This window comes from Panicum virgatum, chromosome 2N (genome assembly GCF_016808335.1).
Source record: "Panicum virgatum strain AP13 chromosome 2N, P.virgatum_v5, whole genome shotgun sequence".
NCBI lineage: Eukaryota > Viridiplantae > Streptophyta > Magnoliopsida > Poales > Poaceae > Panicum > Panicum virgatum.
Window position 1 is genome coordinate 62,147,010 of NC_053146.1, and position 69,727 is coordinate 62,216,736.

General features: G+C 46.4%; 7 protein-coding genes across 11 annotated transcripts in view; 5 read left to right on the forward strand and 2 right to left on the reverse strand.

The window, feature by feature from the left end:
- Positions 1–649, reverse strand: part of LOC120661677 (F-box protein SKIP27-like) — a 2,210-nt gene extending 1,561 nt beyond the window's left edge. Inside the window, exon 1 of one of the 2 annotated variants that reach the window (XM_039940586.1) lies at positions 491–649. The gene's annotated coding sequence lies outside the window, so the exon portion shown is untranslated. The other variant, XM_039940587.1, reaches the window with a different exon arrangement.
- A 9,460-nt stretch (positions 650–10,109) lies between these two features.
- On the forward strand, positions 10,110–11,873 carry LOC120661678 (organic cation/carnitine transporter 2-like). Its single transcript, XM_039940588.1, has one exon. The coding sequence runs from the start codon at positions 10,171–10,173 to the stop codon at positions 11,782–11,784; it is 1,614 nt and encodes a 537-aa protein (XP_039796522.1). The 5' UTR covers positions 10,110–10,170; the 3' UTR covers positions 11,785–11,873.
- Positions 11,874–19,782: 7,909 nt separating this feature from the next.
- LOC120661680 (chlorophyll a-b binding protein of LHCII type III, chloroplastic-like) lies at positions 19,783–21,158 on the forward strand. The gene is made up of 2 exons (XM_039940592.1): positions 19,783–20,182; positions 20,269–21,158. The coding sequence occupies exons 1-2, from the start codon at positions 20,048–20,050 to the stop codon at positions 20,938–20,940; spliced, it is 807 nt and encodes a 268-aa protein (XP_039796526.1). The 5' UTR covers positions 19,783–20,047; the 3' UTR covers positions 20,941–21,158.
- Positions 21,159–21,302: 144 nt separating this feature from the next.
- LOC120661679 (myosin-3-like) lies at positions 21,303–31,688 on the reverse strand. 2 transcript variants are annotated; one of them, XM_039940591.1, is made up of 24 exons: positions 30,431–31,688; positions 29,646–29,747; positions 29,421–29,564; positions 29,194–29,344; positions 29,091–29,118; positions 28,842–29,007; positions 28,685–28,748; positions 28,558–28,571; positions 28,391–28,475; positions 28,097–28,200; positions 27,865–28,003; positions 27,558–27,676; positions 27,319–27,471; positions 27,152–27,241; positions 26,311–26,388; positions 25,304–25,462; positions 24,949–25,149; positions 24,545–24,750; positions 24,304–24,439; positions 23,660–23,789; positions 23,349–23,495; positions 23,195–23,256; positions 22,608–22,814; positions 21,303–22,324 (listed from the first exon to the last, which is right to left on the reverse strand). In XM_039940591.1, exons 1-24 carry the CDS (start codon positions 30,923–30,925, stop codon positions 21,851–21,853), a joined length of 3,654 nt encoding a protein of 1,217 aa, XP_039796525.1. In that variant the 5' UTR covers positions 30,926–31,688; the 3' UTR covers positions 21,303–21,850. The 2 variants fall into 2 exon arrangements, with proteins under 2 accessions (XP_039796525.1, XP_039796524.1); XM_039940590.1 differs by having other exon boundaries at positions 21,330–22,324; positions 23,132–23,256; positions 30,431–31,687.
- Positions 31,689–45,205: 13,517 nt separating this feature from the next.
- On the forward strand, positions 45,206–47,444 carry LOC120661681. 2 transcript variants are annotated; one of them, XM_039940593.1, is made up of 3 exons: positions 45,206–45,434; positions 45,539–45,602; positions 47,022–47,444. In XM_039940593.1, the coding sequence occupies exons 1-3, from the start codon at positions 45,320–45,322 to the stop codon at positions 47,179–47,181; spliced, it is 339 nt and encodes a 112-aa protein (XP_039796527.1). In that variant the 5' UTR covers positions 45,206–45,319; the 3' UTR covers positions 47,182–47,444. The 2 variants fall into 2 exon arrangements, with proteins under 2 accessions (XP_039796527.1, XP_039796528.1); XM_039940594.1 differs by having other exon boundaries at positions 45,208–45,434; positions 47,046–47,444.
- Positions 47,445–54,495: 7,051 nt separating this feature from the next.
- Positions 54,496–58,543, forward strand: LOC120661682 (sphingosine kinase 1-like). The gene is made up of 9 exons (XM_039940595.1): positions 54,496–54,988; positions 56,002–56,121; positions 56,217–56,317; positions 56,479–56,551; positions 56,775–56,861; positions 56,969–57,046; positions 57,163–57,233; positions 57,559–57,861; positions 57,994–58,543. The coding sequence occupies exons 1-9, from the start codon at positions 54,613–54,615 to the stop codon at positions 58,315–58,317; spliced, it is 1,533 nt and encodes a 510-aa protein (XP_039796529.1). The 5' UTR covers positions 54,496–54,612; the 3' UTR covers positions 58,318–58,543.
- Positions 58,544–69,041: 10,498 nt separating this feature from the next.
- Positions 69,042–69,727, forward strand: part of LOC120661683 (B3 domain-containing protein Os07g0563300-like) — an 8,370-nt gene continuing 7,684 nt past the window's right edge. Inside the window, exon 1 of one of the 2 annotated variants that reach the window (XM_039940596.1) lies at positions 69,042–69,493. In XM_039940596.1, coding sequence (XP_039796530.1) covers positions 69,126–69,493 — 368 coding nt within the window. In that variant the 5' untranslated portion in view covers positions 69,042–69,125. The remainder of the gene's footprint in view (positions 69,494–69,727) is intronic. The other variant, XM_039940597.1, reaches the window with a different exon arrangement.

The following is a 69,727-nucleotide window of genomic DNA, read 5'->3' on the forward strand; positions in this document are numbered from 1 at the left end:
TCTTGGGGTCGTACTCGGGCCGCGCGGGCCGGGGGCGGGCCACGACAGTGACGTGCGAGCCCACCGCGAGGCCGCAGGGGAGCTCCACCACGCGGACGCCGTCGTAGGGGAGCTGCTCCCGGTGCACGGAAACGGAGGCCGGGCAGGCCAGCGGCGGCGCCGGCGACGCGGACGCGGGCGCGGAGGAGGCGGAGGCGGGGGCCGGGGCGGCCTGCAGGTGCGCGATGTGCGGCCTGGCGGCGGCGAAGGCGTCAGCGGCGGCAGCGTCGAAGGGGGTGGCCGTGCCGTTGGGCCGCGGAAGGAGGAGGGAGGAGAAGACCGGGAGCGGGCGCGCGCCGCCCGCGGCCGGGGCTGGCGCGCCGGCGGGGAACGCCGGCTTGGCGGGGCCACGAAGAACAGAACCAGAAACAGAGGGCAAGACCAAGCGCCAGAGCAAAGTCCGACGAGGGAGAAGAAACAAACTAACGCTAAGATCGGAGGAGGAAATTACCTCAGGATCGCTCGCAATCGCAAACTCCTTTCGATAATCGCACAAGAAACTGGGATGTCTCCCTTCCCCCACTGCTAAGCAACCTGACCTGCGACGAATGCTGGAGGTAAATTTGGAAACAGGTGACCTCCCCCTTCAGCGTTTTTATAGGAGCCCACTATTTGGTTGTCCGCGTGGGAACCTACCTAGAAAAATCCTCTGCGCAGGGGCCTTTCTAGAAAATTACCGAACCGCCACCCAGAATTCAAGGCTGGTTCGTGCGCAAGATCTTTTTCACCTCCCTCTGCGGCGCCTGTCTGACAAGTGGGACAGTGAGAGCGATGACCCACCAGTCAGCTTCTATGGGTCGCAACGCGGCGTTTACGCGGCGTTCTATGGGTCCAACCCGCGTCGGGTGCGCAGGCGTGGGACGCGCGGCGGGCTGGGTACGTGGCGCGATCGCGTTGGTCTGGGAACTAGCCGTTGGGGGCGGCGGGGCGGGTGGGGCGTAGGACGTGACCCGGCGGCGGAGGGATGGGGTTGGTGACGTGGTGGCTGACCGACCCACGCGTTCGCCAGGCTGGAGCTGGATGTTGTAGCTGGAATGGTGTGGGAAAAAAATACTGTTATTTGATTGGTGGCTGGAGGTTGGAGTTGGAATGGTGCGAGAGAGAATTACGGTTGGAGCCCACGCACACGCACGAGAGAAACGACGGCCACGCGCGGGGAAGTCGGTCCGCCGCCGCCCACCGTCGGGTTTCTCGCCGCGTGGGTCTTCCGTCTTCCTCTCCGGCTGTATAAAAATTCGGTTGTTGTGGGACAAGCTAGCAACTAGCGAGCGCGGTAGCCGAAGGGGGCGGGCGTTGGATTGGGACGCAAGTATCCTGTGTCCCGCTGCACAGCGGAGGAATTTTACTGCGCACGTTCATTTGTTTGATGGGGAAGTTTGCCGCGTGCGTCGTTTGTTCAGTTTTGCTGGATTAACGAGGGGTTGAAGCATTTAGTGTAGGATAAGCAAAACCTACAGACTCACTTGAGCTGTGTTTAGTTCCAAAAAAAATTTGCACAGTATCTGTCACATTCAATTTTCGGATAAATGCATGGAGCATTAAATGCAGTTGAAAAAATAATTAATTATATAGTCTAACTGATTCCTACGAGATGAATCTAATGATGCTAATTAATTCATGATTGGACATTAATGGTCAAATAACAACGAAATGTGATACAGTAGCCAAATCCAAATTTTTTCGCCAACTAAAGAAACAGTGTAGTATTTGTGCGTTCGCGTTTGGTTTTGACAGATAGATACAGTGTTAGTGTTAGGCCCTGTTTAGTTCCAAAATTTTTTGCACAGTACCCTGTCACATTGAATTTTCAGACACATGCATGGAGCATTAATGCAGTTGAAAAAAAAACTAATTATACAGTTTAACTGATTAGCACGAACTGAATCTTTTAAGTCTAATTAGTCCATAATTAAACATTATTTGTCTTTTAAGTCTAATTAGTCCATAATTAGACATTATTTGTCTAGTAACAATAAAATGTGCTATAATACTAAAATTCAAACTTTTTCACCAACTAAACACCCTTAGCACCGTTGGTGCGTTTGAGTCAAAACGATTTGACCACGTGCGCGGTTAGCAACACGAGTCAAAGACACTGCGAGGACGGCGTCAAAGTGAAACTAACCGGCCGGATGGGTGGGGCTGGGGCGCGCGCTCGCGCCTCCCACCTCCCACCTTCGCAGGGCGGTTCTGTTGAGCTCGGCCTCAACCGACAACACGTTGCTCGTTGCGGTCCCGCAGTCTGCGAGCAGGGGCAGCCCAAGAAGCGAGAAAGCATCGGCTTCGGCTGGGCGCCTGCGCCCCACCACCGTCCACCGAACTCGGGTCTCGGGACGGGTCGTGTGTGTGGGAGGGCGATGCGCGAAAATTCGCGAAGGCCACACGAAGCACAGCCCGCAATCCGCAGGGTGCATTGGCATCGGGGGGCGCGCGTCGCAGTCGCAGCTGCGAGGAAGGGATGTCGGGGAGCACGCGCCCGTCGTCCGGTGCCGCCGCCGCTCCGTCTCGATGGACGGAGCCCCTGGATCACCGGAACGGCGGAAGGAGAACTGGATGCGCAGCCAACGGCGCGGCGCAAAACGCGTCACGTGTTCGAACACGAGACCAGCCCAGCCGCGCTCACAACCCCACGTGGGCCGCCGCCTTCCAACGCATAACACGGCGTCCGAGTAGGCCCATTTTGGCGGAGATGTTCATGGGCCGTAGACACGTTCATGAAATCAAATTTCTTAGCTTTTTTTTTGAAGAAAAAATTCTTAACTTTAATCATCACCTGAACAACAGAACAAGCATTGTGTGTTCTGTTTCTGCGAGCATGTCGACCAGACCAAGGAAGTTTTCGCTTTCGACTGACCAGTGGGGGGTGGGGGGTAGAGAGAGACATCGTGCCATCCGCCAGTGGGCTAGTGTGTACGTCACTGTACTGCTCAAGTCCGCATCCAGATGCCACGGGATGTGCCTGTGGTACAGGCTTACAGCGCCGGTTTCCAGCCCGGCATTTGTATTACACCGCCGCAGTTTGTAGTTTCCATTTTTCATGTTCGGAGCCGCCAAGCTTGCTGAGTCAGGCGGGACGCCGCCGCGCGAGTGGAGCAACCGGACAAACGAGCTCGCGGAAAGCGGCCCGCCGCCGGTCAGAAGCCGACGATTCCCGCAATTCACCCCGTCTCCAGTCCAGAGTACCTGGATAGGATAGGCTAGCCCGGATGGGCGGGACACGACGCGGTCGGCAGGGGTTATGTGTCCGCCCCTCGCCGGAGACCCGTGCATCTGGATCGCCGCCGGCGCCTGCTGCTGCTGCCAGCACGAGCCGCCGGCCGGCGATGGCTTCGAGTCGTGGCCATTGCCCAATCATACGGATTCGGGATAGACGTGGCGACAGGATAAAGTGTGCAGGAAGTTGAGTCACGAATTCCGTAACGCGCGGTTGCTTCGACGGATCCCGTCGGAACTAGTACCGTACAGTCGGGTAGAGGTAACGGCACCGTGGCCTGCTGTTACTCTGTTAGCAACACGTACGGGATCCCCTTCACCTCTCCTGACCTGTATAGTAGGCTAGCTCGGAGCTCGCGCGCGCGGCGTGCGCATCGCCATGCAATGCATGGTGCCATGATCATCCGGCCACCAGCAGATCCTCCTGCAGACTTTTTAATGCCAATTATAGAGGTCCTCCAACTTGGCAGCGGCGAGGGCCCCGCGGAGCCGCCGCGCGTCCGCGTCAGCGTCATCCGTCCACGCGCTGCTGCGCTCGCGTGGATATTCCTCGAGAGCTGGCTCCCCCGCCCGGCGCGCCGAGAAACAAGAGCTGGGCAGCAGCCAATCGGCGGGCGGGCCGGTGGGTTACTGGCTTCAAGGAAGGGAGGGAGGGGCCCGTGCATGTTGGCCGAGCTGGAGCTGACGGGCGCCGGTTGGCCTCGTGATCGCGCCGGGGCGCAGACCGCGGCGCGGGCACACGGGTAGTGGACGTACGGGATACGGGAGGCGGCGAAAACCGGTGACGGAGTAGGCTGCATCTGCCGGATCGGAGGACCCCAGGACGTGGACCATGTGCGTGCACGCAGCACGCGCGGCGCGCGTCGTTTCCGAGCTCGCCAGTCAACTCGATCATCAGCCTGGAGACACAATATTTTTTTAGTGAAAGTCCGAGACACAATATTACTAATACTAATTTACTAATTGAAGGCTTTTTTGGAGTCTTCACATAAAACCATCTAGGATCTTAGATGGACACTCTAAAAAAAATAGAGAAATCCTATAAATTCTCACAAAAAAACAGAAACATCGAATCATCAATCTAACAAATCTAATTATAATAACTATCCGATCTGTTAACTTTTCTAATAAATTACTCACATTTGCCATTATGAAAATAGACTAAAATAACCCCCTAAACATGTATCTAAATTACCCACCTCTGCTATTATAAAAACATCTAAAGTAACCCCCTAATCTTTGTGTAAAATACCCACCCATGCATTACAAAGAGCCATAAATCCAACTCTAATTATAATAACCGTCGAATCTGTTAACTTTTCTAATAAATTACCCACATTTGCCATTATGAAAATAGACTAAAGTAACCCCGTAAACATATATCTAAATTATCCACCTCTACCATTATAAAAACATCTAAAGTAAACCCCCTAATCTTTGTGCAAATTACCCACCCATGCATTATAAAAATACAAATACCCCTCTAAATTTGCATATAAATTATCCAATTATGTTATAATTATTATAATTTAAATTACTCCTATATCTAAATCTAAAATATTAAAGTTCACCAATATAAATTCTAAATTATTATTTCTATCATTATTAATATATTATTTGTATTATTATGTATATAAAAATACTACCCACGATATATGTCACTATATATTCATGTATGATAGAAGAAATAAGAATCTCAATTCACAAACAAATAGTTCAACTAAATATATATCGAATACCTATGGAAAATAAAATCTATTGTAACTAGATATTAATAAATATATATTTTAGAGTATGTTTTTAAAATATTTAATAGATAAAAAAGGGTTTCAGATAGATAATTATAATTATTAATCTTATTTTTATATTAATTCTAACGGGTTGATAGACTAGTATTATAAATTGTAGTACTAGTACCACAACCACCAGTTACCTTCCCTTCTGTTCCCTCTAGTTGTGAAAGTATGCGCAACATGCCATGTACGTATTCCTCGAGTAGAGGCGGCGCAATTCTGCACAGCCACCAAACTAGTTTTTTTTTTAACATACCACCAAGCAAGTTTACAATGACCGCTCACCGCCGCCACTGGATGGATGGTGGTGCGTGCGGAGTATAGCTTTCACGGCCGTCCCGGACTAGATGAAAGCCGGGAGGGCGACACAGGTCCAAAATCCGGCCAGCTATTCGATCCTTGCCACTTGAGATCTCCGTACCAATTATGCAACACCCTTTAATTTTGGTCCTACCCCTACACACCCGGTTTAGCTTGCATGGAGACGCGTCCCATTCAATCCCCCGTGGTGCACTGTTGGCGTTCGTGGCGTGCGGGGGCATCAGAAACTAGCGCGTCAAGAGTTAACGGGACCAGCAGATCACCCATTCACACGCGGTTAGATTGCTGCTAGCTGCTGGATAATTTCGTAAAAGTTTACCTCATCCATAGAGTTGGCCGACACGTAAAACAGACTGGTGGTGGGTGCTGTGTAACAGCACGCAACCAGTTGTGCGCGCGTGTGGGACCGGCTGTTCTTCAGCCGATTGAAAGCAGGTACCTCAGCTAAAAAACATCCCCAAAAAACCCACTCCCTTCTAAAAAAACAGTCACCTCTCTTTTCTAAAAAAAAACAGTCACATCTCGAACAACAGTGGAAAGATCATTAGCTAATAGCTAGAGGAGTCCGGGCCAAAACAGTCGGCTAGGGGATTTGCAAGACGAAGCGAACGCAGTTGAGATCGATGACCTGGAAAATCGGCACGTGCGCGATGCAATAAAAACGCGTATGATTAGGCGGATGAGATAACATCACAATACTAATGCCGAACCGCAAGTGCCAAGCGGTCGTCGATCCTGATTGCTACTGATCGAGCAAGTGGGGAATAATACAAAATCGGCATAAATGAATTGCAGTAATGGTATACTAGGCGCAGGCCTAATAATAATATAATGCGCACACCCTCTGTGTTAGTAAAGGAAGTATGTGTTGGTAAAAAAGTCATTTTGAGTTTGTCTTAAATCAAATATTTTAAACTTTGACTATATATGTATTTTTTGGGGTTGAGTTTGAAAATATAAAATCGATGTAAGTACATTCGTTTTGAAATGTAGTTTCGTAAAAAATATATATATTGACTATATTCTATAATTTTTTATACTAAAAAGATATTGGTTAAAGTTGTTTTAGAGATTGTCGATATCCGAAACGACTTCCTTTACCAATCTAGAGGGAGTATAGAGTAACGTAATGGGAACATGCTTTGAGAATTCGAAGAGAGATCAGAATAGGGAAAATAATTAGTTATTGAAGTTCAAGCAAAATCCTAAATAAGAGGCTATCATCAGCATATTAAAAGATACTACTGGACACCGACGGTCGTCAAACATTTTGTATACACGGGCATGCATGTCGTCTATATACCGCTGCTTCAAATTCAAACTCCATTCTAATTAGTTAAGTTGGAGACTCCATCCCTGGATCGTGGATTGGTTCCGATATGATAAACCTAATTAATTTAGCAATGTATCGATATAGTTCTCAAACTTTATATACGTACTTTGATAGCTTTTATATAGGCAAAATAGCCATTTTGGTCCCTCAACTTTTATTTTTAGGTCAACTTTGTCACTATACTGTTGTGATGCTCCATAATATCATGAGATCAAGGTTTTTAAAGCGGTAAGGCGAGGCGAGGCGATGGGGAGCCGCTCAGTTTGACAGACCCGCCAAGTTAAAGCGCTTAATTAAGCGTAACCGCCATCATTTGGCGCATTAGCTTAATTAAGTGTAATTTGACAGGCTGTTTTCATCCCATAGGCCGATCGAAACACACCAGAAGTCTCGTACGAAGGCGAGCACAGAAGGTACCAGCATGAAGCATGATAAAATATTACAAAAATAGTAAATAATATTAATGCTTTTACAAAACAGCTTCAAATTTAAAATGTACATAATAGACAATAGCAGCGGAAGAGAATCTAACTTACAGAACATTTTTACTAGAGAATAAATAAAACGAACTAAATAAGTCGAGAACTACCGAGACGTAAAGACAAGACGCCACATCGAGCCCACCGATGTGAAGCCTAGTTAGCTCCTAAACATGAAATAGGGTAACAACAAATCCTGAGCAACTAATACTCAGCAAGACTTATCCGACCAGTGGGTATAACTTAGCCCACATACCTAGACATGCAAGGCATTTGGCTGGTGGTTATTTTGCAGAAAAGCGACTAAAGTAATTCCTTACTTTTAGTATTTTAGCCCCAGATTCTATACGAATTAACTCTAATCTAATATTTGCATGAATCAACTATAGCAAGCATGGTGGTGCAATCAAATAATAATTCAATGTATTCATTGTCATATTCGTACACATCCTCCTCATTCTATCATGAGACTACGATGCAGCAAAGAGATCAAGGCTCTCATAACCGCGAGATACGGCGAATCGATCCGATTTAACCTTGCAAGGTGAACCTAACCAACACGGCACGTGTATGCCCCGTCGGACCACACGCACCAACCATTCCCCTCCCCGCCTCGAACTACAGGAACCAGCCCAATGACATATGGTCAGCCGAGCTCAACGTGAGACCACCAAAAGTAAACATGTGCATTCCCATTTCTTCGCGACTACTCGACTACCCCAGGAGTTGGGTGCGGTTCCTGTACTTTCGAAGCAAGGCAGTACTCGGCTTACCAGTTTCGACTACCTCATACTCCCGGTATACGGTTAGTACAGTTCAATCTCCGATCAGCACCGCCACAACGACCAGTCCTTAATCGACATAGACGGGGCTAAGACAACCAGGAACCATGTCCTGCTGCCATACCTATACACCATCATCATTCCCCATCCGGTCTCAAGTTTTCATCAATTCCACATTGCATTCCACAACTCAATACTGAAGTACATAAATAATTAAACATCTCGCGAGTAACCGGAAATTACTCCACTTCTAATCATCCTATTTCTCGCGAGTGACCAGAGATCACTCATCTTCTACCGGGAACCATTAAGCATAGCACTTCTATCGTCTTATACATACTAGTATAATTCAAGGGAACCTAGGGATCATGCAACTACGGTTCCAAACAATTCCTAAACCTAATGCACAAGTAATAGAGACATATATATGTGTCATAATTTAAAATAATAGAATGTGCACCGGGGCTTGCCTTTGGGGTAACACTAAGTTAGTGTTAAAGCTATCAAGGCCTTGGGCCCTTCTGACCTTGGGCCGGGTCTTCGGTTGCCCCTTAGGGTCCCTCCATCTTCTGGAGATGTCCACCGAACACCGTCTTGGGGTTCGGTTCCAACATCGCGTGCTTCACGTTCACGCATTGTACATCTAGCGCATCTACACGAGATGCACATGACATGAGAATGCAAATATGATATACAACAACAACTTAACAAGTACCGAGTATAAACACTACTAGTTTGCACAATTTACACTTAGCAATCCTAAAGTAACCCGGAATATCTGGATTCCTATCCAGAATCTCCGGATTACCCGGAGTATCCGGGTTAATACCCGGAGTTTCCAGGTTTCACAACATTTTCGCCCCCAAAACTAAAATTCTGATTTTGGCAAAACTACCCCACAAAAATTGAAACCCTTCTAGACCTTGGTTGAACGACTCGTATGGAGATAATTGACCCAAGAGAAATCACTCAAAACCTCCTAAAACACCCAAATCGGCTAGCTCTAGCTTTTAGCACCTCTAGCTCACCTTTCTTGCCCGAAGAACTTGAATCAAAACCAACCCAAGGTGGAACACGTAGAAAAGATGATTTCCCCATGCCGGTAGAAACTTCTTTGGCCTTGGAATGGATTTGGAAGGAAGGATTTGGAGTTGAGGGCCAAGGGGAGAGGGAGAGCTCGTGAGGGAGTGAGGAATATAGAAGAGCTGATGTTTTAACGTTTGGAAACAGTGCAAGAGCTAAGACACGTGATATAGAAACTCCAGGTCCGGACTATCCGGAAGCAAATCCGGAGTATCCGGGTAATTCCGGAATATCCGGGTGCAAACCCGGAATCTTAATTATAGGTGATTAACACCTGGGGTGTTACAATCAGCCGCCTAGGCGACGCCTAGGTGGGCTAAGGCGGGCCTTAAGCAAGGCAATGGGAAACCGCCTTGTCGCCTAGGCGACGCCTTAAAAACCCTGCATGAGATAGATGCGAAAAGTCATTTTTACCCTTAACTCCTTCTCATACTCAATTTCCATTATTGTATAGTTGTAATTAATCAATAATAGGTCACAACATATCTATTATTCTGTTCGCTGGTTTGATGTCTCTCGTATTTGTTGAAATACCTTTCGCATTTAATTTAGTATACATCATATAAGAATATCATGCACATGTTTGATTAACTTGTTGCACCACTGCTAAATATGCAAATTGTGAAGGAGAGAATATAGCCAAGGGTAAAAATGGGTTTTTAGCATTAGTCTCATGGAATTATGGAGCATTAAATTAGCATAAGGACAAATTTGACCTAAAAACAAAAGTTGAGGGACCAAATTGGTCTTTTTGACAATTGAGGGACCAACTTGACACTTGAAACAAAGTTGAAGGATCAAAGTGCCTATTTTGCCTTTTATATACACACAAGATATTACAGTTCGTAACATGGAAAATGTATTATTGGTAGATTTTTTTCACATCTAAAACTTAAGAACAACTATATTTTACATGTACTCATGAGAACTTCGGAACATCCCCGTCAGATAGAAAAACCACAGCGGCACAGGCGCACAGCCCCGCACCCGTGACCATGAAGCAGGCAAGCTGCGCCGGCGCTGCCCATATATAAATACTGCCCCTCGGCAGCGTCTCCGACCCGCAACTCACGAGCAAGCCACGAGCAAAGGCAAACGCACTCTCACACACACGCACCACCGTGGCAATGGCCGACACGGCCACCACCGCCCCGCTCCTGACGAGCCACAAGCCACCCAATAAGGCGCCGACCATCGATGAAACCATCGAGAATTACATCGGCACGACCGGCGTCATGCAGCTGTTCAAGGCCGTCCTGCTGGCCTTCGCCTGGGCCTTCGACGCGCAGCAGGTGTTCATCTCCGTGTTCACGGACGCCGAGCCGCAGTGGCACTGCACCGGTGCCTCGGCGTCCTGCTCGCCGGCCGCGCCGCCGGCCTCGCCGTGCGGGCTCCCGCCGGGCGCGTGGGCGTGGGACCGGCCCGCCGAGACGACCATGGTCTCGGAGTGGGTGCTCAAGTGCGCCGGCCCCGCGCTCGTGTCGCTCCCGGCGTCGGCCTTCTTCGCCGGCTGCCTGGCGGGCGGGTTCCTGCTCACCACGCTCGCGGACTCGCTCCTCGGGCGCAGGAAGATGCTCCTCACGTCCCTCGTGTCCATGTCCGTCGCCGGCGTGCTCACCGCGTTCGCGCCGAACGTTTGGGCGTACGCCGCGCTGCGGTTCGTGTCCGGGTTCGGCCGCTCCATGGTGGGAACGTGCACGCTGGTCCTGTCCACGGAGCTCGTCGGGAAGCGGTGGCGCGACACGGTGAGCGTGGCCGGCTTCTTCTTCTTCACCGTCGGGTTCCTGTCCCTCCCGGCGCTCGGCTACACGTTCCGCGAGGCGTCGTGGCGGAACATGTACCTGTGGACGTCCGTGCCGTCGCTCTGCTACTCCGTCCTGCTCTACTTCCTCGCCCAGGAGTCGCCGCGGTGGCTGCTGGTGCGCGGCCGGAAGCAGGACGCCATGGACACGCTGCAGCAGATCGCGTCGCTCAACGGCAACAGCATCACGTCCAGCTTCTCCATGCTGCACGCGTGCACAATGCACGCGGACGACGGCGCCGGCGCCGGCGGCGCGTTCGCCACGATGCGGTCGATGTGGGAGCGGCCGTGGGCGCTCCGGAGGCTGGCTGCGATCATGACGACCAGCTTCGGCGTCGGCATGGTCTACTACGGCATGCCGCTCAACGTCGGCAGCCTGGGCACCAACCTGTACCTGAGCGTCACGTACAACGCACTGGCCGAGCTGCCGTCGGCCATCCTGTCGCTGGCCTTCATCGGCAGGGTGAACCGGCGGAGCACGGTCGTCGCGCTCACCGCGACGGCGGGCGCCTTCAGCCTCATGTGCGTCGCCATCCCGGAGGGCTCGACGGCGCGGATGGTGTCCGAGCTGCTCTCCTTCTTCGCGACCATCACGGCGTTCAACCTCATCCTGATCTACTCCATCGAGCTGTTCCCGACGTCGGTGCGCAACTCGGCGGTGGGGCTGGTGCGGCAGGCGCTGGTGCTGGGCGGCGTGGCGGCGCCCGTGCTCGTCGCGCTCGGCCGGGAGCGGAGCTTCTGGTCCTTCGGCGTGTTCGGGCTCTGCATCGGGTGCTTGGGGCTCTTCGCCGCCTGCCTCCCGGAGACGAGGGGCCGGAGCATGTCGGACACCATGGAGGAGGAGGAGCACAGGGAGGCCGCCGCCGCCGCCGCCGCCACGGCCTGCACTGGCGGCGGCGCAACCGACATTGCCACGAAGGATAACAGTGACGCCGTCTAGTGACGACGTCGGTGTACGTTTCACAACGCGGCAATAATTGTTGCTCTGAGAGCAAATATTATGATGGGAGACTAGCTGGCTCATATCTATGTGGAGGAGAAAGATGAAGAGAGAGGAGAGAACAGGCGATTCACGAAACGCCGGCCGCAGCAGGAGACTACGCTCTCCGCGCGCTCTTATTGGCTGAGAGGCAAAGTTTGCATCGAATAGCTGCGGGCCCGCCACTACTCCGCGCGCCTCATCGCCAGCAGCAGGCGAGCGGCTGCCGAAACCATTAGAATTGCTCTGATGATGATGATATTTCGGCGGTGGCGGCGGAGGCAGAGGCTAGCCCCTTGTTTAGATGCAAAAATTCAAAATTTCAAAACTATCACATCGAATGAGAATCTTACATGCATGGAGTAGTAAATCTAGATAAAATAAAAAATTAATTACATAGTTTGCTTGTAAATTGTGAGACAAATCTAATGAGTCTAATTAGGCTATAATTAGATACTAAATTGCTATAGTAATTGCTACAGTACGCATGCTCTAATGATAGATTAGTTATACTCATTAGATTCATCTCGAAGTTTACAGACAAGTTTTGCAATTAGTTTTATAATTAGTCTATATTTAGTACTTCAAATATTAAAAGATTCTCTTTCAAACATGCATCTAAAGGAGGCCTGCATGCTCTGCAGGTCAAGCACCAAGCTGTCAGCTTCCTGCCGCCTCTGTCCAACCCTGTAAAGCATGCTGCCAAGTTGCTGCATATAATTCTGTTTCAAAATTTCGTCAAGTCCGCAAGTTGTCTCAGAGTAGAAAGAAGAACGTATGGCGAAGGCCCGCATCATATCCTCTCAAGCAGATCTCGATGCCTATCGGTGGAGCTGGAGCACATTCAAATATTATCCACAAATATAGACTATTCACTATACTAGGAGACCCAAACTAATTCTTTGACAAATATAATTAAGATGGTACTCTCTAATCACTTAACAAATCTCATCAATCGTCCAGGTAATTTAATTTGCACCAACCAGACCTATATATCTACCGCGCTTTAATGAGGCAAACGCGCATCTTTTATCCGGCTTAAATTAACTATTCTACAAATCTTAGAACCTTTTATATTTGTGAATGGAAAATAAGACTAGATCGACAAATTAAAGTCAACACACAGAACATTCACATGACTTTGCTACTTCTAGAGGAAATGTGAAATTACCACGATTCTATGTATCTTGATGGGATCCAATCTAGACATGTTGTATCTTAACAGTAAGGTTAATAATGCAGCAGGAAGCAAAGTTAATAATAAAGGTGGAATATAACGTGGCTAGTTGTAACGATCTTTGCAGCCTATTTTTCAGCCCACTCGTATAATAATTAGCTTTTCACCATTAACACATAGTCCACTTGTCTCTCTACTAAAATTTTTTGGTTTGTGTGCCGAAACCGGCTGGATGTAAGCTGCCGTTTCTCCGCTCTCTCTCCTCCACCTTAGCATTGTCTAATCCGCTTACAACCAGTTATTTTGCATTGCATATGTGGCTTGAAAGTATGCTAAATAAAATACCCAGATGGGTGGCAGTAGTTAATTAGGTACTCATGAACTTGGTGACAGTTTGTTATGCTTTTAATAACGAACGGCGACTTTAGTCGCCGCTGGATCAATTCGGACTTCATTTTGTAAATGATTTACACCTCCTCCTTTTCTATTTACGCCTCCCCCTATTTTTTCCCCTCTTCTGAATGAGCTAAAACAAAATTTTGGACTATCTTACATGGATACACCACTGAGAATGTGAGAGTAAGCACAAGAAATGTTGAAAAGGAGTGTCACTAGTCTAATGCTCTCAACTGCCATCTACTCTTTCCGTCCACAAAAGAATGTAATTCTCATTTTTCGAGAAGTCAAACAATTTGAACTTTAACTAAATTTATAGAAAAAATAATAACATTCATGATACAAAATAACTACCATAATGAATTTATTTGGAGATATAAGCACTAATACTATTTAATACTGTAAATTTGATCAAATTTGAACTAGCTTGACCGGTACGAATCCTATAATTGTATTTTTTTGATGGACCGAGGAAGTATCTGTGGAGCTGTGCCGGGCCCTGCCCGGCCATGTTATTTTATGCCGGCTGACTCAGTGGTGACCGCGGATGCCAAAGTATAGTCGGTCGAGATCCTAACGCGAAGCACATTTGAATCTGTTCTGGGTCAGCACACAGCTAGCTTGCGTGGCGATGCTGGCTCGAGAGTACAATAGGAATTCGTGATTGGCATTATAGTGCCAAACTAGGCTATCATGCTTAATGCTTTGGCAGATGCCAAGAACATGGAGCCTTCTCCTGTACTACAGTAAGTTGCCGTGGAACCATGTGGGTGTACACAGATGCTTGAGTTCTTGAGCTAGCCATGGTGATGGAGCATATATCCCTTCAATTTCTTGCATTGCATTCATCATATTTGAACCCTACTTGCAAAGAAAAATATGTCGATCGATCTTCAGGGTACTTTATTTGCAGTGATGGTGAGTCGGTTATCCAAGTTGTGTCTTGCAGACTGGAAAAATCAGAACCAGATACAAAGGCCACCCCTTACAAGAAGTGTCTGGGCAAGATGTGTCCATGAAGAAGCCGCTCCACAAGCCTTCGCTGCTAATGGCTTAATCTAAAAAAGAGAAGAATTTAGATCATTGGATTTTATGAAGATCTAATGGCTTAGATTAATCAAAGAGTCCATGCCAAATACAATCAAAGATATTTAGTTATTGTAAAAAAGAGTATGCATATATTAAATATAGAAAAGAAAAGAATGTAAGATTAATACAAAGAGTCCATGCCAAATATGATCAAAGATATTTAGTTATTATAAAAAAGAGTATGCATATATTAAATATAGAAAAAGAAAAGAATTTAAGATTAATTCAAAGAATCCATGCTGAATACAATCAAAGATATTAAATTATTGTAAAAAAATAGTATGCATATATTAAATAGAGAAAATTAAAAGAATATAAGAGTAATAAGATCATTATACCTCTTTACTAATTTCTCATCTGTTCTTTAAAAAAACAACAACAACCAGTCGTACTAATAAAAATAGAAAATTAGAGCTTCAATTTTTTTCTTTTTATAAGGAAAAAGTAGAGAGGCAAACGTCCCACCTTTAACTAATTCCATTGGCCAAATTGACCAGATCAAAACTACAACAAATTTATAGAGGGTGCAAATCATAAAAAGTAGAAGGGAAGGGAGAGAGGTTAAGGCTATCTAATTTCATGCAATAGGTTTAATTTGGACACCAATCCAAAATCATGTTCCTTGGAGTGTGCAATCGATCTCACAAATATGACATAAATGACAACAAACTCTACCCATCATCATCTCCCTTTGCCTCGCATGTCGATCTTCAGTCTGTTTGCTTGATTCTTAATTATAAAGCGTCCTTGGTGAGAATGGCTCAAGGAACCAAAGTCGAACTAGACATGTGGATATCGATTATCACATATTTGAGGATTTTTAGTGAATCATCATCCCTATTCGCCTCGCGGTCTTCAATATATTTGCTTGATTCTTTATTGTGAAAGCGTCCTTGGTGAGATTGGCTCGAGTAGCCAAAGTTGAACTAGATAGATGGAGATCGATACATCATAAATCCAAGGCAATGAGATGCATGCCACTAATAGCATAACCATCAAGAGGGACGAAAAGGGTGTGGCACTCATCCTGTTACCGCTGAAAGAACAGGCAAGGGAGCGTTAAAAGAAGCCACCACGTTCACCAAGAGCATCTAAAAATTCCCACATTAATTTCAAAAAGAGACACCATATGTCATGAAAATTGAACAGTCGAAACTAGCCTAAAGATGCCATGTTTAAAACTAACCCAAAGAGTCCATATTAAATACATTCATCGAGAGGGTCTATAAATTCACACATTAATCTAAAAAGAAGAATATACACTGTTGGATTTAATGAACATCTAACAGTCAAAATTAATCCAAAAAGTCTATATCAAATATAATTAATAAATATCTAATTTCAGAATAAAAAATAGGATATGACCTATCGATATCGGGTGGATGTTACTCAGGTGCTCTAACAACTAGGCTAGACTTTCTGTCACTTAATATTATTCAAAATATTGCACAAATGAAAGTTCAACATCTAAGTTACAAGTTGTTGGCTTCAACATCACTAACACATACATATAAATATATTTAGTACCTACATATAAAAACTTTGTAAAAAGATAAACATGTATCCAAGTTGATTCCATCTTGCGAATCATCGAACTTAAATATTATGTGCTACAATATGCGTCCATATTCAAGGTTACCTAATATTATTGAATCATCATATTTAGATTTTGCAAGTTAAAATATTATAAATATAGAAATGTGATATATAATAAAGCAATTTAAAATCCGATAATTTAATACAAACACATAGGAAGCTGCAAGTAGTATTCAACGAGAGCGAACGAGAGGTACAGTAAATAAAATACCAAATAGACTATTCTGTTAAGATAAAAAATTTAAGAAAATAAATAAAAAAAACTAGCTACCCACGCTATAAGCATGGGCCACCATGAAAAAAAATATGGTTTCACCATTAATGTCAAACTAAAGAAGTTTTAGGAGGAGATGAGGTCCAACCAAATAAATTGTTAGTGTGAGATCTAGGAAGCATGTTAGCAACTAAAAAACCATTGGCATGGCCATGGAGAAGTATAATTTAATAGCATTGTTTAAAAAATTATGAGTAGAAAAAGTGAATACGAGTGAGACTTTGAGAGAGTGATGACGACCATAGAGGATGGTGAACATAAAGAAGGAGATTGTACCTTGCTGGCTATAATAATAAATTTGTAGAGCCCGTAAACGGCACGTAATAGAGAAAATACACCGCGACCATAAAACAAAATAAATGCATAAATTTTAAGAAATTGCAAATGGAAGAATAAAAATAAAAACTAGCCACCCGCGCTATTTGCGCGGGCCACCTTGCTAGTTGTTTAGAGGGTAAAGTACGGGGTTCGCAATATGGGCAAGATGTGTCCATGAAGAAGCCGCTCTACAAGCCTTCGCTGCTAATTGTTTAGAGGGTAAAGTACGGGGTTTGCAATATGAGAGAGAGAGAGAGAGAGAGAGAGAGAGAGAGAGAGAGAGAGAGAGAGAGAGAGATTTGTTGTCATCATCATGAAGGTTTTCATGACCTCGTAGCAACAAGTTTCCAAAATGAAGAATATCAATTAAAATTTGTAACACATCAAATAAGTAAGTTACGGATGAAATATACTACCTCTATATAAGTACCATAAGTATTGTCTTTCTTCTATACAAAATTCAACCAGGGTAGGGTGGGTTGTGAATGGACCCCCACCGTTCGTTTTTCATTAAGATGAAGCGAACCGGCAACCCCGGTTGAGAACCCCCCCCCCACCCAACCCAACCCTAGGTCGTAGCACAGCGAGAGTTTTTCTTTACCGAAGAGACAAAAATCCGCACATGGGTTTCAAACCCCGAATCTATTGGGGAGCGACGCCACTAAGCCGGGCTAACTACTTGAGCGCCCGTCCGTTCTGTCTTTCTTCTATATAAACTTGTGCAAATTTAAAATAATTTAACTTAAGACAAATGATCTTTTTCTTTCACCTTTTCTTTTTCTCTTAACACCATCTAAGATCCCATGTGGTATTATATTGGATGATTCATAGGACACCAGCCGGTCTGCCAACAAGTTGATTCATAAGGATAGTGGATAGTCGTAAGACACTCAGATCACTACAGCTAGGCAGGAACTTTGGACTCGGCTGTACCGACTTACGCGCATGCAGAGCATCAAGGCAACACACAGCAGATCTGGGCGCAATTATGCACGCATAATCTCTCGATGACGTGTGAGCGATTAAACAAAACAGCAAGTGACAAAAGCTGGTAGCCTCTTGTTGCGAGTCTTGGACACGATGAACAGCCTTCCAGATGGATCGGGACCCCTCGCTGCCTCTACTACGCTGTCCCGTTGTCCGGCCGGACGGCCGTCGTCCTGCGAACCACGCCGTCCGCCGGCCATTCGATGCTCTCTGCATGATCAGGCTGATGAATCAGCAGACCACGCTTAGACTGACCTCAGCAGTCCCCCTGTGGCGTGTGGCGGAGGCAGACGTGGCGTGATGTGGCGGGGGGTGGGGCGGACGCGGCGGGGTCGGGACTGGGCCACGTGTGCGGTGGGGGGGGCGACGGGTGGGGGGGGACTGCTGAGGTCAATCTTAGCTTTGAGCTTTCACATTTTCAGAACATTCAGGAATGAATGTGTTCTCACTATGTTCGTTTAGTTTGTCAGACAACCAGCCAGCAGTAACTTCTGTCTCGTAACAAATCAACATCAGCCATCAGCCACAACCAAATGAACATAGTGACGGAGACTATCGGGAATTCGGGATCGCCGCGAACGCCACGCCGCCGTCCGCCGGTGAGTTGGTGTGAGCACTAGGCATTTTGGGTTCTTCTTTTTCACACGCGGAGGCTCAGTCCAATATACGAGGCCCAGCGCAAACCTGGAACTGACCTAACCAGGCCCGAAGAAGATCCTGGCACAGCCTGAACGCAGCCCAAAAAAGAACTAGGCACCAGGTTTCGGGCAGTCCTCGCTCCCCGGCGTGAAGCCTAGTGGCGTTTCCACACATGACACCGGCGGTCCGCCACCGCGGTTAAGACTTAAGAGTGGCACGCCGAGACGAGTTATAGGTGGGGTTGCCGTTTCCCTCTAAAAAAAAGGTGGGGTTGCCGCACGCGCTCGGCCTCCGGTGCCGACGGTCGACCTCGCGCCGCTAGGGCAGGAGAACGATCGGTTACAGAAGACTCGCTTCGTTTACGTGCGTGATAGTGATGCGCTTTGGAGACTGAAGATGATCAGCTTTCGTCTTCCTCGGAGAGCCAATCGAGAACGAATGGCATCTGCGCGTTGGAGGGTGACGGTGGAAGTTCTGATCCGTGACGCAGAGAAATGACACTATGGCAGCTACGGTCAATCGATATCTTCAGAGAAGCAGCACCTGTCAAGATGAACGAGAAGCTTGTGGCCGGCTGTTCAAAAAAAAACGACGGCCGACCATGGGCGACGGCGGCCTTGAGCGCGAATCTCGAAACGCCGCGGGCCCGCGGCGCAGACGCACTTCAGCGGAGCCAAGGGAACGAGGACCATGGTGGACCCATGCTGCAGCGGCGGCGAGCTCTCCAAGGAGGCAAAGTGGCCGGCACGCGGCGGCGCTCCGGCGAGCCGCGGCGTGCAGGAGCAGGGTGCGCGACCCCGGGGCTGGACGGCATCTCAAATACCGACCGGGGTGGACGGGGTTTCAAATACCGTCCAGCCCCGGGTCCATCCCGTCCGTCCAATCACGGATGTGCGAGTCAGATAATTCGGAAATCGTCTTCTATTTACATCCGCTTATTCCCCCTCCCCTGGTCCATCCCAGCGAAGAGAAGCCCGTGCGCGGCGCCGGCGAGCCCGGTGCGGCGGTGCGCCGCCGGTGTCCTGTCTCCGGCAATGGAGCGTACGAGTATTTTCCACGGCAACGTGCCGCCGTGGGTAGCCTCGTCGACAGCGGGGCCGGGTCCGGGTCCTGCGTGGGACCTTCGTCGCCGCGTCCGAGGCAACCACCGTCGTCGCCGCCGGCCATGCTGCCTGTGACCCTAGCCACCGTTTGAGCAGAGCAGTTGCTATCCCTGCAACTCTCCAAGCAACAGACGGGACGAGTGGACGAAGTGAGGGGCGGAGCGCACCTGCCGCCGGAGACTATCGGGATCACCACGACCACGAGCGCGGAGGCGCCGCCGCCTGCCGGTGAGTTGGTGTGGTGTGGGTGTGGCCGGGTGGGCACTGGGCATTTCACGCGCGGATATCGGGGACGAGAGCCATTATTCTCTAATCCTGTTGGGCTTCCAGTGTCGCTGAGCAGCCCAGCCCAGACCAGTGGCGCCCAACAACACTGGACCACCCGAGTGGCCGGCAGCAGGATGCCATCCGAGGTGGCAGCGGCGCCGCTTCAGAATCCAGTGCGGCGCGCCGATTGGCCGGAGCCAAATCCAGAAATCTCCACCTCAAATCCACCAAACCCAATCGTCTTCCCCCTCGAGCTCGCGTCTCCCCTGGGCGGCGACAACAAAAGCACTTTTTTTGTGCTACAAATACGTCCACGTAACCCCTCTCCAAGCCTTAACTCCGCAGCAGAGCACGCATCAAGCTACGACACGCGCGCAGATGGCGTCGACGATCATGGCCGCCACCTCCCGCGTCCTCGCCGCCAAGACCCCGTTCCTCGGCCAGGGCCGCGCCGCCGCCAATGCCAGCCCGCTCCGCGACGTCGCCGCAGCCGCCAGCGGCCGGATCACCATGGTACGTGTGCACGCGAGCGCGCCGGCAGCCGCCACGCGTTTGTCCGGAGCTCAGGGCGCTTACCGACGAGTGCGTTCCGCTTGCAGGGCAACGACCTGTGGTACGGGCCCGACCGCGTCAAGTACCTGGGCCCCTTCTCCGCCCAGACGCCCTCCTACCTCACCGGCGAGTTCCCCGGCGACTACGGCTGGGACACGGCCGGGCTCTCCGCCGACCCGGAGGCGTTCGCGCGCAACAGGGCGCTGGAGGTGATCCACGGGCGGTGGGCGATGCTGGGCGCGCTGGGATGCATCACCCCGGAGGTGCTCGAGAAGTGGGTGCGCGTGGACTTCAAGGAGCCCGTCTGGTTCAAGGCCGGCGCGCAGATCTTCTCCGAGGGCGGGCTCGACTACCTGGGCAACCCCAACCTGGTGCACGCGCAGAGCATTCTCGCCGTGCTCGGATTCCAGGTCATCCTCATGGGCCTCGTCGAGGGCTTCCGCATCAACGGCCTCGACGGCGTCGGCGAGGGCAACAACCTCTACCCCGGCGGCCAGTACTTCGACCCCCTGGGCCTCGCCGACGACCCCATCACCTTCGCTGAGCTCAAGGTCAAGGAGATCAAGAACGGCCGCCTCGCCATGTTCTCCATGTTCGGATTCTTCGTGCAGGCCATCGTCACCGGCAAGGGGCCCCTCGAGAACCTGCTCGACCACCTCGACGACCCCGTCGCCAACAACGCCTGGGTCTACGCCACCAAGTTCGCGCCCGGGTCTTAAGCTAGACGGCGGCCTCTTCGTGCCGGACCACCATTGTAGGCATTACGTTTGTACCACCACCAATGAATGCAAATATTGCCATCGCAGGATTCAGGATTGTACTGGAGGAGTTTTGGGGTTTGCATTATGCTCCGTGTCAGTTCAGTTGGACATGTGTGCTCCTGAAACAGATAGTGTGCAGTTTGTGATGTATATATGCAGCTGCTTCTTTGCATTTCGGTTCTTGTTTTGAGTTTTTGACAAACACAAGCTGAACGGAGACCGTGTCCGATTCCGACTTTCAGAGCACTGCTAATCAGATAAACAAATTTCCAAATTCAGGATTCAAATGTGGAGTGAAGAACTGAAATGACAGTACAGAATATTGCGCAACGCAAGCAAAATTTTTCTGAAGAGATAGATGCCTGGCACCATCAGGCATTCTGAAGCTTTCCATAGTCTGGTACAACAGCGGAGCATAACTTCTTCAGAGTAAGCGAGCACCAAAGGCAAGAAGAACACAGTAAGATGCGTTGCCCATTTGAACATTTTCTCACTGTACACATCTTACAGCGCTGCTGTCGCATCTCTATTTGCTCATGACGGATAATCTGTGTCTAATTACCCTTCATATCTCAACTTTATCACTCTACGCAAACGATGTCATACATACACGGGAAACTGAGGACTAATCTACATGTACAGAACTCTTGCTTCACCTATGGACGCTGTATTGATTCTTTTGACACTCAGCAACACTGGACTGAGTAACAGCACTCCACCGACGATGGAGCTCATCATCATCTCAGCAGGCTTGCGATGAAGAGAAGAACCGGGAGGATTTCTTCTCGCCTGCCCTGTCGTTCTTGGTCACTTTCCTTGACCCAATGGCAGCAAAATGTGGGGAAGGATCTGGTGTTACCTTGCACATTCACTTTGAGCTTTTCTTCCCCCACCATCTTTTCCGGGTTTTCTCATCATGAGTGCCAACCTTCTGAAGATTGAACTTTGTCTCCTTCAACCGAGATTTGTAATCTTTCTTCCATGTAGCAAAGCGGTCCTTGAGCTTCCGGAGTTCCTCATCTGGGTTCATATTTGAACCAACCTGACCGGACTTGACTGCGACAAGGAAGCCCGCATCGTCTTCGAACACCTGTCGCCTGTCTTCGAACTCCTTTGCTAGGTGGTTCACAGCATTTACTCGCCTATCTGAGTTTCCTGCTGAAACTTTAGCTTCAGGATGGTGGTTGTGGTGTCTCGACTCTATCACTTCAGGTGTATGGGTCCCGGTGGACAATGTATCTTCAGAGTCATACTGAGCATGTGCTGGAGTAAAATCACTCCGAGCGGCTCGACTGGCCACGTCATCAGAAACTAGGCTCTTTTTAGCAGCAACAAGGCTCAGCTGAAAGGAATAAATAGAATCACATCCAAAGGAACAAGTCTTCTGAAGGATAATGCCAAAAAACCACAATTTGCAAGCTGCAAAATTATATACCACTATTGTCTAACAGTTAAACTATTCCGGCACCTACACGGCTACACTAACTAGGCAATGTAAAATTCAATATCAGAGCAATTGTTTTTTAGTTCCTTTAACACATGAATGAAAAAATCCTTTAATTTTTTCATCAGTAATTCCATGAGAAGGTATGTTGTAGTACTATCATCCTTCAGAAGATGATTACCTGCAGTGAAGAGAGCTGTCTCTTCCATGCCTCTTCCATAGATTTCATTTTGGCCTCATACTCCGACCATTTCCTCTCATACTGTTCCAATTGCTGTTTCAGCATTACATTTTCTTCGTCTTTGTCCCGCAATGCAGCCTCAGCTTTTGAAATACGATTCTCAAGTTTTGTGATGACTGGCTGGTGAGGATAGCGTCCATTCATTTCCTGCCATCGGATACTGATATTAGGCCTTCTACACCTATGCATTAAACACTTGAGCCAATTCTATATCTTGTACAGGGAAAACTTCCCAGGTTTTTTTAAAAAAATATTATTGGATATCACAAATAACAGAAATTGCAGAAGCTCTATTCTGTTAACCAAGCAACCATGCTCATGCAAATTCCAGGTGAAGATATTAGGAGTAGCAAATCTTTCAGATTATGTATTGTTCATTCAGTACTGGATGAGATCAATATGCAGCTAGCGCACTATGAGATTGGAAGAGATAATAATATGATATCCTTTAATATAGAACTCACATGACACACCCTTGACTCTGAAATATTCTTCCTCATGTCCCCTTGAACTTTGTTGTGACTGACCTTTGACTCCATTTCATTCTGCAAGCATTTGTATTTTGTCCTGGCCAGGCACCCACGCATCACTGTCAGAAACATATAAAAACATTTGATTAGATATATGCACTACCTTGGGGCTACATAATGGTAATAGACCCTCTTTTAGCACATGAATTACCTGACTGAAGAAGAATGATATGTTTCAGTTGATCATTAAACATGGTAGCTGCAATTCGACGCCTAGTGTACTTCTGTATGAGAACAGCTGCCCTCCATCTCTTGATGACATTATCAAAGTGTATTCTTGCTCTTTCACCGCGTATAACTGCAGTTTGGCGATTCAAGAGAGTTAACAAAACAACCAGTATTTGTCAGCTGATAATTAAGACAGGAAGAGTAGTTTAAATTTACAAATCTTCACATGATGGTCAAAGTGTCGGAATTTAGGAATGTTTTGAACAAAAAAAAAGGCATAATAAAATGTATTACATGACTGAAAAGTCATTGCTCCTTTCTTCAGTCCCTGATAACCCTGTCGAAAATGCAACCCACGGAAGTGTTTCTGAATACAAAGGGTTCCATGGAGCATCTTCCTTTTAGCATTTTCCAGTGCAGCGACCTACAGAACAACCAAGAATAGCAAGCACATCCATGAATAAAACTATAAAAGTAGTTGTAACTATAATGTAACGAGCACCCAAATATAAAGCTTTGAGTTAATTTCACAAAACTATAACTATTCACTCCTAACTATCGAAAACTACAACTCATCAATCTCACGGAACTGACACTACTTGTGCCATGCCACCATGACTTTCACATACCTACAACATTTTATCCAGGCCCACATGTCAGCACAATGTTGTTGGTTTGTGAAACTAAGGGCACAAGATGGCAAAATTGATCTCAAAATTCTAGTGACGCGAATTGTCGTAGTTTTATGAAATTAACTCTGAAGTTTTTGTATGCTAGTTCAAGAACCTACAAATGAAGAATAATAAAACATATCCATAAATAAGAATGTATGTTACCACAAAGTAAACTTGACCACATTATAAGGCTTTTGGATGCTGCTTGAGGGTTTAGTTTAGGATTTTTTTTAAAAAAAGATTAGAAAAATCATTGTACTGTACCTGTCCTGTACGGAAAAACAATTTCGTGTAGCCAACTTGATACATTTCAGGGGGAATATTCAACTGCTGCAAAACAGCAATTGAAACACTAAGTGGGTCTTGAGACGCAATAGAACGCAGGAGAAGAAATCCATATCTGCATATCGTATAACAAGCTGTAAGTCAAGTGGCACACAACATCTAACAAAATAATAAATAAACAGGTATATATTTGTGAAGTCAGATTATATGAAACAGTAACCTTTCAGCAAACTGTTGGTGAGTCATCCTAGTTGGATAGCCTGTTCTTGATATTCGAACAACTTCAAGCACTCCACAGCATTTAAGCTGATGCAAGAAAAGATCATGCTCGAATAACCTGGGACGTTGTTTGCCATTTGGTTGAATGCATCGAATAAAATGAGGAGTTGTGCTCTCCAACTGCTGCATCAACTTGAACAGTTGAACCTGAATACACAACAAAGCATCAAGATGGCTAAATGGAATCCAACTTTACAGAAACAACAACAAGAACATGACTTGAGGAGCTATGAGCAATCAGCAAACAACTAAAAATACTACCAAATTATATAGCTGAAAATATAACTAGAGAGATTTTCTACATATAATGAGATAGTATAAAATAGTAAACAATTTAATCAGTACCTTAAATTTGGTGACAACACTTTGTTTCTGTGTATCGACTACTGAGTGCCATGACTGACTTGATTTATTCTGAGAATCAGCAACCATGACAGAGGCAAAATGTTTCGGAAGTTCACATTTACATGATGAGAGTAGTTGGATTGACTCAGAGTGCAACGAATCTCTGTTCTTCTCCAAGAACCCAGATGTATCATATGTCACCTGGAATCAATATCAGGACAATTATCAAGACGCATATCGAAGAACTTCAACAGCAAATGAGTTAAACTGATAACTGAAGGAGCAAACTTGCAGATCTAAACCATGTTGGAGACTACAAGTAACTAAATATAAATCAAGGTGTGTATTCACCAACCTCTCCCGCATAGTGACAAATCTTAAAAGCGCCTTCTTGTTCACCTTTGAAGCAAGAGTTAGCACTTAACTGTTGCTTAAGCTTGTTAGCAAAGGAAAGGTCTGTTGCCTTTGGGAAAGTAGACTCTTCATCCAATAATGACAATAACCCTAGAGGTTTCTGAAAAAGAAACAAAAAGGTGATATGATAATAGCACATATAAAAATCTTAAGAATTAACCAGTAAAGCTTGCAGTCATAATATGGCAATATTGCAATTTTCTTCAATGCTTCCACTTATACATTAATAATTGCAGCCACTTTCTGATCAATATTTCTCCCATCGGTTCCAACTTCTGTATCTAATTTTTTATAGGTAGATGCTTAATTCCTCTGTAACAACTCAAAATTCAGGCACTCTAGTAACTTGGACATCCTAAGAGGTAGAGGTGTTAATTGGTGACCCTTAGGTGCACCTCCAACCCTCTTTAGTTCAAAGTTTTTTGTACTAATTTTCCAAATTGAGTTGGAAAATTAGTACAAAAAACTTTGAACTAAAGAGGGTTGGAGGTGCACCTAAGGGCCACCAATTTGCACCTCTAATAAGAGGGCAAACTGCAAGTGCAGATCAAGATAACTAGATGGGTACTTTATCAATTTCCATCTGTGCCAACTTTTGTTTCTCAATGTTCATTTGCCCTGTAATAGCTCAAATTTAGGCATTCTAGTAACTTGGACATCATTGAAAGGGTGAAGTGCAACTGATTGGATGATCAAGATAACTAGAAGGATGATAAAAGTGTACCAATTGCAAGAATATCAATGTGCTGGAACTTGAAAACAAATTTGAGCAAAATCAAACAGCCAAAGAACCCTAATGCATACATTGTTTCTTCAACGCGTGTCATGTAAGCAATGACAAAATATACGCATATCAACATCAGTCTCGGAAATTTATTTTAACTACATAGAGACAGCAAATATATGATCCTCATGTAAAAAGGGACTGCATGAAACACCACTGCATACCTTCTCAAAGAGAGATAAGCAATCAGTGTTATCCACAAATTTCACAGGAGCCCAGTCAATTCCGTCTTCCAAGTATTCCTGAAAAGAACAGAATCAGCAGGTGCACAAATAGTGGTTAAAAAGTGTAAAGCTGCAAGCAAATGGATATAGGAGCCAGGATCAGGCACAAGAAAATAAAGAGGGAAGCAGCTCTACAATTTTATGAAAAGAAAGATAATTCACGCTCCATAGATCCTAAAACAAATGAGTCTGCAAGACTCTGCATAGATCCTAAAACAAATGAGTCATGTTCATAGTGGGCCAGACCATTCGTAGTCATAACCAGAGCTCCAAAAGAGCTGGAACTAGTATAGACCCCAGGCCTTGCCAACACAACGACAGGTCACTTCATGTGGTTTTTTAGATTTCTGTGTTTACTAGAATCTGTTTTCTCCTTCGATAATCACTAAACGTTACATCTCCTCAAATTATAGTAAAACATAACACAGACAGTCGGATTTCATGATAGATTGGGAAAGTTTGGTAAATGATCTGGAACCCTGGTGACAAGTTGCAATAATTTTGACATCCACATGATTTTTGTACAAGGAAGCACAGAATCGAAAGACAGAACACAAAATAAATAATATTCAGATCGCATCGGATCGAACCATTCATATCTAACTTACATTAGACCCAGCATCTGACCACAACACGTGGTAAAGTTCGCAGAGTCATTTACATCTTTACTAAAGTTTGCAGGGTCGTTTGTTTACAGGAAGAAGGCGTGTGGAATATGACCTATAATTATTCATATCTTTGGCGCTACCACAAATAATGCAAGAAACTGTTAGAAGCTTACCTCCTGTTGTAGTTTGAAAAGATGACGGTTGAAGTGCTGCTGCAGCCTCTCATTGGCGTAATTTATACAAAACTGCTCAAAGCCATTTTTCTGTAACAGTTCAAAGATGTTATAGCTGAGAAATTGCTGAGAAAATCAGTATGAAACTATTTGAAAATACTCCATACATTGAAACACTCAAACCCATAAATATCTAAAATACTTATGGATCTCCATGTACATTGCCTCCCCATTCCAAGTGAGTGGTTAATTTGCTCAACAATCCAGTCAAATAAATGGGCATAGATTGACTTTGCTAGTGCATCCCTTGCATCGATGGCCTAGAGAAATTTGAAAAGTTTGAATAAAATTATAAGGGACCAGATCAATTAATCCACTCAGATAACATTTCCAGGTGACTAGATACCTGCGTCAATGTCAGCTTTTTAACAATACTGTCATTTCCAGCTCGGATTTTACGAGTGGACATAGCAGTCACCAGTTGATTGGAAGTGCAACCTAGCAGCTTTGCAGCCGTAGCCAACCCTGTGAAATTATTACGCAGTCAAAATTCATTCAACGAATTCTAAAAAGTTCAAAGGACACCTACACCAACTAGGACAAAAACACATAAAAGAGATGTTTTGCTTCTTAAGTTTGCATTTTTTTTGGGACATCTCTACTGGGCATACCAAAAGAAATAAATGAATGTTATAGATGATGGGAAATTGTACCTTCATTTGAAACAACTTCCACATGGTTTTCAGTATCTACAACAGAGAATGATATGTTTCCCATCCACAAGACAGCTGCGAGCATAGAAAACAATTTCATTTGGTCTTCCTTAGATATTTGAATAGTATCCAATGCATCCTGCACATGAAAAAGAAGAAATAGGATAAATAACAATAAGATAAGATACTAGCAGAACTTTGGTTGCAAATTTGAGTGTTCCAATAACATTACCACTAACACAGTGAACATTTTAGAATCATCGACACCGTCAATTCTCAAGCAATTACTCTGCTTCAAATAAGTGTAGTCATTGGCACTTTTCAGAGACAATTTTTCTGCAGCAGCATATGCATGTAACAGAATTAGAAGTGAAAAGAGGAGATATGAAAAAAAGACACTTTTACACTTCACTACTAAAAGACAAGGACATAATATAGGCAGAATGGCGTAAGTTCCTCGATGGAAGCACCACTTGTAACATTTCAAATTGTTATGTAAGCACATCAAATGTCACTGAATGATTACTTTTTAGAAGGGGAGGAGCTCCAGAGCACAGTTGATAGAAAATATGGTAAGATCTCTCTCCTTGTGCCCTTTGAACCACCCTTGACTGCAAGTGCAACTCACACCATATTAGACCTTACAGATATAATAAAGTGTGGATTTGTTCGCAATGAATGAAATTACTGTACCTTTTCAAGCAGGACTGCTCCATGAGATTCAGTACGAGGTACATACATGCCCAAGAAAGTAAGTTAACAGGGAGTTCAAGGATTTTGTGACTAGCCTTCTAAACAATAAACGGTAGAGAAAGCTTACAGGTCTGAATTTTAGCACCACACATCTTCCCAGTTTCAGAAAAGTGTATTTCAATAAGTTTGCCCTACATAAAAATCGTAACAGCACCATAATAATTACACAAGAATTGTTAGCCAAAGAACACTAGGACAAAAATTGTTCATGAAGGTGAACTCACAAATCGACTTGAGTTATGGTTTCGTGATGTTTTTGCATTTCCCAATGCTTCCAGAATAACATTGGTCTGAAGAACCTCAGATTCCATCCCACTAGCACCCCCTAGAGCAGCCAAATATTGCATTGCAATTTTAGCCGTCTCAGTTTTTCCTGCTCCGCTTTCACCACTGAATATGACAAGGCACACAGACAACATATTAGAAATTTGGTAACTCAGTGTTTAAAGAGGAGGTAGATAGGCCAAACTAACCTTATTATTATGGATTGGTTTATGCCATCTGCAGTGGTTCAGCAGTTGCATTAGATAATAATTCTAAAAACAGTATAAATAACTTATTCCCTTTAACACCTACCTTGTAGCATCTCATTAAAAGCTAAATCGGCAACTGCATACACATGAGGATCATCCTTGGTCTTTTGCTTGTACTGCAACATTGAAGCTTTTCCATAGAGTGGAATCTCTTTTAATGGATTAACAGCAATCAAAACAGGTCCTGCTTTTGTCTACACAAAAGAATACAGATAAGGATACTTACAAAAAGCCACATATATCATCATGACATTCTTGCATAGTTCTTACATAAATAAGATCACGAGAATATCGCAATTGCAGATTGTGAAGAACTGAAGGTTCATTCAAGTAGCTCATCTGGATCAAATCATCCACTCCATCAAGAACATCAGGGTTGGCAGGCAAGAGCCTTTCTGGTGATATTGTCAAAATCTGTGTAAAGAAACCTTGAGTAAGAATTTTACATGAGTTTCATTCAATAACTAAGCTAATATGGGATTATAAGACACTCACTTTTCCATCAGCCAGGAGAATTTCAGCATCATCTCCAGATATCGATTTAATCTGTCCAAGTTCCCACTTTGCATTTGGTGAAGAACACCAAACTCGTAGCTTCTGAAATATAATATCCACAAAGTTATGATTTTGAGTAGTTTTTCCAACCATGATGGAAACATAAAAACATCACACTCAAATCTCAAGCGAGAGGATTTATAAGAGAACTAGTTCCTTGAGACATATAATGTTGTAAGAAACAGCATGTTCTGGTTATCCAGTGTCCATACTTCTAAGTTTACAGAATTGTTCCAGATGTCCAATATCCATATGTCTAAGGATCATAGTAACATGCCTAAGTATTTGTGCACGCATTTGACAAACTGGTCAAAACAAGCATGGAGTCTGATCCTTTTTTTTATTTTGGAGGGGGGAGTCCGACTTCCCTGACAAGGAAAAAGCATTATGCAAACACTGCATCTACTGGTAAATGTGAAACATATATGCGCTCATCATAACCCAAAAATAACTGTGACTTTCACATAAAAGTCCTATTTGTAGATACCATATGTCCATATCAAAGCAACCTTTACGAAAATGGGTGTATAAATTCAGCTTATAAGCAAACATGGGTAAGCACCACTTTGATTTAGCATTTCTTGTTATGAATCTTAAGCGACCTTTTGCATCATGTCAAAGCAACTAGCCAGCCTACTTGAATGAAATTATTCACCGTACTTCCACTTGTCACATGACAGTAAAATAATTAAATCTACAAATTCCAGGATGAAAAAGCTTCTCACCTTCTGGAGGACATAATCCATGACATCTGTGCATGCTGACTTCCCATTCATCTTCGCCGTTGCCGAGGAGACAGATGGGGGATCCTTACAAACTGTTGTACCCTTCCTCTCCTCATGGAATTTCTCAACATATGGTGACTCCTCCAGCACTTCTGAATTGTGGAACTTCCTCTTAGTCCCAAATATGCAACCTTTCACTGGCTTGTCCTCCTTGGTCTCCAGCCCAGAAATCTCTTTCTTAACATCTGGCTTCTTGTCAACCAGAGCCGACTCCACAGCAGCAACTGTTGCCATGCCATTCTCAAGCTTAAACCCGGCTGGCAGTGAGGGTCGTCTTGTCGAGGGCAACCGTCCACGGCACGTTGGTCGGGCCGGCAATGCCGGAGGGGCATCCTTAGGCTGCTCATCACGCTTCTTTATCGTCTCGAGGAAGACCTCGAGGGAGCTCTTCTCTGTGGCGGCTGCAGGTGCCATCACGGTGGCCGCAGAGAGCATCACCACTGGGAAACCAACAAGCCACCAGCCCAAAACCAGTGACTTACACCAAGGCTCAGACACCAAAACGCCAAATCCAACAGCCGAATAGCACAGGGGCCAGAAATTTCCTCATTTCGCATCAAAACAGCGATAACTTCAGAGGCAAGAGCCCCCTAACTCACCAAGGGCTCAAAAGTGGCAACCTGACAAACCCCAAATTCCACACACAGACTCAAAATTCCTCCAGGAATCCTCAAAATTTCAGGTTCTGAACCTCAACTCAGCACCAATCGCACGCGACAAGGACAAATTTCGACTTAGCCCGCACGGGGTGGGGTTAAAACCACAAACTCTGCGCGATTTTTGAAGGGGGGAATAGCCGGGCCAAGCTTGGAATCGGCGAAGAAGAAAAGAGGCTGCGGCTGCCAAAGCTGCAATCTTTGGCGAAAGGAAAGGCCAAAGGACCCGAAACCAAAGCAAAGCCTGGCGAACGAATCAAAGCGCTGGCGTACTAGGAGCAGCAGCACACGCAGGTGGCCAAGAAATCATCAAAGGAAGACGCATCAAGACGCGACCACTGAAGGACAGGATAATTCCCCCGCACCTCCCTCCTCTGCCGGCCTGCCGCCCCCCGCTGCAAGAACGAACAGCGGAGCCTGCCGCCCACTCCGAACCGCCGCTCCCCAAATCGGAAACGGAAGACGCGAAAACAAAACCGAAATTATTTTTTTCTGGGTGGCTTTTGCTTCTCCCTCACATTTCAAACCTCCGCTCCGCCCCTCTCCCCATATCTCCGGGTCCTTTTCTCCCTGCCCCCCTTGATCCGTTACTTAGGCAGTGGAAAAAAAATGTTTAGGACAAAGCAAGACAAATGACGCCTATACCCTCACGCCGGCTCGCTAATTACGCCGCGTGGCACAGTGGCGTTTTGGTGAATCCAGGGGGCAACGGAGGGGCTAGTTGATGGACAAGCGCCGCGGGTTGGGGAGGCGCGGTTCGAACCGTTGGATGCGAGAGGCTGCGGGTGCCTCTGACTCTGAGAGAACTCAGTTGGGCGCGAGAAGTTACGCAACTGCCCCTGGACATTAGTGCGCTGGCACAAAGTCATTTCGGCTCTTTGAAAAAAAAAGGGAATGGTTTGGTTGTTGCTAATCTTGTTTTGTAGTGACATGATGGGAAGTTATATCCAGAAGAAGAAAAAATCTGTGTGTTGGGAGAAGCTTCTGTTCGGCAGGCTGCCTTTGTTTGTGCTTGTGTGGCATGGTCAATGGGAAGACCCATGATATAATGTTTCTACAAATGGGTTCTTTTCTTGGTATAATTGAGTCCCCCAAAAGTAATGTTTTGTATTTTTGGTCAATGGAGAAAGTATGCGGATATGGTTAGTGTCTTTTGTTTACTATACTATCAAAGCGCTGCCGAATTCCATGGCCACCGCAGGGACGACGACGTACCACGAGAAAGTCACCGCCCTTGCAGGAACACGGCCGTCAGGACTCTTCCAGGACCAGGAGCACGGCCGGCACGGTTCGTCTCCAGCGCGCGAGCCGTCGATACGCTGGTACCGCCTGAGATTTCATGGCGCCACCAAACGGAGACAAAAGGGGAGAGGGGTCGGAAGCCTAGAAGGCTAGTAGAACATACCTGCCGCCTGCAGTGAGCCAGGGACGACGTTGAAATTCCTGCCGGTGCCAGTACAGTACAGATCGGGGGTTGGCCTGGTGGCCAGCCACGGTAATCACGCGCGGTCCAGGACTCTAATTCGTGGCAGCTGGGAGAACGTGGCGTCCTTGCAGGGCACACGAGGCGTCCAAGGCTACGTGTACGCGCGGCCGTCGCGTAAGGGGGACACTGTATCCGTATGACAGCCAGGCCCATACGCCTCCGTACTACTCCCTCCTTCCCCGTTTATAAGGCATACACGTATATCAAGATTCAAACCTTCTCATCTTTGACCAATAATTTAACTATTAAATTTTTGTTTTTATAATGCAAATTTCATATGATTGGATTCATAATCAAATATAGTTTACAATGATTATAAGCTTATAATCAAAAGTGATATAATATATGATAAATAAATGGTCAAAGTGTTGTTTAGAAGACCGTGTCATGTTCCACCATGCCTTATAAACGGAGAAGGAGGGAGTATATCATCGGAGACGCGTGCGCGGTAAGCGTCGCACGCCAGGCAAGGCAGGCAGCGTGGGTGCGGCAGAGCTGCAGACTTGGGGGGAGAGAGAAGATGCTTCCGAACGGGTTGCTAAAGGTGTTCGGAGACCGTGATTAGTAGCATGCCTTTATCTTTGCGTTGTGCGATTGTGATTATCATTGCATTCAGCTTTGCTTTTGCTAAGGTTGCAGACTTGCGGTAATACAGCAGCCATGGGGCAAATCAGTACTGGTTCTGGTATGCACGCTACTACGTACTACTTTTTCCTTTTCAGAAATCAGAACTACAGCTACGGTGCTGTCAAGATTCAGTTCAGTTCGCACTTGGCACACTCCCTCCGTCCCTCGGGCAGCAGAAGAGGGCCCGTTTGGTTGCACGATGTAAAATTTTTGAAAATGTATTTTTTTACATTTGAAATACTAAACATAGACTAATCACAAAAATAATTACAGAACTCGTCTGTAAATCGCGAGACGAATCTAATGAGCCTAATTAATCCGTCATTAGAGGTTATTTACTGTAGCATTACTGTAACGATTTAGCATCTAATTACAGCTAGTTAGGTTCATTAGATTCGTCTCGCCATTTACAGACAGTAGTCGCAATGCGTTTTTTATTTCGTCTAGATTTAAGTCTCCATGCAGGTGCCGGAATTTTTTTTTGGAATTTTGGTTTTTCATCTAAACACGGTCATAGAATTGATGGGCGTGCGTGGCGTTGCGGGTGCGTGCAGGGCATGCCCAGGTCGGGCTGGGCATTCGGTTCTAACCGAACCGATCGGTTCGGTTCTTCGGTTTTCAGAGAAGTTCGGTTCCTCAAAAATAGGAACCGATCGGTTCTTTCTAGGATCAAGAACCGAGCAATTTCGGTTTCGGTTAGTTCGGTTCGGTTCCGGTACTAACCGAACTAACCGAAGCAATCTCAAAATAGTCTCACACACGATGAGAAGGTGCGGCCCCACCACGTCCCTCCCCCTCTCCTCTCGGAGAGATCCTCCTCCCGCGCAGTAACCGCCCGCCGCCGCGCGGGCACACCGCCACCGCCCACCCCACCCCGCCCGTGGCGCCGATCTCGTGCCCAGCGCGTCGCGGAGGTGGGGGGATGGGGGCGTGCGTGTCGCGGCCCAGCGCGTGCGTGGGGAGCCCACACGCCGCGGTCGGGCGACGCCGCCGGCCGGTCGGGCGGCGGGAGCGGCGCGCGGCGCAGGCGCAGCCGCCGCGCGGGGAAGGGGCGGAGGAAGGCGCCATCGCGCGCCGCGTCGATGGAGACCATCCAGGAGGAGAGCCCCGTGCGCCTTCCGCTTCCACCCGCTGCTCGATTGAGAAGGAGAAGAAAGAGAAAAAAAATTCTGGATCTGCAGTGCCGGCGACCACCACCGCCGCGCGCCTAGCCTGGCGGTCCCGCCGCCGCCGCCGAGCCTGCAGAGGAGAGCCTCGCCGCCGCCGGACGCCGGGAGCTGGGCGCGGCCGCTGAGGGTGGAGAGGGGCAACCATGGCCACCTCGTCTCCCATCCTCCCCTCGCCAGCGGCTGGCCATGGCGACCGACGGCTCGCCTCTCGGGCGTGGCGACAGGGGGCGTGTCGACCTCCTGGCCCTCCTCCTCACTGCGGCGCTCTGCTCCGCGTCCTATTGCCTGGGGTTATGGCACAAAAGCCATGGCCGGCCGGCGGTGGGGGTCGGGGGCAGCGATGGGGCCCGGGGGCGGCCGGAGCTGGCGAGCTAGCCGGCGGTGAGGGCGAGGGGCGCACGCGCGCGCGGGGTGGAGAGGGGCAGCGGGGCGGCGGGGTGGGTAGCCAGGGAGGGGGCCGGGCGGCGCGGTGGGGAATGGGAAGGGGGCGGCCGGGCGCTGAGACTGGGAGGGGAGAGAGGCAGAGAGGAGAGAGCTGCGTGGGTGGGGTGGCCGGGTAGGGAGGGGAGGTGGGCTAGGGTTAAATGGGCCGTCAGTTTGGGCTTCGTGGATTAATTTGCATATGGGCTCGGTTCTTCGGGTAACCGAGTCTAAGAACCGAACCGAACCGAAAATTTCGGTTCCTGAGAATCAGGAACCGAACATGGAACCGAAATTCTCGGTTCCGGTTCTTTCGGTTTCGGTTCTCGGTTAGTTCGGTTCGGTCCTCGGTTCTCGGTTATATTTGCCCAGTCCGATGCCCAGGGGCACTCGCGGCGGCTTCAGGCTTGCTTTCGATTGGCTGCTCGCCGACGGGGAACACACGAGCGCGGATCTCCTGACCGCTGTCTGTCTCGGCCAATGCCGGGCCCCGTTTGCCAATGCCATCATGCATGACCCGCGGTCTTCGGCTGCAGATCTCGAGGCAGGGGTCGTCGGGCGGGCGCCCAAAAGAAAAGGCCCCGGCGGTGAAGGTCTCTGTCCCGGGCAGGCAATCTGCTACGTAGAGTCGTACTAGTCTCTTACCGTGTGTTTGGTATGGGTTGTGTGGGCTGGGTTGTTTCCAACCCTCATTTTGGGGATGGCTCCAACTCTTGTTTTGTTTGGTTGTTGGGTTGGGTTTGTCCCAGTTTCTTGTTTGGTTCGAGGACTGTATGGGGTTGGAGCCAACCCGTCACTTGTTTGGATGGATGGATTGGAATGAAACCTGAATGTTATCACCTTTGCAGTCCATTGGTGAGGTTACCCCTCTCAATTTCATCAGCAATTTAACAGCGACACAATAATTTAACAGTCACTTCATCAACACATAGTAATATTTGATATGCTTGCACCATGCATCAAGGAACAACACACACAATAATTTAACAGCCACATTAGAAATAGAAGTCTTAGGCCATATCCATAGGCACATCATATACAGTAGCATGCAATATGCTTGCACGATGCATCAATTCATATATTGGTGCATAAGTAATTCATTCCCTTCTTTCAACTCGTTTTCTTTTCCTAGACCGAGCAACAATTGCCATCACACACAACAACCAATGTGCGGCAGCAGCAAAAACAAATGCCTTGAGCCTCTTATCCATCTACATACAACAGAATAAAATTGTGACTACAAATGACCTAGCAAAAATACCATGTATGGTTTCCATGTACTAACACAAGATTCTTCAAATCAACCATCAATCCAGCATCAATCTGCCATATACACACATGAAGGAAGGGGGGATGAATTTACCTTAAACGACTGAGCAGATCTTGGCCGGTGGGAGCAATAGCTTGCGGAGGGAGCAACAGCTTGCAGAGGGAGGCGCCCTGGCGGGGCGTGGCCCTAGACGCGGCCGGCAGCGCGAGCCCGTGGAGGCGCGGCGCGGGCCTGGCAGGCGGCGGCGGTGGAGGTCCGGGCGGCTGTGGAGGCGATCGGGCGGCGGCGGTCTGGAGAGGAGTATCGGTGCGGTGTTTTTTTCCGAACGATGGATGGGGTGCGGTCTGAGAGAGAGAGTGGGAGGAAGAAATGGAAAGGCAGGGGTGACGGGAAGCAGACAGGAATCACACGCGCGCGCTCAACCCGAAGGGAGCCGCTCCGTCCGCCAAATTTCGGGAGTCCAACTCAACCCGCATCTGCATGGTATATTCCTCTCAGGTTGGCTCCAACCCTCCCCAACCCCCATTCGAACACCCTAAAAACGGGTCGAACCCAACCAGGTCGAACCCAGCACACACGGTTAGAGTACGGGTCTGTTTAGTTCCTCTATTTTGGATTTTTGGAAGGGAATCTTTCAACATTTGAAGTATTAAATATAGACTAATCACAAAACTAATTATAGATCTCGTCTGTAAACTACGAGACGAATCTAATGAGCCTAATTAATCCATCATTAGCATATGTTTACTGTAGATTTATTGTAGCAATTTAGTATCTAATCACGACCTAATTAGGCTCATTAGATTCGTCTCGCGATTTACAGTTTATTTGTGTAATACGATTTATTTTTCAACTATATTTATTACACCATGCAATGATTTACAAATTTTTAGATTTTGAGATTTTGGATCTAAACACGGCCTACATCATCGCATGGAGTGCTGGTGACTGCTTCGACGGAGCTCTTGCTGCAGATGTGTACTCCCTCCGTATCCTTTTAGTTGTCGTTTCAGACAACAAATTTACACTAAAATGAACTAATTTTTTTTGTCCTAACGACAAGTAAAGAAATACGGAGGGAGTATGCAACCTCCACCAAGCATTGGTCCTGGCAACGCGCCCACCACGGATAGTCGGATAGGGTTAGGGTGGTCCAAGCCGAGCCTCCGATAATCCAAATCAGTTGACACATCAAGTGTCAAACTCCTCGCCCGGTCACGCATGATGGCCCAACGGTTGGTGGCATCATCATTCATTCCTCAGGACTCGGTGCTCCTCCGGATCGGCGAAGCCTTTCGCAAGCTTTACCACGCACTAGACCTAGACGCAGACCTCCAGACCGTTTTAAAACACAGGATCGCCGGCCATCACCATTCACCAAGCAGAGAATCGGTGCCTAACATTCTAGCTTAATCATCAACGGATCATAGATAATGCATGGCGGACACCCCACGACCCCCAGCCATGATGGAGCTCGAGAGGGAATCTGAGCCGAGGGTGACGAGCTGTTCACTCGTGCGAGCGATGTAATTAAGAATGGATTCGGATCGGATACGGATGAAATCAGATCCGGATGTCATCTTTTATCACATTTTAACTTAGATACGAATGCGAATACGGATCTTATCGGATAGAATACAAAACAGATAGTACATTCGAATCCGAATTCGAATCCGAATACCTTCTCGATCTGTAACATAGCGCTATCATGAGTATCAATTTAATTTGTCAACAATCTATTATCTTATTTTTTGGTTAACAAATGGATCCTTCACGTTCGCTCTCAAGGCCTAGAATTTCTCACGTTAATCGGAGAAAAATAGAAAAAAAATTACCCACCACTGCCATTACAATAAAAATTAGTCTAAAATACCCGTGTGCCTAATTAAAAATTATCCACCAATACCATTATGAAAAATTAAATATAAAATACCATTTAGTTATGTATCAGTACAAACATACTATTAATAAAAACTAAAGCTAACAATAATCAATCAAATAAAAAGAAAATAAGAATAATTATATGCATAGTATTATTAAATCTCAACAAATCAAATTGGTATTATAGGTAGATCATATTTGAATTGTTTAAACAAACAATAAGACATAATTTACGACAATGAATATGGTGATGTATAGTAATAAATAGTATAATTTTTAAATTATTAAGGATACAACGACATGCAAATTTTTGAATTTTCAATACTAGCCACGCAAAAGCGCGGGCCAGACACCTAGTTTTATAATAGGTCAGAATCATTATACAAGTAGGGAGTAAAGGATTAGAAGATAGCTAATAAAAAATATAATATATATGTATAGCTAGAATATAATTATCTATGTATAGCTTTTATATTAATATATAATACTATTTTTAAATGTAAATAAAGAAATATTTAAATAATTAATAATTAATATATATAAAAACTATTTCAGCATTAAATAAATAAATAATTTGACTCATATAAAATAATTTTGTCATTAAATAAATATATTAAATAGTTAAAGTTTATTTTGTATATCATTACTAATTTAAATAAATATATTATTGGTCATCTAGCTTTCTAAATAATTTAAATAGTGTATGTCATTAAGTAATTAGGTATAGAGATAAGTTTAAGATTGTTTCAGTAGTTACTTTTTCTTTGCGGATACGGATATTCCTCGGATACGAATATGAAATCGGATAGAGAAAAATTCTAAAATTCAGATTCGGATATATCCATATGGCATTCATATTAAATTTGAATACGAATACAAATATCCACATTGACGTTTTAAGCGGATACGAATACGAATAATTCAGATATTCAGCGATGCATATCCATCCTTAGATGCAATGACAGTGAGTGAGCTCGCGGTTGCCGTGTTGGTGAGATGCATGCATGATTAGGTGTGGCAAAGCTGGGTCAGGATCATAAGGGGGACGCGGCATCATTGCAGGCCTTGCTTGCAAGTGAGGGCGCACCGGGATGAGGAGAAGAGGCCGGGGGCTACGGCGAGGGCAGGGCAGGGGGACAGCCAACCAACCAACCATTGCCCGCAGCAGCATCCGGTGCACTCCGGAGTCCGTAATCCTTTTCCATTCAATAGGGGCCATGTTATTTTCAGGGACCACGCGTATCTGTTACTTGTACTCCCAAGTCCCAACTGGCCAACCCCACTTTCACGTACGGTTCTGCTGCTGCTGCTATCAACTACTGGAGAGATGCTGCTATGGCTATCATAGCATGATAGAAAGTTTCACTGCTTGCATTGCTTTATTTGGTCATTTTTCCTTGATCTAAAGCTAGCCTTTTGTTTTCCATTCTACCTTGATTCCAGTTGATTGAGATGCAGGTATGTACGTGGTTCTTTCGGAAACATATGATCCAGCTGGTAAATGACGTTTTAGTTTATTTAATGCGCTAGCAGCAATCAGCTGGAGCATTTACCATGCATGGAATTGTTACCAGGCACTGCAGAAACAAAAAGGTAGTACATGCATGTATTTGACAGCCAAAACAACTCACCAAAACGGCATCCGTGTTGGAATGAACCTGGATTGGCTGGCTAACTTGATTGTAGACAATTAAACACCGCTATGAATTCAATTCTGCATTTCCGTAGAATATCGTTATCATCGACTATTTGGCTATGCTTTTGCAGTACGACTGAATGTGCGTGGTGTACGTTGGTCGAGCAGGAGATTGAGTAAAACACACGTGATATACCAACAAACACAAAACGTAGAGACAAATGGTCTTTTCACCCAAGCTCTTAATGTTCCCTTAGAAGAAAAAAAATTCAAAACATTGCCAAAGCTATAAATGCAGGTTTCATGGTTTGTAACAGATCTTTTTAGTCTCAAACAAAAGGAACATCTCCTAGTGGACAATTTTTTTTTAAGGAGAAATCTAAATTACATCCTCAAACTATCGCAGAAATCCGATTTCCAACCTTCAACTATAAAACCGGATAACATAGACCATCCAACTGTCGAAACCAGACAAATTTAGCCGCTGGGGTGGTTTCCAAAGTGGTTTTATATAAAAATTCTAATTAGTTTTAAAAGTTAAAACTAATTTATTTTAAATCAGAAAAATATGAAACTAGTACCAATTTTTTACTAAAAATGTAAATTATCTATTATTGCTCTATTTGTATCTTAGTTATTTAAAAACAATAGATATACTACAAGCAATCAAATATTATGAAAATAAAAAATTGGATCTGTAAAACTAAAAAGTATCATACTAATAGAGATAGGTTACATTTATAGAAAACTTTTGATACCCATCTCGTATTTTTATGATTTACTTATGAATTTTTTAGTTTAAATTTGAATATTTTTAATTCTCACAAAATAGAAAACCACCTTCAAAATCACCTAAAGGGCCAAATTTCCCCAGTTTCAACAGTTGGATGTTTTTTGTCATCCGATGTTGTAGTTAAATGTTGAAAATTAGATTATTATGGTAGTTCAAGGATGTAAAGTGAACTTTTTCCTTTTTTTATGATGATATTGTGTTCACTCTCCTTAAGGACAGCTAACATCTTAAATACTTTACTTGCTGTCTACATTAAACCTGGACGCGGCATACGGACTATGGAGAATTGTTACATTTCTCTCCCTACTCGTTTAGGTTTTCTATCCAGGTGAACTGGTGAAGTCGATCATCCTGGTTATGCGTGCTAAGCAAAAAAAAATATCTCCTCCACTCGTACGTGCCATGGCTTTGTGGCAGAGAGTGCGGCCGTATATGTATATGTAGATCTATATCACTAGAAGTTTTCCAGTCAGGTGGAGGCCTATGCTACTGTTCACGAACGGATGCCCGGCACCTGGCATGTTATGCCTAGGGTTTTTTTTCCCGACCGGTATCCGGTAACCGCCGGGCTCCGGTTTCGGTTTACTGGACTGGTTGGACCGGTTATCGGTCGGAACCGGTGGAATTCAAATCCAAATTCAAATAAATTCAACAGCTCCCGTGCAACCGGTTCCGACCGGTTTGACCGGTTTACCGGTCGGTTTGACCGGTTTGAATTCAAATCTAAATTCAAAAGCTCCCGTGCAACCGGTTTACCGGCCGGTTTAACTGGTGGGCCTTAATGGGCCGGCCTATTTTTTTTCTTTTTCTTTTTTGATTTAACTTTAAATCCCCGCAAACTATACTAAATGAACGAATTTTTGAGAAAATTTGATACCATTAGATTCATCGCAACTTGAAGTATTTTTATGAATTTTTTTGGGAATTTTTCGTTTTTTGAATTTAAATTTGAATTATGCCTCGCGCCAATTTTGCATTTTTTTTCAAGCGGTGTGACATTGCCCAGGAGTTCATCCTTGATGCGTGTGCCTGACGCGGTGGGAAATGGACACAACGACAGCTGTCGTCCTTCACTCCCAAAAAAATCGAGCGCTGCTCAGTGCTTGCCCTGTGCCCACACTCGAAACATCCGCCGGCCGCCACCAACTCCTTGTGCGCGCTTCTCTCGGCAATGCGGTTGCAGCCAGTCCAGTTTACCGGCCGGTGCGCCTATTCGTGCATGGGCAAAAGGCACCTGTAATAGCTTCCCAAATGGTGGCATTCCGAAGCTCGCTGGTGAGGAATCAGCCAGTTCCAGCGCGTCCGCGAGCCATCGCCCAGCTCTAGCTGCACCGCCTCCTCTCGCTTACTAGTGCGACCGTGGGGATGCTCTCCTATATGCGCCCGCCGGCGCTTCTTCCGTGTCAACCCCCCAAGCTTGCCAGGCCACGTACGAGGACAAACACGCGTTCTGTCTAGACGTGGCGATGGTCACCACGCCAAACGACATCCGTTGGGCCGCCATCGAGGTCGTTGTCGTGCTAGCATGAAGTTGCAGGTTGCCGCTGCCCTGCTTCCTTCTCCATGCTTGCACCCGTAGCCCATAGATGGCCACTCTTGCCAGGTCAGAGGTAACCTTTGTCTGCTGCTAGCGCTTGCACTTTAGCTATTTTATGAAATGCCCGTTCAAGCTAACAAATTCATTGCACCTTCTTTTTCATTGTATATTATAACGGTTTATGTTCATAACTTAATTCGCTTCAGCTTTTGCAGCTGATAACAGTCTGGCTATTTTTGCTGAATGGCACTGCAAAAAAAAATTGGAAGAATTGTTTCAAAACCTTGCGCTCTTACAACTCTGTTAAAGGCGGATTTTCTTTTCTTTCCATGAGCATTCTCTTTTGCCATTGTTGTATCTTCAGCGTGTTGTATGCCTGCGAGGGATTGGTGAGAGGAAGGCATTATTACAAGGAGGCAAAATTCTATCCTTCCCCATGCATCCAAACCACATATGGATTAAATATATTATTCTAAATAATACATGTTGATCAAGTTCAAGTTTTGCTAGTGTTACCACATTAATTTATATCTTAGTTTGCCTCAAGAACTGTGCTAGGTCCATATATTAATCTTAGAGGTACATGTACTTGAGCACAAATGTAATGGATTTGTCATGCCTGTTCTTGATTCCACGTCTATGCAAAAATATTATTGAGACTGAGATGATCTATACAGCGCTGATGGTGTGCCAATCCTGAACTTCTTGAGGCTGCTAATGATACCCCGCAAATCTCTATCTGCTTTGAGACTTTCTTTTCTGCATTATTAGGGGTGTCGAAGGACTAGCTAATCCAGCATGGTGCGGCCCAAGGCCACCACAAAATATTGCGACTTCCAAACTGCAGCCAGCTCAAATGTCTTTTTTTTTTCTTTGGTCCTAAAAACTAACTATATAGCTAAAGACTATCCAGATCTAATTGCAGACATGTGGTTTCTGCAATGGCTTGGTCCTGTTTGGATCTATGAACTAAATTAAAACTTAGACCTAAAATTTAGTCCATTAGTTGACCCAAACAGATGGACTAAAGATCAGTTTCATCCCAACAAAACTTTTTAGCCTATTAGCCCATAGAACCCATCTAATTCGGAGTAAAGTTTAGTTTCACCTTTTTTTTGTGTGTTTTAGATGGTTTTCCACCTAAAATTTAGTGCATGGATCCAAATAAGCATAGACTAAAGTTTAGTTACCTAATGTTTAGTCACCTAAAGTTACTCCGGACTGAACTTTAGTTCTAGGTGATCTAAACGGGGTAAGACCACCTGACGGGATTATGTCATTTTTACTAACTAAGTTATCGGAACAAATCTTACTTACTGAAGCTATATGTAAATTAATGTGTCAAGTCTTGCTATGTAATGGAACTTGCCATCCTTTCTCCATCAGACCAAACGGCAACTGCATCACCAAATGTCCAAATTTGTGCCTCACAGCCTCACTACAATTGTCCGATGACAATTGTTCTCCCATATGTAAAATGTATATTGCACGTGTCTGGATTGGCATGACAGTACGACCTACTTTAAGTCTTTAACTCTTCCACTGATTGCGATTTCCACTATATATACCGCTGCATGTTTGATTCGCTGCTAAAGGTAGAAGCCGACATTAAAAAAAACAGCTACTTCGCCATTGTACTGGCGCGTTACCTATTGCTGGCGCGGCGTAGCGCGCCCACTATCCTAGTAGTAGTACGCCCCCAACGAAAGCGACGGCGGACACTTATCCAGACAGAGCGAAAAGGAAACGACGGGGCCGATGCATTTCCATCACGCGCCCTGCCGCCGCGGTTTTTTCTGCGTGGCCGCCTCCGGCCGCCGGCACGGGCCGGCCGGGCGCATGCTTCGCTTCGCCGTTTTCGCTTGTCGTGGCCGGCCGGCGGCCGGCGCGTGGCGCCGCCCCGGAAAGCGCACCACGTTGCGTGCCATCTCTTCATCACCCCCGCGCCTGCACTGCACCCGCTGCAGGCAGGTTTCGTGAACCCGGCCAATCGCGACGCGCCACGGCGGCAGTCCCAGTCCCTGCGAAAGAGACGGCGGGCCGGCGCTGCTCCGCCGTTTGGTGGCCGAGCAGAGCAGAGCAGCGGCGCACTGCGACTGGCTGGGCCAGAGAGAAGAAAAGGACAGACGCGCGCGGCGGTGAGTTCAGAATTCATGGGCGACCGATGGCTCCCGGGATGGCCGCACCGGATCGCACCAAGTGGGCGCACGCACTGGATTGGAGCTGGAGCTCCCGGGTTGACGATCGAGCCCCACGCCGCCGTGGTTGCGGTTTCCGCCGGCGCAGAGGGTGATGGCGGAGGGGCTTGATCGGGATACATGGCCTGGATTCGTCAAGTCGTCAGATCCGCAGTAGGATTTCGTCGCCGACGGATGCGTCTTTAATTCGTTGCATCTTCCCCCCTGGTGATGCTTTGACGATCGATCAGCGCCGCGCCGTCTGGAGCGCTGAAATTTCAGGTTCGTTTTATTCAATCGTTGTGACGCGCGCTCGAGCTCGGACGTGGCGGCCGGGCAGCCAGGACGTTTGACTTCACTCCAGGAGGGTCCGGTGCATGGATTGCTGAATCTGTCAGATGTTCCTGGACGACTGTCTCTTTCATCTCCGGCCAAGTGGATGCACGTACGCACCCAAGAAACGAAACTTTGAGGAGTAAACGGTCGCCATGCTGTGGTCTGTGGAGATCTGATCTGGAAACATGAGATCCAAGAACTGACAATAATTGACAGCACCAACTGTCAATTCTTTTTCATGTTTCTAGTCACAAATCGCGTAGCGTGCCAAGTGGCGGCAAAACCACTTTCTTCCTGAGCCTAAACTTCGCGTGCGGTCTAAGGCCTCACCAAATCTGAGTTGATAAGTACATGGCAACCACGTTTCGGCACCACGCTGTGGCTGTGTCCCCTTTGTGTTCGTCTAACTTGGCTTCTTGAAAATGTGCAATTCTAGGAGAAGAAGGTCCTTGCACCAATAACTCTGAAACACGCTTTTTTTTTCCTAGCGGTATTTGAAACACGCTCTTGAAAAAGAAACGAAAATGAAAGCAAACGCTTGGGCGCAGTTAGCTGGGGTTTGACCCAAGCGGCCAAGCATGAAATGCAGCAACAAGCACAACAGTGTATCCACCACCTGACTTCTGAAAAAGCCCAGCCCAGCATGAAATGCAGCAACATTACGGATACTATTGGCCCAACAGGCCTTAACCAGCAGGCTTCATCATACGATGGGCTGCACGTCTCTTTATCGCAACCTGCGGTGGTTGTCACTCCCCCAGGTTTCCTCCGAGACGGAACACCGAATCCCGCGAAACCCTAGCAGCGCCGAAGAAGAGAAGGGCGCGCAGGCGGCGCAGCCATGGCGAAGAACCGGAACAAGAAGAACAAGGCCAAGAAGGGCGGCGGCGGCGTCGCCGCCATGGACACCTCCGAGGGTGGCCCAGTCGCCTCCACACCCGCGGAAGCTCCGGAACGTAAGTTTCCCCCTTTCAGGTTTTCTTTTAGGAGGTTTCAGTGGTTTATTTGTTTTCTGATGAAAGAGTCACTTGTTTCATGTTTGTTTCTCATTGCTGTGCAGCCATGGATACGTCCGAGGGGAAGCAGCCATCGTCGACATCGACGGTGCTCGGTTCCATCAACAAGTAAGGACATGAAGCGCATCAATTGCTGTTTTCTTTTTCAAATTTTTCAGGGTTTCGTTGTGTCAGTCTAATTTTTCGGTTTATTGCGGCAATCCTCTCCGTAATAATTTAATCTAACACTAGCATTAATGCGTCGTTGTTGTGGGATGAGATCGTTGTTTTGTGCTAGCTTGTTTGCTTGGGTAAGTAGGGAAATCATTTTAATTTGATCTCATGATGGGTTCCATAAGAGTTTATCTTACTGTTCTTGCAATGACGTCTATATATATGTGTGTTATGGATGCAATGAAGTGTCTCAAGTGAGACATGCAATAACTACCTCATCAATTAAATGTATCCTATGACATTGTCCATGTTTAGTTTCTCAATGTGTCGATGCCCAGGAGATTCCTGTAATTTATTTAACAATTTATATGTGCTATATACATGCTGTCCTTGTTGACTTGGAAATTGCTGGATGTGATAATGTGTCTGGAGTGTGGAGCTTTTGGATTTTTTAAACTTATTGCTCCAACTTTGCTCAAAATTTCTGACCTCTGACCTTATGAATTGTATCAGTATAATGTGCACCATTCATTAATGTAATGCACCATTTATCTGCTTTGGTTGTTGGCACCATCACAGGCATCTATAGAAAATCTTTTTAAGTTATTTGAGTCACATGGCGTGTGGATTCCATTTCTTTGGTAAATTGATTAAATAGATAAGTATCATTGATGTGAAAAGTCAACTTGGCATAAAGTAAACAACTCCAGAATAGGTGGAATTGACATTGGTTAAGGAGGCTCAGCCCTAATGGCCTTAACCACAATCAACTTTGCACATATGTCCACTTCTGCTTCTTTTCACGGTTTCACCCATTTTCATTTGGTCAAATAGCCTATATCCGTCAAGCAAACGGGACTAGTGACCAGCTCACTCTACCAGATACTTCTTGTCCGTGTCTCATGAACTGATGAACCTATGCAATTCAGTTTGTAGTATGGAAGTGCGTAGTTGCTGACAAGATTTAATCAACCAAAGTTATGTTAACTTACATCTGTTTCAACCTAATCAGCACATATTTTACTAGTACACTCCTGAGGGCCAACAAAATTTTCTACAATAAAATGATTAAGGTTGTGTTCAAGCACCTCCCAACTGTAGGTAACTGCCCAAATGTGTTCATCTCATTTGATATCTCCTATCTGTTATATGTTAGACTGTTGAGAGTGGATTACTGAAGTTTATTTGGATTGTCTTTGTTCCCCGAGTCCCTTCTGAAACTGCCTTTTGGAGTTTAATCATGATACTAAAAGTGAACTCGTGATAATTTCCATATAAATGAATGTTAACTCATCCTTTACATCTCTGGTATGGTCTGCAGTCTTCGCTGAAACTTGCACTGTTGCGGGCTATACACGTATGTGGTATGCTCAGTATGTTGTGTGTCTCATTGACCAGGAAAATAAAAAAAGGAGTACAGATGAAAAGGTCACAGAACGCGAGGAAAATGAAAGCAATTGCCCGGGCTGTGTCAAAGAATGAACAGTGCGAGGAGAAGATGCAGAAGGCAAAACGCAAGAAGACAAGGATTTAGTCTGCCAAGTCTCTGTATGATTGAAAGATTTAGTAGTTGCAGAATTTTGTGTACCCTTGTAATTCTATCTTGTAGAGCAATCAAAACTGTGTTTCGGGAAGGCAAAAATATGCATTTCAATCTTTAGCCCGCAAAGGTTGTTATGCTGTGAGCTTCTTTACATAACCTCTGGAACTGTATGTGCCATGCCCCTGGCGACAGTACCTTATCAGGTTTGATAGTTCTTGTGTTGCATTCTTTGATATCGAATGTCATTTGACGAAGCCGGGCTGTTGAGCTATTTTTGTGCCGTAGGCAAACCTGCGCCTACAGCCTAGGCTTCCCCATTGAGCCAATTATGAGGTTGGAAAGTGCTTTGCTGCACACTGAATTATTTCAGGGAAGAATGGTTAACCATATTCTTGATGTAGCATATTCTGTTTGCAAAAGGAGTTGATATGGTTCCAAGCGCAACAGCTTTACGGAGATAAATGGCGTTGCTGTGATGGAAGATGGAAACAATTCTTCTTCTGCTTCCTTTCGAAGTCCCGGAGAGCGTGTTTGGATGAGAACCTTGAGTGGGCCAGGCCAACTATTGGCCGCGGATCATGGGCAAGCCCACCATTTCGATGGCAACGGCCCTTGCAATTCATTTTTTCAGACCCGCGGCCGATTTCTGGGGGCTTCTATTCTCGGCACCTGCGATGGGAATTCTTTCCATCACAGAAGGGGCCGCCATGCTCCGCCCCGCCTTGCTCCCCCATCTCCGGCTCTGGCGGTGCCTCCGCCGCCACCGTTCCTAACCTAGCTCGCCGTCGCACATCGCCGCCTTCTCCTCGCCCCCGCTACCAGCACCGCCCATCGACTATCCGGCTCCGCCCGGCCGGCGGCGCTCCCACGCCGCCGCGCCCTCCGCCGGCCGAACCGTCGCCACCGCCTGGCCGCCGCCGCCTCCAACCCCCTCCTCTATGGTCGGCGGCCATGGAGCCGCCCCACCCCAGCAACCCAGGATCGGATCATAAGACCGCCACCGCCATCCACCACCCCGGCCGCTCCGCCCACCTACCACCCATTCCCCCATTCCCCTCCTTGCTCGCTGGCTGCAGCGCCCCCTCCCCTGTCTGGAGGTAGAAGATGAACAGGGGAGGGCGAGTGCACGCACTTCTACGATGCGCCGGCTGAAAATTGCGCGCGATGAATAGATCTGGCGGATTTCTGCCCCAAATTTTGGCCGGGCCTCCACAATTTTTTTTTATTTGATCAAGGGCCACGCGGCACGCCACGATTTGGCAGGGCAGCCAGCGGCCAGCATGAGCAACCAAACGTGGCCACTGGCCAAAGTCCCAGTTATGTTGGTGTGCCGTGTCCGTTTTCAAGACGCACACGGTCCGGTTGAGTTAGCGCCGAACCAGTATTGTGTTGGGCCTTGTCGCCGATCACTTTGCTCCCCAAGTTTGCAGTATATAGTCTGGGGAGGATGGGCATCATGCAGGAGATAGTAGGCATCCTTTTAGGCTAGAGCATGTAGTGTTCACCGATTTAACTATATGACACTATTTTAACTTTGTGGTTGGCAATAACCTTGCATGTCCTAAATGTGTGCTTTGTATGGTGATATCTGTTTCACAGAGTCCATCTGAATTCAGTCTCCAAGTCTCTGTATGATTGAAACATTTAGTATAGTTTGCAGAATTTTTTGTACCCATGTAATTCAATCTTGTAAAGCAACCAAAACTGTGTTTCTGGAAGAATGGGAAAAATTCTGCATTTCAGTTTTCAGACAGCAAAGGTTGTTGTGACTTGAGATCTTTACGGAAAATCTGCATTTCGATCGGCCAGCAAAGGTTGTTATGACTTGTGAACTTCTTTACATGACCTCTGAATTTTCTGGTTTCAATTGTAAAGGCTTGATCGGTTCTTGGGTTACATTCTTTGGCATCGACCGTAGGATGAAGTGATCAAGTACAGGGTAAATTGTAAAGTTCTGGTTTCAATTTATGAGCCCTGCAAGGCTGCAAGCTGCATAGCCGTAGGCAAACCTGTAGTGCCAAGGCTTCACCATTGAGCCTATTCAACCTGGAAAGTGATCTGGTGCGCTCTGGGTCATTTTAAGAATGATTAGGCATATTCTGTTTTCAAAAAGAGTTGATATGGTTCCAAGTGCAGACAGCTTTATGCAAAGATAAATGTTAAATGGCGTCGTTGTGATGGAAAAAGGTAGAAACAAATCTTCTTTTGTTACCTTTCCCTTTCGGTTAAGAATCCGAAGGGCTTTTCTTTTGCAGTCGTTCAAAAAAAATTATAGCCTTATAGGAGCGGCTTGCCCCCTTGCAGCAAATGGTGTCGATTTGTAGAGTGAACTGCACGAAACACCACGTTTTGTATAACCCACTACCGTGTGCCATCGGCTACGTCAGTTGTATGTACTGTACTGTTATCTTGTTGTAATGGGCTTTGATAGTTGGTTGCCCAACTTGTTAGTTGATACTCCGTAGGAAAAATGGAGCCAGGGATGTTCCTCCTCGACCTGAGAGATCCACACATTCTTACGCAACAACGAAGTAGCAAGGCGCACAACATATCCGTACAGGCTCTCTAATTCTGCCTCAGCCCTGGAAGTCACCTACTCTGACAAGCTTATTATGTCATTGTCAGCCATTCTAGTAACAAAATGATCATCAGAAATACATAAGTCAATCGTTTGAAAGGTCGATTGGTTTTATCTGGAGCTGATGTTTGAGTATACAACCTGATACTTAACTTCACGGACGCATGCAGAGGTTACACAGTCTATGGATTAATCTCGATCGATCCTTACCTCTTCTCATCAGTCTGTATGTATCGTAGATAGGCATCGATCATAGGCTCATGGCGTCACAAAGGAAGGGAACTGAGACAAGTTTGCTCAGCCATGGAGAAAAGATTCCACGGTTTGCTCAGCCATGCGTGATCACACCCGGGATCGCGTATCGGCCGGCGTATCCGAGACGCACCGTACGTCTCGTCGTTGTCGTGCGCTCCTTGTAGCGAGCTTGTGGAGCGAGAACCCGGACGGCGACGGCAAGGATGCCCGGCGCCGGTTTCGTTTGCGTCGGGAGAGAAGCTATCTGTGGTGGAATTGTGGAAACCGCCGCGTTCCTACGGATGAAAGCTAGTGACTTGTTCATCATCGAAGGCTTGATTCTCCGGCGACCAGCGATTGTGACAGTGGAGTAAATAACCATCAGGCTCAGGGCTGTTTTTTTTTCTTTTTTGAAAAGTAGGCAGGCGAGCTGCTCATTCGTTTAAAGGAGGAAGGGGCTGAATTCCCATGTGACATGCACCTTGGTTCAGCTTTGTCAGCTGTTTTTTTTTCTTCTTCTCCATTTGAAAGACCTCGACTCGTTTACGGCAAATTTCCAGTTTCTAGGCCCGTACTTGTGAAAGGTCCCGATAGAATGGCCTGTTTGTCAAGAAAAGGACTTCACCAAGTCGATCCACTGTCACCTATTTCATTTAATATAGTAGCCGATATGCTCACACTTTTTATCAACAGAGCCAAAGCAGACAATCAATTGGGAGGAGTTGTACCTCATCTAATTGAGGGGGCCGGGGTCTCTCTATCTTACAGTATGCTGACGATATAATCCTCTTTTTGGAACACAACCTGGAGTATGCTCAGAATCTGAGGATAATTCTTTGTGCCTTTGAACAGCAGTCGGAGTTGAAAATAAACTTCCATAAAAACGAAATTTATTGCTTTGGGGAAGCTAAGAATATGAAAAATGAGTACATGGAACTGTTTGGATGCAATACGGGAACCTTCCCAATACGGTATTTAGGAATCCCGGTTCATTACCGGAGGTTATCAAATAATGATTGGCTGAGGGTACAAGAGAGATTTGAAAAACGTTTTAGTAGTTGGAAAGGGAAAAATCTTTCAACTAGAGGCCGTTTAACATTAATCAATTCGGTCCTTAGCAGCCTACCCATGTACATGATGCCCTTCTTTGAGATACCAAAGGGTGTTTGTAAAAAGTTGGACTATTTTTGTTCAAGATTCTTTTGGCAAAGCGATGAGCACAAGAGAAAATATCGCTTAGCAAAGTGGGATATCCTATGTCAAAAGAAAGAACAAGGAGGACTAGGGATACATAATCTTGAATTAAATAATATAGCGCTGCTAAGCAAATGGTTGTATCGACTGTTGACGACGGAAGGTACTTGGCAACAGATTATTAAAAATATGTATCTAGGGAGTAAACCCATTGTCCAAGCTCAATGGAAGAGTGGTGATTCTCATTTCTAGGCTAGCCTGATGAAAATTAAAAACGACTTCCTAAAGTTCGGCTCTTTCACCATCAAAGATGGGTCTCAAATAAGATTCTGGGAAGACGTATGGCTAGGAAACAGATCTCTACGTGAACAATATCCTCAGCTTTATAATATCACTCGGAGAAAACAAGACACAGTTGCTGATGTACTCAGCACACCTATACCCAATATATCCTGGCGTAGAGACTTCATTGGCAACAAACTTGTGACGTGGAACAACCTTGTTTCACATCTTGCAACCGTTGAACTAAATCAAGAGGAGGAGGAGTTCCGATGGAAGTTAGACCGATCAGGTGTTTTTTCTGTAAAATCACATTAGTCTAATTAACTAGAATACTCCCAACTTAAATAAAGTTCTATGGAAAATAAAAACCCCTCTCAAGATAAATTTTTTTCTCTAGTACCTTAGATGTGGAGTTGTATTAACAAAAGATAATTTAGCTAAACGAAACTGGCACAGAAATCAACAGCGTTGTTTCTGTTATGAAAATAAAATGATACAACATCTATTTTTTGACTATCGGTTTACAAGGCTGGTATGGCTACTATTTTTACGGCATGGGGTCTCCCACAGCCTCGCGATGTATCAAGTATGTTTGGAAATTGAGCGATTGGTGTACCTAAAGAGTATAAACAATTAGTCCGTGTGGACGCGGTAGCCTTGTGTTGGTCTGTTTGGCGCTGCAGAAACTCTGTGATTTTTTATAACAAACAACCATCTTTTTTGTAGGTGGTCTACTCTACAACACACTGGCTACGCACGTGGGCTATCCTTCAGCCGTCTACCTCACAGGACGTCCTTGTAGCAGTGTCTCATTTTTTGGAGCCAGTGGCCAAGAATTTTTTTGCCCGGGCACATGGGTGGCGGTCCAGTCTTAGGATTGACGGTCATTAGTTTGTCCGGTTTTGTAAGACTTTTGTAGGCTGTGTGTTTTTTCGGCAGAGGTCGGGAAAATTTTAAAATGATGTATCACCTTGACGTATCATTTTGAAATTAATAAAAAAGTTCCCTTTTCAAAAAAAAAAAAGAATGGCATGTTTGTTTCCGTTGTGCTACTCACGCTACAAAAAGAATCTTACGTGCATGAAATTTTAAATAAAGTTTATTTGGAAAAACTTTTCACAGATGGGTGCAACTTTGCGCGAAGAATCTAATGACAGTAATTAATTGATGATTGGCTACATTAATGCTACAGTAATCATTCTCTAATCGTGCGATCAAAATATCTCATTAGATTCGTTTTGCGAAGTAGTGTAGATGTTATGAAGTTAATTTTGTAAGCTGTCTTCATTTACTCGTAATTAATGGTCAAACTTTGTGCTACTTCCTAGCACAAACAAACCAAACAGGCCAATGTATATCTCCAGGAGGCGAGTCCCCGAACCGTCAAAACGAGCAGGGCTGCTGTGCAGTTCACTAATTTAAACCACCTCTCCATACAAGACACATGACACAACACACAAGTACACAACTGCTTCGTGCGACTATAATCGCTGCTCATGCGCCCAATCAATGCGTTGATCCTGAGTGACTACACAGGTTAACCGTAGCTCTACCCCCTTTGATATTTCATAAATCTTCGTACGGCGACTTTTTGGTCAGCATGGCAGCGCCCAGTGGGCCCCCACGGCTCTACGCCTTTTCAAAGCGTTTAGGCAAAGAGATCCAAACCTCCAAGAACCTGCGCCTACGCAGGGCATCATCAACCGCATGAAAAAACTTGGCGACGGGGGCTGTGGTTCACTGGCTGTGGCTCTGATCTCTGCACTGTGGTTCTAGCTTTTTTTTTTTTGAAACGGACTGTGGCCTGTGGGTCTAGCTCGCTAGCTGAGATATAAATTAGTTGTTTACCCTTTTTTTTATGACTTCTCGTGCTACTTTCACAATACCAAAGCTCCTCTAGTCTAGTTGGTTAGAGGAGCTGAGGTATGGTCGTCCCCACGAGGTCGCGAGTTCGAATCCCAGTTGAGGCGATTTTCCGCCTGTGGGTAAAAAAAATTCTCTTGCTATGCTCGCCGTAAGGCTTGGCCCTCATGGGCATGGGCTAGGTTCGGGGATTTTTCCGCGGCCGGGAGAAGCCGTGTTGCTTCCTCTTAATGAAAAACGGTGGGGTCCGTTCACCCTCCGGCCGCATTTTTTTTAAAAAAAATAACATGTTTGTTAATTGCAACATGATTTCACAAATATATTAAGTTTTCGACTAATTGTGCTCCGCACTCCTCAAAAAATTATTTTACACATTCTTTCACCATAATAAATACAACAACAAATATTGTAGCTCCATTTCGATACCCAAAATAATATACTACTTAAACAATAGTGTCATGATAATATAATGTCCAAAACATATACAAAGTGAACAACGGGCTGCAAACCATGACACCTGTACGAAAACAACGAAGCGACGAATTTATCTTAACTAAATTGTTAAAAAAAATATTACATACATCAACTAAAGTTAGCATCAACTACAATGCTAACAAAACCACAGGCCTTTCTAGTGATAACTAACTTCACACTGACTGGTTGTATATGTTTTGTTGCTTGCTTGTAGGCTTATGCGTTATCTACTAGTTTAAACGTTCGGTTAGGTCGCTTAGCATGCAATATTTTTTTTTTGAAAGATGCTTAGCATACATATAGCCATACAGGGTCTCAAGTACCGATTGCTCAGTACTACTAAAAATGTCTACCTAGTGATCATCTATCCTTGACTAGCCTGTGGCTTTTTTTTTTGTAATAATTGATTAGCATGAATGAAGCTGAGATGATGCTAAGCAATCTACAAATAGGAAACTGAACTTCATTTTTATCCTGCATCAAGCCAAATTAGGCAACAACACTCTTTTTTTTCATTTGGAAAGAATTACAGGAGACACCTTTACCTACCAAGATGTACTGGCGTACTGCCTACAAATACAATACACCATACGCCACACGTACACACATATACATACGGACCCCACCACACGAAAGGCGCCAACGACAATATATTAAGCCCCACCACCGCCGCGTCACCCCTCTTCCTCCCCTCCCAAACTCTCAATTCTCAAACCTCCGGGGCCTTCGCTTCGCTTCCAACCCCCATCGATACTTCCCAGCAAGCTACAAGCTCCTCCGCTCAGCCTCATCATTCCATGGCCGATCCCCAGACCCAGGCCGAGGCCCTGGCGGAGCCCGCGCGGATCAACGGCGCCGCGGCGGAGGCCACGCTCTCTGGCGGCGAGCTGACCTGGCGCCCCGCCGGCGGCGGGGAGGGGCAGGAGCGGCGGCTGGAGCTGGAGTCGGAGGTGCTCGGGTGCCGGGTCGAGGGGAGGAAGCTCAGGGTTGCGACCTTTGCCGCTGGCGGCGGCGGAGACGGGGAGCGGCCCTCGGCGCTAGCCTGCGGCGGCGGGGGCAAAGGGGGAGGAGGGGACGGGAGCCGGAGGAGAGGGGAGGTGGTGATGGAGATGGAAAGCGACGACGCCGCGGAGCGGTGGGGGGACGCCATCAGGGATCGCCTCGCCTCGCTCGGTAATTCAGAACCCACTACTGCTACTCTGCTAGTAGTAATTTGATAATTTCGATTCCCCTGCACCTGGCGAGTAGCGTTTGACTCGTGGCGCGATCGATTTAGTCGCACGACTATTGCGTTTTTAATTCAATCGCGTGGTTGGAGTGTTGGGGGCGGCTCCGTGGTCTTGGTGATGGTTGCGTGCCGGACTTCTGGAATTCGTTGATTCGATTCGATAGTTGGGAGGAAAAGTGTTCCTGATTCCTGATAGTGAGGGGGGAGGACAAAACAAAACCAGCAGCGCATATCCAGTCGTTTTAATTTGATTCATCAATGATTATGTTGAAGTAAATTGTTCTAGATTGTAACTGGTCATAGGCGTGCACTGCCCTGGCTCCAAATCTTTCATGGTATGCGTGCAACTGTACGGTTGGTGACCGTCAACGCACAAATGTAGCAGTAGTATGCAACGTGCCAATGGATCCCAGACTTTGAATTGTCCATGGATTCTTCTTCTGTGCCTAGTCCGCTCAATTTCCATGGTTGGAATCAAATGTGCATGTCCCTGATGGTGGCCAAAGCTCGCGCTTCATTTATTATCATTCCGAGCTTTCAATTTGATGTTTAAGTCAAGGAATCTTACAGTTTTTTTAATGAATCTGAGCATGTTCATGACATGCAATGCAGCGGTGATATTTTTGTAATGTTATGTGTACCTCCCTTGTAGGTCCATTTTTTTTTCAGATTTGGTCAAATGTTACTCTCAGTGTCACTGTTGCCGCTTAATGTCACCCTTGAGTAATTGATTGCACTATCTATCAACGAAAAATATCTAAGCTGACACCTTTCTGCTCAGTTCTTTTTCTTTTTTTTTGTCATTTCATAATGCTGATCCGAGTATTCCATATTTCTAGTTGGTATTACTGTATTAGTTAATGCTTTTCTATGCTCCTACTGTAAAGTATAGCAAATTAACAAATCAACTCAAACACTAGTTCGACCTATTAATGAACTCTTACTATTCCTCCTTCAGGGCCAAAGAGACTGTTCATTATAGTGAACCCTTATGGTGGAAAGAGAAGCGGCCGGAGTATTTTCCAGAATGATGTCCTACCGCTCATTGAAGCTGCTGGCATTTTTTATACAATGCAAGGTTTGTGGCGTATGTAATAAGTATCGTATTTTTGGATTGGTAATTGTGATTTCCTGTTACTCTGTATCTAACTTCAAATTGTGCACCATGTTTAGAAACCAAGCATCGCCTTCATGCTCAAGAGATTGCACATTCACTGGATCTTAGAAAATATGATGGGATCGTTTGTGTCAGTGGAGATGGTGTCCTGGTGGAGGTTAGCAAAATATGATAATTTCCGTTTGCGAATGCAATTATATGCAAGTTGTTACACTCTGAAAATCATCTGTTTTCAGATGTTTTGAGCATTGTTGATTCTATTTGGCTCCTTGCTGTATTTTGGCACTTCTGCTTATTGTTGTTTTGTTTTGAGTTCAGGTTATTAATGGTTTGCTGCAAAGGGAGGACTGGGAAACAGCAATAAAAGTGCCACTTGGGATCATCCCGGCAGGTACATTATCATTGCAGCTCCTTATCACATTGATGCAATGATGCACATTAGTGAGTAGTACTATGCTGTCTTAGGTTCATTCCCATCTGCAATCATTACAAAAACAGTTGCTAAATTCTTGTAGCTTGTAACTTTTCTACTTTTTTGTTTAGATTGTAGCATTTGGCACTTTTTTTATCATTAGTGCTCTGAGCACACTTTTAACACACTACATGTGCAACAGGTACTGGAAATGGAATGGCACAATCTTTATTGCATGCCGCTGGTGAACCGTTCTCCATATCAAACGCCATATTTGCAATAATCAGGGGTTAGTCTTTTTGTCAGTTTTCATCTGGGAAGCCACGTCATCTATCTTCAGAACCCTTCCCCTTTATGTGTGTGAAATTGCTGATGCTGCTCCTTTCTTTTACACAGGTCACAAACGCGCACTTGATGTTACTTCTGTTGTGCAGGGGAAGACAAGGTTCTTTAGCGTTCTGATGCTTACATGGGGTATGTATTAGCTTGATTTTAACTCTATTGGCAACCTTCTCAGATATAACTGTCACTTTCTTTTCTTTAGCAATAAAATTTACTTCAAAAGCCTGAAAATGATCTATGAACTGCAGGTCTGGTAGCTGATGTTGATATCGAATCAGAGAAGTACAGATGGATGGGAAGCGCTCGCCTTGAATTTTATGTATGCCTTCTACCCTAAAAGCTATGCTACTGAGTACTTGATTTTATTTGCATCCATATGTAACTCCTCTTTTGATTCTATTTACTGTCATCGCCGCATCAGTGCATGAAACATTGAGAACCTTCAGAAATAAGATGCCTTACCAGCTACATCAGTGTGATGGCATCCTGACAGATGCATCTCTTACTTAAACTACTTGGTTCAACGTTCCTATTTTACTTAGTTTGCCATTCCAACATAAGAAAGTAATTCTCTTTTGGAGGATTTTTTGGGTTTGTAAAAAATGACACTGTGCTCTGCCATGTGCAATACAACTTCATTTCAGCTCCTTCTCCGCGTGATCAACCTGCGACGGTACAATGGGCGTGTCCTTTTCGTTCCAGCCCCCGGATACGAAGAAGTTGGTGAGCCCGTGGAGCAAATTCCCAGTTTTGAACAGAACGGAGTTAGCAATGGTAGCCAAGAAGACAAAGCAAATGACAGAAATGGCGAAAGGATTGGTTACCCAGGCCCCTCAATCGAAGAAGCTGATCTCGAATGGAGATCGCTGAGCGGTCCATTCGTTTCGGTTTGGCTTGGCAACGTCCCTTTCGCTAGTGAAGATGCCATGGCAGCACCCAAAGCAGAGGTCAATCTCTCTCCATTTCAGTCTGCTTATGCCTATTTATGTTCATGATGAGCAAGTTATTAGGAGACTGCCTTTGGGGTGTGCCCCCTTCTCTCCATGGCCTGATTCATCTTTATAATTATCGCGTTGCAGTTCTCCGATGGGTACCTGGATGCAGCTATAATCAGGGACTGCCCGCGGTGGGACGTGCTTGGGCTCCTGTTCCAGATGAAGGACGGCGCGTACGTGAACTCGCCGTACGTGGAGTACTTCAAGGTGAAGGCGATCCGGATCGAGCCGGGCCTGCGCGTGGGCGGCAGCGCCAAGGGCGGCATCATCGACTCGGACGGGGAGGTGATCGCGCGGGGCGACGGGCCCCGCGGCGGCGAGGCGGAGCACCTGATGGCGTACGGCCCGCCCATCCAGCTGTCGGTGGACCAGGGGCTGGCCACCATCTTCTCCCCGAGGTCGAGATGACACGGCTCTTCTTCACCATTTATTAGTGATCTCCACTTCATTAGCCCCGCCATTTTATTATCTCGTTTGTTATAGTACTGTGTAAATACTCACACCACACCACAATGCAAGAAGCAAGAGCCAAGGAGGCAAGGATGTCTGTCCGTCGAGATTCTTTGTTTCCACCGTAGCTACTGCTTTACTGGCACTTGGAGAAATGGGACGTGTGCGAGACCAGTTCTACTTCTCTTTGCTACCACATCAAGGGTGGGCCGATACAAATTTTTTTCAGTTTCCTGCAAAGCTGGTGTTTAAAAATCCGCTATGGAAATTACAAGGTCCGAAACGGACCTCGATGCAAATGCGCTTGCGAGAGCCTTGTGAAAGAAGAGACTCGACCTTCACACAACACAATCGCACACTGCTGTGAGAAGCGTGGGTGCTCGAGCTTTTCCGCAGTGCAGCAGCGGGCACGTGAGGGGCCAGTCGGTGAAACTTGAAAGGCAGAGCGGAGGATTTTTGCCGTGCCAGGACCAGGACGCAGCGCCATGGCGGAGGGTGGGTTTGCCGTTTGCCCAGTCGTGGCCTGGCGAATGAACGTGGCTTCTCGCATGCCGCCGGGAACAGTCGTCGAACAGATGGGAGGAGGATTTGGCATCACGCGGGTCAGCGGCGGATGCGAGGGCCTGATCTTGGTCGTAAAGAAAGAAAAGCCACCAGTGCCCTTGCGTCGCGGCAACGTGCATGCGGGGCGGGCATTTGCGTTTGCGTACCCCCTGCGAGGCTGAGATCGACGAGACATGAGAAGAATCTTTTTTTTTTCCTGGGCGAGATCAGAGTCGCCCGCCCGCAAGCAAGTGATGAGAGTGGAGGGCTGGAGGCATGGGTTCTCGACTTCTCGTAGCGTTCGGTTCTGGCCGCAAGCTCCGATCTAACAGATTCGTGGAGCGGAGGGGGTTAATTCACTTAATTCTGTCGGCAGACTTGACTAGAAGTGGCCGGCTTCTCCTTCTCATGCTATGATGCTAATGTCATCTTCTTTTATTGCGTTTACGATGTCTTACTATATTTTTTTCGTTAATTTCTTCCGATATAGTAATCTCGGGTCAGTCCAGTAACAATATCTATGTCTTAGGTGGCTTCGGTAATGAAGAAAAAGGAGATAAGATCTACGTTTCTCCATAAGGTTTGCTCTGTGTACCGATTATTGAAGGAAATTGGAGTAGATTAATAATAGATTTACCGATTATTGAAGGAAATTGGAGTAGATTAATAATAGATTTAAAACCCTTCTCCTACATTCTCCCTAGAAAACTCGACTGGGCGTACGACGACATCACCATATTTTATTAGAAGGAAGCAACCGGCTTCCCAGTCAAGAAAGCCACCAAAATCTTGACCACGCTAGCGAAGGGTTTTTTTTAACCCCAGCCCCCTGAAATTCGCTCCGACAGGAATCAAACCTAGGACCTTGGCAGTGCTACTAGAGCCACCTAACCAATTCAGATAGAGGCCCGTCCGCCTACAATCTCCTTTGGATCATTTCAATTACTTAGTTAATTTCAGAGAATCATTTCATGGATCAGTCTAAGACTATTTTCATATCAATCAGTGCCGGATTTAGAAATGGGTGAATGGGGTGCTGATTTACTTCTTTCTTTCCCTTCTTTTCTTCTTCTTACTTCGCTCTCCTTAAAAATGGAGGGGGACTAAGGGGGCTCTATTGTTCGTGGGGTTCTAGAAGGATCTTGAGCCTCTAGATCCATCGCTAGATCCGCCTCTTATATCAATAAATAGTGTTTGGCAAAGCTCATCTGGATTGCCGCAAGTGCTAAATGGGTGCCTAGTTTTTCGCGGAGCCGGCTCCCAACGATCAAACAAGAGTTTTTACACCGCGTCCTAGAAGCATTTTCGAACTTTGCATTGCTCATCGCCCGCACGCAAGGAACCGGATAGCGGGGGTGCTTTTTGCGTGTGCCCATAGGCCTGGTATGCATGCATATGGTACGCCGTACGCGAGAGCTAGCTTGCTAGAACATGGCAGGTGGGGTGGCACATGCATGCATGCATGCCTCGTCTTAAAAGGGGGCCTGCGTGACATATGCATGCACCACGCATGAGAGCAACTGAGCGAGGGGTAGCTAGCTAGCTAGGTAGGTAGCTGCCGTGGCAGGGTCCTCTGTACATGTCCTCTTCCTGATCCTCTGCCCAGCTGGGACCGGGCGGCGGGACGGCGATCGATGATGATCGGTGGTTGTGTCTCCTCTTCTCTGGATGGATGCCGACGAGGCGATCGAGCCATCGATTGCTTGCCCAGCCGTGACACAACCGCCAAATTAAAACTCAAAATTAAGTGAAATGGTCATCATTTAAATACATCAGACACTTTTGGCTTAACAGTTTAATTTGACAGTCCTTTCTAAACTGACCTTCCGATCGAAACAAACACTAGTAGTCTCACATGAAGGTGAGCACATGCAGTACAACATGTCGAGTACATATAAATACAACTACAATACAGAGTAGAGTGCATTAAGTTTTACAAACCTGGTTTAATTACATAAATAATATACAAGTGCAACTCCAGTTTAAAACAAAGTCCGATATAGGAAACCTGACGTCTATAATACATGAAGCGCAGAGTCGAATCACACACTCAACCCACGGGTGTGTAATTCGGTAACTGGCAAGGACTAAGCATCTGGGCCGGTAATTTCCCAGCCATCCGCGTCACGACGGATGAACTTGGCGCAGCAAGGACAGAAATCTACATCTGTAGGACCTGAAACGAATGTTGCAACAACCCTGAGTATTCTAATACTCAGCAAGACTTACCCGACTATGGGTATACATAACTCATTATCTAGACATGCAAGGCTTTCTGGCTGTGGATTATTTGCAGAAAAGCGTCTAAGGGTGGATCCTTACTTTCAATATTTTAGCTCACATTCTATATAAATTAATATCCTCTAGGCATTTGCAGAACACTTTCTAAAACAAACATAATAGAAGATCAATTAGTAATCTCAACATTTCCTTCAACATATACATTAATATTCCATCTCATTACTACGATGCGGTGCTGCGATCAAGGTGCTCATATCCGAGAGCGACTGACGGCGAATCGATCCGATTTAACCTTGCAAGGTGGACCTAACCAACATAGCACGTATTTGCCCCGTCGGACAATACGAACCAACCATTCCCCTCCCCGCCTCGAACTATAGAACCGCCCACCTGCATATAGTCAACCGAGCCCTACAAGAGACCACCAAAAGTAAGCATATGCATCCCAATTCTCTGCGGCCACTTGACTGCACTAAGGGGTGGGTAGAAGTTCTGTACTTTCGAAACAAGGCAGTACTAGACTTACCGGTTTTGACTACCTCCTACTCCCAGTATGCAGTTAGTACAATTCAAACACGATCAACAAGACCAAACAACGGACGGTCCTTAACCGACACAGACGGGGCTAGACAGTTCCCGCCCGGTCTCCAATTCCTTTCCTTTCCTTCATACTCCAATATTCCATATAATCAAATCATAGAGACATCCTATATCTCGCGAGTAACAGGAAATTACTCGACCTCTACCGATTCCTATTTTTAGCATGGCAAGGCTACCGACCTACACATACTAGTATTTCGACCAATGGAACCTAGGGATCATGCAACTAGGGTTTCATTCAACGCCTGGAAACTTAATGCATAATCAAGTAAATATATAACATTTCATAAGTTAAAATAATAGGTTATGCTCCGGGGCTTGCCTTCGGGCTGCTGCTCAGTGCTAGTGTCCCCTGGGCCTTGGGCCGGGTCGTCACGAAACTCCTGCGGGGCTTGCTCCGTCTGCTCCTGCGGCTCTGCGATCACCTCGTACACGACTTCCTCCGTCGCGGGTTCTATATGTATGCATATGAGACAATGAGTAAATGCCAGCATGACTTTGTAATTAGAAGATAAGCACTAAACCAACTAAAAATTTACATAAAATGACGCCGATATGGTGATAATTAACTTAAACCCTAAGTGCTAGGAGCGACTAAATGACCTAGGTATCGCATTAGAGCATAATTTAATATAAAACATAACCTAAACAGTGGAGACACTTTTAACATATTTCTCATAATCTTTACAGAATTTACATGTAACATTACTTATCCCTATTTAAACACACTAGTTAGGTACCTTCTATAATCATGTACTAAACTATGTATTCTGAACATGAAAATGTTACAGTGAAACACTCATGTATAAAGTAAGCTATTGCAAAGATTTTATAATTTTTAGCATAACAGATCTATAGATATTAATTAAACAAGACTAAGAGCAATCTAATTTTTAACAGGGGTAAACATGACATTTCACCATCATGGATATTTTTACTTTGTAGATATGGATCTAACAAACCTAACAAAATGTATTTCATAATTTTCGCATTTTTCTTTGATTTTATACAAATTTCTCAAACTACAGCCGGAATTAACAACAAAATCAGAAAAGAAAAAAAATAAATCCCCCTCCCTAATTCCCTCCCCTGACCAGCGGGCCCCACTGGTCAGTGGGAGGGCGGCCTGCCCAGCCCGGCCACGCACGCGTCGTGGCGTGCGGCGGCGCGGCTGCAGCGGCCCGGTGGGGCCCGCGCACGCGCCCCCAGGCTGTGGGGTGGCCGGCGACGGCGCGAAGCAGGGGAGGCGGCGGCGCAGCTCGTCTCGGCGGCGGTGGGGCCAGGAGGCGGCGCGGCCGAGCGGCTCCGGTGCGCGTGCATGCATGGCGTGGGGCGGCGTGAGCGCAGCCCGCAGCGTACGGCGGCGGCAAGCAGCTCGGCCGGCGGTGGCATGGCGTGGAACGTGCGTGGAAACCTTGTGAACGCAAGAGAATGCAGAGAGCACGAGCATCAGTGCCTCACCTAGAGTCGATTCGAGCTGCCGGGCGAAGAAAACGGGGATCGGAGGTGGGAGTTCGACGTTGAGGTGGAGCTCGGACGGCTCTAATGGCTGGCGGCCGGGGAATCTCCGATTTTCGGCGAGATGGGGCTTGGGGCTAGGTTTGGAGGGGTTGGGAAGGAAGCTAGGGAGGTGAGGGAGCTACGGGTGCGATGGATTTGAAATCCATGGAGAGAAACTCGCGAAATCGGCCGACGAGCGCGAGCTGCTCAAGCTCCGTTCATGGCGAACAGAGGAAGGAGAAGAAGAGGAAGGCGAGGCATAGATGGAAGTGAGGCAGGTGGCGAGCTCGGGAAGGCGGCGTGGACGACTTGGCGACGTCGCCTCGCCGGGAAAACGGGGAAGGCTCCTCCGACGGACAGCGCATGGCGGTGGAGGAGCTTCGGGAGGGCTCTTCCCTCCATACCGTGCCCTGTGCTGCATAGGGAGAGGCATGAGAGAGGTAGGATGGTGTATGACAAGTGGGGCCAGGTGTAAGATTCAAATTTGGTTAAACTTCATTCAAATCTTGGTGAATTCGTATTTTCATTTGAATTTCAAGAACTTGATTATTACACCAGCTGGTTCGATCCATCAGTTTCGATTCCATCACGCACGCAAACGTGGCCTCTTTTATTCGTACGTTGCCGTCGTATGCTATGCATATATATAAATTAAAATTATGTTTGGAACAAATTTCATTATATTTCTTCTCACGGAAAGGAGGGTCGGCACGGCGGGTTGAACGCGTGCTACGGATTGGAGAATACTCGTGGTACATAAATCATAAGATAAAATAGAGTTAAATTATTAGATCATGTGTGTTGGATCCCCGGCCTGGCCGGACACTGTGTGGCGAAGCTTATCCAAGATCAGAGGGGCCGGCGGACATGAATCATGCAACCTCTCCGACCATTCTTAACAAATTAGGTTGATGTCCAGAATTTTTATAGGTGGCTGTACAGATACTTGGCCCTAGTAAAGCTTTGTCCCGGTCCGCGGCATGGGTGCGATAAGAAACTCGTTTTATCTGCTAAAAGCAATTGTTTTCGGATTCGTCTATTCCTCAATGTTACGTGGCGATCCAATAGCCACAAGTCGGTGGCACTGGTTGCATCTGGTGCTGGCGGTTGAACCTCCGCCCTGGCTGCCTCCGACTCCAAAAACAACAAAAGGGGCACACACAAAAAAGAAAGAAAAAGATAAAACCAATTCTGTCAGGCAAAGCCAAGCCACACGCACAGGTGTGGCTACACAGACTCTGGCCACCGAGCATCCGCCGGCTCTACCGCACACGCATGCATGCGTCTTTTGCGGGCCGCATGCACCGATCCGCGCACAGGCACGGCACTGCCCCCCTTGTCTATCGATTTAGTTTCATTTTTATTTATTTTTTCACCCCCATCTAACAGCTACGCCTGTTCGACTCTCATGATGATTCCTTTTGGCATATCGGATGGTGACAAGTAAAGACGATAGCATTTCTTTTGATAAAACAAAAAAATTTGACGCGGCCATCAGCTGACGCGAGCGGGGGGGGGGTGGTTGGGTTGCACGCACGAACTCACCTAGTGACATAATCTAAGTTAATTAATTAATCGATTAGCTTTCCATGCGGCGATTAATTTTCCTTTCGTGTGGATATTCTAGCTAGACCCTGTGAAAGCACGCTATGCATGCATCATGCATGAGGGCAATTAATCGACCCCACCGCGGTCACTTTTGTCTAGCTGCTGGTAGAACAATACGTAGATTTTACTTTTCCGAAGCTCAGTGTAGACGCAAGAAATAAACAAAATTGGGTTTACGTCAACTTTATCCCAAATTAATAACTCAATCCGTTTTTGTGTAGGAGTAAGTGGTTAAAGTGTGCCTTTTAATTACTACATGTTTGGCATATAGTGTTATGTGAGAGAATAAGTTGGAATAAGCTAAATAATCCGATAGCAGACAAGCTGAACATGTTAGTAGAAACATGTGCTACGTCGTTTTGTGTAGGCTTGAGAAAAGGAGAAAGGACTTAGCAGTTAGCATAAGTAAGCGACAACCTGCTAGTATACGAGTTTTTTAAACTTCACTAAGTAGAGCCTATGTTCATTAAAAACAGGAGTGCCGGTCTGGGCTCTCGCTGCCTCGCTAGGTTCAACATAGGTCCCCCCCCCCCCCCAAAAAAAACACATATATTGTACATATTTATAAAAGGGCACAATTAAATTGCTCATGCACAATGGAGAACTTTTAGAATAGGAGCAGAATTACAAGCATAACATTGAAGCAATAAGAGACTTGCATCATACAATTTCATATGCTAAGTAAAATGTATTGAAACATTCTGATGGGCCACTTCAGGGCCGGATGAAATGAAAATTCAGGTGGGGGATTCTCTCCCCTCCCGGTGACCTTCAAAAAAAAATTCATATGCCATATGAATACCAAAGCTCTGTTTTCATTATTTAACTAACCTTGCAAACTATGTGATGATGTGTAGAATAGAAACACCTGACACTTGATAACAAATGATCTTTGTGAAATGGGCTTGGACCATGCGGACCGTGCTCATCTACCTAGAGTACCAAATCATCAAAATAAGTAAGTTTCATCTTCTAATATAAATAAGTATAGGTCCACCATAGTTTCTTGAGTTCTCCATTCAACGAAGAACATTTTAACACATATATTCTAAAAAATGGTCATATTTCAATGGAAAAGTTCATTTTAGTAGAATGGACATATTTCAATGCAAAAAGATCACTTTGGCAACTTTTACATTTGGATTACTCGTCCATTCTATTACTACTAAATTATTAAGAGGGCCTTATAGATTACTTCGGTTACTAACCAGTACATCCGTTTCCTGGTTTAGTTGCTAAAAGATACATATATTTTGGTTCAGTTGTTCAATGGTGCGCACAATTTTTGGTTCGGTTACTAAGTAGGTTTAATTTGGGTAAATTCCTTTAGTGCCCCATAAATGTTGATGAGTCCTTTCTATGCCATAAAATTTTGAGAATTTTTTAGAAGTAGCTGAGGGTACATTTCTGTGGTAGTGGGGTAGCCCAAATGGTCAGTACAAGTGGTAACAAGTGGTTCATGCCTACTAAGTAAAAGGGTACATTCCTGTAGCAGTGAGGGGTAGCCAAAATGGTTGGTACAAGTGGTAATAAGTGGTTCATGCCTACTAAGTAATAGTAATACATGTATTTATTTTCCGGTTCATGGATACATATTCTACATATCTCACTGATTTTGTAGCCAAAATGGTTGGTACAAATGGTAATAAGCCTAGTGCTTTCATAGATAGTAGGTACACATAAGCACTTTTTGCATGTTCTCAAATACCAGCCATGCCTCTCTCGTCACATATTGTAGATATCACATGAATATCGTGGTTTGAGTACACAGAAATGCCTCCTCGTTATTTATTGAATACCAGCTATATCTTTTGTTGCATATTTCTATGTTTCTTACGGAAACCATAGACCGCGTACAAAGAAAGCACAACAAGTTTAGGCTATCTCCAACCATTCCCCCCATCCAACTCCCCCCAAACATACTATTTACTATATTTTACTACCTCTCTCCAAAAGATTCCTCCCCCTATAACTCCTCTCCAACCATTCCCCCCATATCTATTCCCTCTATATACTATCACTCATTAACTAACTATTTATTTATCATTTTTGAATTAAAAAAAAAATCATACAATATTGTACTGTCATAATATGCATTATCATCATGTTACGGGGCTCAAACGAGATTAATATCATGAAGAAACGGTGTGATTAGAGATATAGAGGGAGTTGAAACTCACTCTATATATATGGAGGGAGTTTCAACTCCCCCCGTATATAGGGGGAGCTGTGGGGGGAGCCGTTGGACCGCTCGCTCCCCCAAAGCCCCCCCTACGTAGGGTGGGGGGCGCTTTACGGTGAACCATTGGAGCTAGCCTTAGGTGTCATAATACAAATACCACCAACTGCGTATACAGAAAGTATTAGTAGTGTATATATTTCGGCACACAATTTTAGATGTCTTATGAATATCACCTAGACCTACTAGCTACTAGCTAGTAGCAGCTAGGTTTTCTTTTTGGCCACAACCATCTGATCCAAACAAAAAAAAATCAGTGACCATGCAGACCTGATGCAAGGAAATTAAACCTCCACGGAAAAAGAACCTGGATATCGTATGACAGGACGTGACGGTACACGTACGTGGGCACGCCGCGCCGTCGGATCAGATCTCGACGCGCGGTATCCATCCATGGATCGGTCGACCGCAAAGCGCCCTCGGACAAGGTGGTTCCCACCCGACCCAACAACCCTGCGGCCTGCGCCGTGCTCCTCGCGCGGGCGATCGCGACGTACGTATCGGCCTTTCGGGGTCTCGCCCGCGCACTGATCTCAAAGAACGACACGTAGTCTACCAGGCTTGAAGACCCGCGCGCGGGTCCCCCCACTAGTTTTGGAGCTGCGAGCCCTTGCAGGCGGAAAATAAACAAGGGGTTTCGTCGCGAACGGCGAACCAGCATCATGCTGGGTTTCGTTGGGGCGTCGGGATGGTGCAGAGAAGGGGAGATGAAAACGAACGGCGGAGGCCGGGCGCGGCGCGGGGGGCTACGGCCTAGTACGCGGCCGGCCGCACCGAGCCGAGGCCCCGTGGCCAGGTGGCCTTGACGGACGACCACACGACGTGGCCTCGCGCGCGCAAAAAAGCATTATCGTTCTTTTCTACCCCCTCGGCACGGCACCGAGCCGGACGGAGCAGAACACGAGCCCGTACCCGCCCGCCGGTGAGCGCACCGCGCCCGCCGCCGCGCTTCCTTACCGTCCGTCCGGCCTCCTCCCCTGTTGCCCCCAGATTCGACGCCGCGGGTGCGCGTCCGCGCCATTCCTACTACCACGCGGCTACGCGCATCACGGCCATCCCTCTCCCTCGGCATCGATTGGCCCGAGCGTGCTCGCGTCGCCCAAAGAACTCCATTATTGCGTTGTATATAAGCTAGCGCGCGTACGTACGTCCCCTACATGATTGCCGTGCGCGAGTATTGATTTATTCGCTCGCCAGTACTACGCCCACCGGCGCTTAAAAACAAATTTAATTACAACGCCGGTTGTCCTTTTCGCCAGTTTATTTTACGGCCTCATGCAGATGCAGGGCGGGCTTGGGGTCGAACGTGCATGGGTGGATCGAGCACGTTTTCCTCCGTTTGACTTTGCCAATTGACGAGGGGAGGGGATCGGTTTACAACCATAGAAGAGGCGCTAGCTAATTGACGACTCTACGAGAGCATCGTCAAAAATTTCCCCCCGTTTTTTTTTTTGTTCCTCGTATTATCGGCCCCTTTTCTCCTTTATTTACTTGAGGGAGGGGGTAATAAAATTTCCATGCATGCATGATTTCGGACGGACGTACAACAATATCTGAACATGCAAGTCGCTACGGCGACCCAAACAAATCACTCGCAAGTTGTTGTGGGGAACAAGAACGAACTGTACAGAGCTTGCAAAGCTACGCCCGCTTCGGTGGAGAACGGATCGGTGGTCACGTAGACGATTACGTACGGGTTAGGGATAAACCGGAGCAAAACGAGAAGAAAACCCTGGTTCTGCAGCGCTGGCAGTGTCTTTTGGGGGCTGAGACCGAGGCAAGCCGGCGGTGTACGCGTAGCAGGAGTAGTCCGAGCGCCGGTACTACTACTGCTGCTGCTTTTCTGGGGCTTCGCTTTAAAAGCCTTCCCCACCTCCTCCTCCCCCGTCTCCTCTCCTCTCCTCCTCCCCTGCCTCGTCTCCGCCCCCCGCCCCTCCTCGTCTTATTCCTTTCGCCCCCACGATTCCCACGCCCCCTCCCAAAACCCCCCACCTCGACGCGCCGCGCGGCCGCCGGCTTAGGGTTCGGCGCGCCCATGTCGTCGCCGGCGCCGCAACAGCCGCCTCCGCCTCCGCCGCCGCCGCCCGCGCGCCCGGCCGCCGCGCCCGCGCTGGTCTCCGCGACCCCCATCTCGGTGCAGCCGCCGCCTATCCAGCCCAAGCCGCCGGCGCCGGCGCCGCCGCCACAGCAGCAGCCGCAGCCGGCGGGGCCCGTTCCCGGTCCGCAGCCGCCGTCGCCGGCGCAGCTCCTGAATCTGGGCCCGCACCCGCCGATGTACCGGGGCCCGATCTGCTGGAACTCCTACTGCAAGGACCCCGACCCCAACTCCTTCGGCCGCCGCGGGTGGAAGGTCCGCTCGGGCCCGCCCTTCTCCGTGTACGCCGACCTCTGCGGGAGATGCTAGTACGTGCCGTTCCCCCCCTAACCACCTTCCTCTGCCTCTCACGCTCGCCCCCCGCCCAATCGCGCCGTCGGCGAGGCGCCCCGCGTGCTCGAATCGTGCGGGGGGAAGCTCGCTCCGTCGGGGGCGGATTCGCCTATGGCGACCACCGGATCTACGTGGAGTGATCGCCACGTCGTTGCGATTTCGGGGGATACGCAGGGGTTTTGTGTAAAGTTGGTGTGGTTTTTTTGGGT

What these genes read in the sequence shown, in the direction of transcription:
- LOC120661679 (XM_039940590.1), bottom strand. Translation starts at nt 30,925, where the DNA reads ATGCTCTCTGCGGCCACCGTGATGGCACCTGCAGCCGCCACAGAGAAG. An exon ending in AACCAATCCATAATAATAAG is followed by an intron (nt 29,008 to 29,090) that starts GTTAGTTTGGCC and finishes TGTCATATTCAG; the next exon opens with TGGTGAAAGCGGAGCAGGAA. An exon ending in GTGTTGTCACCAAATTTAAG is followed by an intron (nt 24,751 to 24,948) that starts GTACTGATTAAA and finishes TTGTGTATTCAG; the next exon opens with GTTCAACTGTTCAAGTTGAT.
- LOC120661678 (XM_039940588.1), top strand. Translation starts at nt 10,171, where the DNA reads ATGGCCGACACGGCCACCACCGCCCCGCTCCTGACGAGCCACAAGCCA.
- LOC120661680 (XM_039940592.1), top strand. Translation starts at nt 20,048, where the DNA reads ATGGCGTCGACGATCATGGCCGCCACCTCCCGCGTCCTCGCCGCCAAG. An exon ending in CCAGCGGCCGGATCACCATG is followed by an intron (nt 20,183 to 20,268) that starts GTACGTGTGCAC and finishes TTCCGCTTGCAG; the next exon opens with GGCAACGACCTGTGGTACGG.
- LOC120661681 (XM_039940593.1), top strand. Translation starts at nt 45,320, where the DNA reads ATGGCGAAGAACCGGAACAAGAAGAACAAGGCCAAGAAGGGCGGCGGC. An exon ending in ACCCGCGGAAGCTCCGGAAC is followed by an intron (nt 45,435 to 45,538) that starts GTAAGTTTCCCC and finishes ATTGCTGTGCAG; the next exon opens with CCATGGATACGTCCGAGGGG. An exon ending in GTGCTCGGTTCCATCAACAA is followed by an intron (nt 45,603 to 47,021) that starts GTAAGGACATGA and finishes TGGTATGCTCAG; the next exon opens with TATGTTGTGTGTCTCATTGA.
- LOC120661682 (XM_039940595.1), top strand. Translation starts at nt 54,613, where the DNA reads ATGGCCGATCCCCAGACCCAGGCCGAGGCCCTGGCGGAGCCCGCGCGG. An exon ending in GAGATGGTGTCCTGGTGGAG is followed by an intron (nt 56,318 to 56,478) that starts GTTAGCAAAATA and finishes TTTTGAGTTCAG; the next exon opens with GTTATTAATGGTTTGCTGCA. An exon ending in TGGCAGCACCCAAAGCAGAG is followed by an intron (nt 57,862 to 57,993) that starts GTCAATCTCTCT and finishes ATCGCGTTGCAG; the next exon opens with TTCTCCGATGGGTACCTGGA.